At 42.9% G+C, this 71,507-nt stretch overlaps 3 protein-coding genes and 1 long non-coding RNA gene across 8 annotated transcripts; 2 read left to right on the forward strand and 2 right to left on the reverse strand.

Annotated features, from left to right (window-relative positions):
* Positions 1-6,437: 6,437 nt before the first annotated feature.
* LOC137095603 (fatty acid-binding protein, liver-like) lies at positions 6,438-13,554 on the forward strand. Its single transcript, XM_067462376.1, has 5 exons — positions 6,438-6,626; positions 7,251-7,335; positions 8,352-8,524; positions 10,450-10,539; positions 13,362-13,554. The coding sequence occupies exons 1-5, from the start codon at positions 6,438-6,440 to the stop codon at positions 13,407-13,409; spliced, it is 585 nt and encodes a 194-aa protein (XP_067318477.1). The 3' UTR covers positions 13,410-13,554.
* Positions 13,555-22,635: 9,081 nt separating this feature from the next.
* On the forward strand, positions 22,636-27,782 carry LOC137095065 (serine/arginine-rich splicing factor 10-like). Of its 5 annotated transcripts, none has more exons than XM_067461271.1 (5): positions 22,636-23,240; positions 23,939-24,034; positions 25,456-25,618; positions 25,863-25,913; positions 26,047-26,478. In XM_067461271.1, exons 1-5 carry the CDS (start codon positions 23,198-23,200, stop codon positions 26,315-26,317), a joined length of 624 nt encoding a protein of 207 aa, XP_067317372.1. In that variant the 5' UTR covers positions 22,636-23,197; the 3' UTR covers positions 26,318-26,478. The 5 variants fall into 5 exon arrangements, with proteins under 5 accessions (XP_067317372.1, XP_067317371.1, XP_067317374.1 ...); XM_067461270.1 differs by having other exon boundaries at positions 22,638-23,240; positions 25,860-25,913; XM_067461273.1 differs by lacking the exon at positions 26,047-26,478 and adding an exon at positions 27,677-27,782 and having other exon boundaries at positions 22,655-23,240.
* Positions 27,783-31,030: 3,248 nt separating this feature from the next.
* On the reverse strand, positions 31,031-36,148 carry LOC132780540 (proline-rich nuclear receptor coactivator 2). Its single transcript, XM_060784265.2, has 2 exons — positions 36,061-36,148; positions 31,031-33,982 (listed from the first exon to the last, which is right to left on the reverse strand). Exon 2 carries the CDS (start codon positions 33,962-33,964, stop codon positions 33,548-33,550), a length of 417 nt encoding a protein of 138 aa, XP_060640248.2. The 5' UTR covers positions 33,965-33,982; positions 36,061-36,148; the 3' UTR covers positions 31,031-33,547.
* A 925-nt stretch (positions 36,149-37,073) lies between these two features.
* Positions 37,074-42,161, reverse strand: LOC137095066 (uncharacterized). Its single transcript, XR_010908777.1, has 3 exons — positions 42,023-42,161; positions 38,198-38,320; positions 37,074-37,259 (listed from the first exon to the last, which is right to left on the reverse strand). It is a non-coding gene; the product is annotated as an uncharacterized lncRNA (long non-coding RNA).
* Between the last annotated feature and the right edge of the window lie 29,346 nt (positions 42,162-71,507).

Here is a 71,507-nt window from a genome sequence, read left to right on the forward strand (position 1 = left end):
GACAGAAAAGCAAAGAACACTGGATTTTCCAAAAGGGCTGGACCAAAATGGGTCACGGAGGCCGGAGTCACTGGTTGCAACTGCTTTGAGTTAACAGAAAAGCAAAGAATACTGGATTTTCCTAAACGGCTGGACCAAAATGGGCCACGGGGGCCGCAGTAACTGGTTGTAACTTCTTTGAGTTCACAGAAAAACAAAGAACACTGGATTTTTCAAAAGGGCTGGACCAAAATGGGCCACAGGGGCCGCAGTCACTGGTTGCAACTACTTTGAGTTAACAGAAAAGCAAAGAACACTGGATTTTCCAAAAGGGATGGACCAAAATGGGCCATGGAGGCCGCAGTCACTGGTTGTAAATACTTTGAGTTCGCAGAAAAGCAAAGAACACTGGATTATTCAAAAGGGCTGTCCAAAATGGGCCACAGAGGCCGCAGTAACTGGATGCAACTACTTTTAGTTAACAGAAAAGCAAAGAACACTGGAATTTCCAGAGGGCTGGACCCAAAATGGGCCACGGAGGCCGCAGTCACTGGCTGAAACTACTTTGAGATAACCGAAAAGCAAAGAAGACTGGATTTTCAAAAAATGCTTTACCTAAATGGGCCACGGAGGCCGCAGTAACTGGTTGTAACTACTTTGAGTTGACAGAAAAGCAAAGAACACAGGATTTTCCAGAAGGGCTGAACCACAATGGGCCACAGAGGCTGCAGTCACTGGTTGCAACTGCTTTGAGTTCACAGAAAAGCAAAGAACACTGGATTTTTCAGAAGGGCTGGACCAAAATGGGCCACAGAGGCCGCCGCAACTGGTTGCAACTACTTTTAGTTAACAGAAAACAAAGAACACTGGATTTTCCAGAAGGGCTCGACCCAAAATCGGACACGGAGGCCGCAGTCACTGGTTGCAACTACTTTGAGATAAAAGAAAAGCAAAGAACACTGGATTTTCAAAAAATGCTGGACCAAAATGGGCCACGGAGGCCGCAGTAACTGGTTGCAACTACTTTGAGTTGACATAAAAGCAAAGAACACTGGATTTTCCAGAAGGGCTGGACCAAAATGGGAAACGGAGGCCGGAGTCACTGGTTTCAACTGCTTTGAGTTAACAGAAAAGCAAAGAATACTGGATTTTCCTAAAGGGCTGGACCAAAATGGGCCACGGAGGCCGCAGTAACTGGTTGTAACTTCTTTGAGTTCACAGAAAAGCAAAGAACACTGGATTTTTCAAAAGGGCTGGACCAAAATGGGCCACAGAGGCCGCAGTCACTGGTTGCAACTACTTTGAGTTAACAGAAAAGCAAAGAACACTGGATTATTCAAAAGGGCTGTCCAAAATGGGCCACAGAGGCCGCAGTAACTGGATGCAACTACTTTTAGTTAACAGAAAAGCAAAGAACACTGGAATTTCGAGACGGCTGGACCCAAAATGGGCCACGGAGGCCGCAGCCACTGGTTGAAACTACTTTGAGATAACCGAAGAGCAAAGAACACTGGATTTTGAAAAAATGCTTTACCAAAATGGGGCACGGAGGCCGCAGAAACTGGTTGTAACTACTTTGAGTTGACAGAAAAGCAAAGAACACTGGATTTTCCAAAAAGGATGGACCGAAATGGGCCACGGAGGCCGCAGTCACTGGTTGTAACTACTTTCAGTTCGCAGAAAAGCAAAGAATACTGAATTTTTCAAAAGGGGTGTCCAAAATGGGCCACGGAGTCCGCAGTAACTGGTTGCAATTACTTTGAGTTCACAGAAAAACAAAGAACACTGGATTTTTCAAAAGGGCAGGACCAAAATTTGCGACAGAGGCCGCAGTCACTGGTTGCAACTACTTTTGTTTAACAGAAAAGCAAAGAACACTGCATTTTCCAGAAGGGCTGGACCAAAATGGGCCATGGAGGCCGCAGTCACTGGTTGCAACTACTTTGAGTTAACAGAAAAGCAAAGAACACTGGATTTTCAAAAGATGCGGGAGCATAATGGGCCACGGAGGACGCAGTAACTGGTTGTAACTACTTTGAGTTGACAGAAAAGCAAAGAACACTTGATTTTTCAAAAGGGCTGGACCAAAATGGGCCACAGTGGCCGCAGTAAGTGGTTGGAACTGCTTTGAGTTCTCAGAAAAGCAAAGAACACTGGATTTTCCAAAAGGGCCGGACCAAAATGGGCCACGGAGGCCGCAGTCACTGGCTGTAACTACTTTGAATTAACAGAAAAGCAAAGAACACTGGATTTTCCAAAAAGGATGGACCAAAATGGGCCACGGAGGCCGCTGTAACTGGTTGTAACTACTTTGAGTTGACAGAAAAGCAAAGAACACTGGATTTTTCAAAAGGGCTGGACCAAAATGGGCCACAGAAGCCGCAGTAACTGGTTGCAACTGCTTTGAGTTAACAGAAAAGCAAAGAACACTGGATTTTCCAAAATGGATGGACCAAAATGGGCCACGGAGGGCGCAGTCACTGGTTGTAACTTCACTTCACTTCACTTCACTTTATTTCTTAATTAGTCGCTCTCCACCAAGGTGCTCCGAGCGACTTACAATCTAAAATAGCATTTGCACAATATAAAAACATTCAACATAAAAACATTCAGCAGTGACTGGCAAATTAGATCTGATTACTAGGCCTGGGTAACAATGCAAAAATTTGTTTCTAAAATCGATTCGTTTTTTGGGGTTTTTTGCATTTCGATATTTAAAATAATTACAAAATTTTCCTTTTTAAAAGTTCGATATTTACGAAATTTCGTTATTATTAACGAATCAATTCGTTAAAATGGCTAATGCAGTTGCGCAACATGAAAATATTAGTTTTAAATAAATAATAGTTTTAATAATAATAGTTTTTATTATTATTAATAGTTTTTAATAATATTAATAATTATTAATAGTTTATTAATAGTTTTAATAATAATAGTTTTTAATAATAGTTTTAGTCCGCCCCCTCTCTATCCCTCCCTCCCTCTCCCTCCCTCCCACCCGCGCGGTCGCCTCCGTCTCGTTGCTGCGCCTCCTCCTGCGTTTCCTTTTCCCGGCGGGGGAGGCGATCGGGGGAGTCAGCAACCGCAGCGTCGTCGGCCTTGCCGCTGCTGCTGGGCGGGGGTCTTTCCCAGGGCGGCGGATGCCAGGGCCCCGCCGAGCGGGCACGCCGGACCACCCCTGCGCCGGGCCGGGCATGTGTGGGGTGTGCATGCCCAGGTGAGCCGGGAAAAGGGGGAAGAAGGGGGCGCGGGGAGCCAGGGGAGCGAGGGGAGGAAGCCAGGCCGGGAAGGGAGCTTGCTCGCTCAGTCTCTCTCTCTCGCCTGCCTATCCTTCTCCTTGCCCCTGCTCGGGCCCCTTTGCAGCCCGGGAGCTGAAATAATAACGAAACAATTACAAAACAATTACAAAATAGCTTTAAAAATTCATTTCGTTTTTTAGTTGCTCCTGGATGGTTTGTTATCGCTTCGTTATCAAGAAAAATAACGAATTATTAACGAATTACGAAATTAGCGAACGAAACTGCCCAGCCCTACTGATTACTTAAATGCACAACCAAACAGCCAAGTCTTGAGTGCCTTTACAAAAGGTCGCAACTCCGACATTGCTCTAATATACGGAGGCAATGAGTTCCACAGAATTAGAGCATAGGTAGAAAAAGCTCTACACCTTGTAGCTTCCAGGAGTACCTCCCTAGGGCCCGGTATGTATAGGAGATTTTCCTGGGTGGATCGAGGTGACCACTGATGGAGAAAAGGAATGAGGAGGTCCTAAGATATAAAGGTCCTTGGCCACTTTGAGCTCTAAATGTCAGGATCAGTATCTTGTAAGAGATCCGATGTTCTATTGGTAGTCAATGCAGTTACAGAAACTTTGGTTGTGAATCCCCATCGCAGACACTTGGCTACCAATGTTGACCAAGGTAGGTCAGAACTGCCAGGGCGCAGACTATGTGCAAATTAAGCAACAGCACAGCAAACAAGGCTCAACAGCATGAAGACCATGCCAAAGATAACAATCTGTAGTTGGGCTTCAAGTGATGATTCATCTCACAATTTCGAGGCCATGTTGGAAATGCCTTTGTGTAACAGGAGGCCACCAGAGACTGGTAGTGATCCACTATTTGATCAATCTCTTTCCCATCAAATATAAAGACAGTAGAAATTGCAGACCTGATACTTGTTTTACATGGCATAGGGTCATCTACTTTTTCTAGGTTGGAGAGTTGTTTTCTGTTGATGAAAAACATTGCTGGGATGGACAAGGAACAACAGATGGCACCTAAAACATCATGCTGTTTGAGCTCAATTGTCCTCTTGCCTTCAGTGAGGTATTAAAAACGTGGAGGGCATATTGCAAAGCCCAGGAAAGACAAAATAAAGAGGAAATGCACCAAAAATCCAAAGGACTGGAATGGACCCTGAGACCTGACGGTCCTTGGAAGTGTGTAGCTGCCTTCAAGTCACCTGCAGACTTATGGAGATCCCATAAATTTTATAAGGTTTCCTGGAGTACATCTGCTATTAATACGATTGGATACTAGTTGAACTGCCATCGTTCAATGCTATGAAATCCTGGGAATTTTAGATGTCTCAGGTCCTTAGTCAGAATGATAACTCCCGGGATTTCATAGCAATGAGATGTGGCAGTTCAAGTGGTGTCAGACTGCATTAATTCTTCACTGTAGATGAACTCTTAGTCCAGGTATCCTTAGTGGTGTTTTTGCCAGTTACTTCTTCTGAAATGTAGCCTTACCAATGCTTGTTTTTGTTCATGGTCTCTCACTGATACACTAACCAAAGCTGATTGCTTAGCTTCCAAGGCTAGGATCCTAGTGCCTTTAGGAAACTTGGAACTTCCCTTGCTCTATTTGCAGACCTGCCCATCACAAGTGTTATTTGACTTAAGAAGAGGAGGAGGAGCTTGGGCATTGCCCATCTCAGACTCCAGAAGAGCAGGTTGAATAGACACATGGACCATGAGGTCAAAGTCCTCCCCACTAGACCAAGATGCAGTGTGTTGCCATTTAAAACTAAGGCAGAATTTCCAAATGTGCCTCTACACCAAGCTGAGTTAATTATGTTTGAGTTTCAACTATAAATCCTAACTAAAATCAGATTGGATTGATATTAGATTATCTATGCAACTGACATATTAGTATGGTCTTCAGCCAAAGCAATTAATAAAAAAATCCATCCATTCAACCAATCAGAAAGTGGAAATTAGAGCTGTGCGCAGAATTCGTTTCTCCCGTTTCTTTCATTTCATTCTTTCGGTAATTCAGGAGCATGAAAGGGGAAGGTCCCTCCTGCTATGAAAATCAGTTTGACACAAAAGCAAGTGGGAGCTGCCTGCTTTTCGGCATCACCATTTAATGTTTTTTTTATTAATTCCACAGCAAACAAAAAGTAAACCCTTATTCCCTGAAAACTATTCTCCTCTTCCAGGAGGTCATCGCTCTTCCTTACCTGGAATTGGGAAGCCTCCTTAAAATGCATTGAAAGCAGTGTGTGGCTGGCTGGCATGGTGTAGCCCAGGAGAGAAAGTGTGTGCGCGTGCAGCCAAGCACCTCCCAGAACTTGCCTCCATGTCTTGGAAAGAGAGTGCACATGTAATATGCAGGCCAGAAACTGCACCCTTGCCAGTGCCTGCAGCCGAGCACTAGGCTGCAGGTACTGGCAGGTGCGCACGCTTTCTGAGCCTGCAATGCATATCACAAACACACTCTCTTTCCAAGGCAAGGACCTCCTTGCCTTGGAAAGAGTGCGTGTGTGGCATGCAGGCTCAGAAAGTGCGCACTATAGGCATGGGCAATCCATGGTTCTAAAGTACTTACAAAACTAAAGTTCTGGTGGTGAAAACTAGGGGGTACTAGTGATTTGTTTCTACAGTGTTGCTAAAGTTCTGGTGGTGAAAATTTCAGAACTCTAACAAAACTTCTGAAATTTTCACCACCAGAAGTTTCACCATAAATGGCAGTTCCAAATTCGTTCTGTCATAAAAATCACCAATAACAAAATAATGATATTTTGAAAGTTTTGTTAGAGTTCTGAAATTTTCACCTCCAGAACATTAGCAATATTGTAGAAGCAAAGCACCAGTTCCCCCTAGTATTCACCACCAGAATTTTAGTTTTGTAAGTACTTTAGACCCATTTAGAACCATGGATTGCCCATGGATAGTGCACACCTGCTGGTGCCTGCAGCCGAGTGCCTCCTGTAGTGTAAGAAACAGAACTTGCCTCCTTGCCTTGGAAAGAGAGTACGTGTATGGCATGCAGGCCCAGAAATCGTGCGTGCCTGCCAGTACCTGCAGCCTAGCACCTCCTCTAGCGTAAGAAACAGAACTTGCCTCAGAAAGGCAGCCGAGAGCCTCCTAGAAAGTAAAAACAGCAGGTAAGAAGAAGCCTCCTTAAAATGCGCAGGAAGGGGAGCCTGGGAACTCCCCCTCTCCTTGCATAATGGGCCAACAGAAAATGGATCTTTTGGCACCCCAGAGCAAAAACAGATATCTGTCCTCCCGATTTCGGGAGGCTCCTAAAAAATTGGTCGAGGCCTCCACCGAAAGCCAGGGCACAAAATGGGTCAAGGTTTACCCCAAATGCACAACCCTAGTGGAAATGCAACCAAAGGATACTACATATCCTCTGGTATTTTGCAGTTAAAAACCAGGACATGTTCTGGTCAAGCAACATTTAGTTGGGGCAAAGATGGTGAAGTTATTCATAAGGAAAAACAGTTAAAACAGGAGCGGCTGCTGCAGTTTGCTTTTTCCTGAGTCCCCAGGGAAGGATATGATTTTACACCTCATCTCTCCATGCTACCAAGTTAATTGATGCAAACTACTTATGCGCTTTGAACTCATTTTGCAGCAACGGAAGGACAAAAGGGAAAGCGGGAGGCAAAAAGAGAAACTGGGACATCTTAAATGAAGCTGATTAAATCAGTGCCATCAGAGAATACTGCATTGAAGGATGCATGCAGATTCTAACAAAGTGTTTCAATGTTTATTTGTAAAATTCAGAAATAAATACGTTGAGGTTTACTGCCTTGGCTATCCATCCCCCAATCCTTGACTATATGATTTGGCAATGACTCTTCCTGAATCCATCAAGGATTTCTCCAGCACAACAAACAGGAGGTTATTCCTACAAAGTACAGGTTAATGATTGATATCTCCAGGTTCCATAATTCACAGCTTCACTTTGGACATCTTTCCTCCTTTATAAATAGCACTTGGCCCCTTAGTAATTGCCTCTATCTTTTTCTACCAGCTTCTTGACTGTCCTAACATTCAGGGTTACAGCAAGTGGCAGGTCTATTCCCAGGAGAACTATGAAGGTTTCCTAAAAGCTATTGGTAAGCAACTTGGGGGTTATGTTATCAAAGGGGTTACATTCCTCCATAGAGCACCATTCTTTAAACTGGTGCCATCCAGATAGGTAACATTCCATCATCCTAGCTATCTTTGAGGGATAGGAACTGTTTTCTGGAAGACACTGAGTCGTGGCAAGAGAATGATATGCCACAATTACATTTTAGCTTTCTATTTTTAGCTGGAGCATTTTTTTTTTGCAAGCCAGAACATAATGAGAGGGTCTACATATCTATCTGCATCAAAATAATAAATACTGCCTTAATTTGGAAAGGATATTTTGGGGATGTTAATACCCAGAATCCTGCTATGTCCCATGCTGCCTGAGGGGATGCTTGGAGCTATGATCTCAAAAGGGACAAAACATCAAGCTCTAAGCATTGGAATAAAGACATTCCTTGGGCAACCTACATAGAAACCTATCACAAAGTTCTGATGTTCTTTGTTGGATCAAACAGCATCTACTTTGGTATTCAGAATTTTGCTGCATATTGAATTCTATTAGAAAACAGCTATTTCACAATCCTACTGTAGAATTCTATTTCAGAATTCTGTATTGTTGAAGGCTTTCGTGGCTGAAATCACTGCGTTGTTGTAGGTTTTTTGGGCTGGATGGCCATGTTCTAGAAGCATTCTCTCCTGACATTTTGTCTGCATCTGTGGCAAGCATTCTCAGAGGTTTTTGTTGGACCTCAACTCTGGAGACCAGTGTTGAAACACCAGCTCTGCCATGGAGTTTGGTGTGGAATCCTCACTCTTTGGCAAAGAAAGCTAAAGACCTTGTAACACTACAATTCTAATGACCCCATAACATGGAACCATGGCAGTTAAAGTAGTGCAAAATGGCATTAATTATAGAATGACCAAGAAGTGAAATGAATTATTGGCCCAACACAACAGAAGACCATTGATGTCCATATCTCATTGATGTCCATACTCTTTACATCTCTAGTGCCTAACAAAATGCATGGTTACTTATTTTGGGGGTTCTGTTTCCCAGCTTTGCCCGACGAGATCATCAAAGTTGCCAAAGATGTCGAGCCAGTCACTGAAATCCGCCAGACAGGGAACACCTTTGTTGTCACCTTCAAGGCCCCCAATAAGTCCGTCACAAACTCATTCACGCTGGGGAAAGAGGCAGACATGACCACCATGGACGGCAAGAAAGTCAAGGTAACTCATATTTACATTCATATGATCATTTTGGAGGATTTATGAATGCTAGAGAAATTGTCTCTGGGAATCTCTATGTTCTCCATGATGACATTAGAGGTTGACCATACAATCATGCTGGAGAACCTGCAAAAGTCTATAGAAATGTTCTCTCTACGAATCTCTAGGTTGGAGGTCCCCAAACTAAGGTCTGCAATCTGGATGTGGACCTCCAAGGTCATTTCTGTGGCCCCAGCCCTAAACTTTAGCTTTAAGGTTGCCCTTAGACTGAAACAACTTGAAGGCACAGAACAAGTCTAATTGACTTGACTTTCTCATCAACCAAAAGCAGATCCACACATTCCACTGAAATACTGGTATGCATATGTTGGTGAAAATTGTTCTTTATTTTAAATATTGTATTGTTTTTTTTGTGGTTTTTTGTACTACAAATAATATATATGCCGTGTACATTTAAAATATTTTAATATATAGTCCAACCGCCCAAAAATCCGGGGGACTGTGAACCGGCCTTTGGCTTTAAAAGTTTGAGGACCCCTGCTCTATGTCTTCCAGGACATCTCTGGATGCTGGCCATAGGGTCATGCTGGAAGACCTGAAGACCCAGAACATATTTCAGGCAGCTCTCAAGTTACAAACAAGGTATGTTCTGTAGGTGTGTTCTTAACTTGAATTTGTATGTAAGTTGGAACAGGGACATTTTTAAAGTGTGACTCCAGCCAAATATATGTATATGCCAAATATATGTATATGCAAAGGGAAGGGTTAACACCCCTGTAGTATTTGTTTTGCTCTCTGTGCCCCTGGTCAGAAGATTTCCCCTCACTTTCTGTCTCTGTGGTCATTGGATTTTGAAAAAATGTGGCTTGTTGTGGAAATAAGGATCGGCGATAAAGTTTGAGGGAGACGCCTTTTCCCCATGACAATAACTCTTCCAGGAGTTGATTTCCCTTCCAAGGGTTAGATTGCCTCTCTCTTCCTAGCAGTCATTTGTAAGTTGGATATTTGTAATCAAATCAGTGAATTATCAAACCCACTTTTTTTTCTGTGTCAAGAGCGACTTGAGAAACTGCAAGTTGCTTCTAGTGTGAGAGAATTGGCCATCTGCAAGGACGTTGTCCAGGGGATGTCCAGATGTTTTGATGTTTTACCATCCTTGTAGGAGACATCTCTTATGTCCCTGCACGGGGAGCTGGAGCTAACAGAGGGAGCTCATCCGCAGCCTTCCTCGATTCGAACCTCTGACCTGTCGATCTTCAGTCCTGCTAGCACAAGGGTTTAGTGCCAGTGAGGGCTTTACCCACAAAATGTGGAAGACAAACTATATAGGATTCTGTCCCATGTCTTCAAAATCAGGTGCAGCCAAGAAATTCTGATATATAATAATAAAAAAAATGTGCAGATTGAGTTGGATGTTTGTAACTTGACAAATTGTTTTATAAGTATTTTTAACATATGCATTTTTACTTATTGTATTATGTATGTTGTTTTAAATTGTTATTTATTGTCTAGCATTGCATTTTCGCGGTTTGCCGTTCTGAGTCCCTCAATGGAGGTAGGGAAGAACAGGATATAAAAGGTCTAAATAAATAAACAAACTAGTGCCTCCGTCAAAGAAAGCAAACCAGTCTAGTCAAAGGGTGAGAACTGTATAACTCTCCAGATGTTGCTGGACTGCAACTTCCAGAATACCTTCCCATTGGCTATGACTGGCTCAGTTGGCTGTGAAGTTCCCATTCCCTTTCTAATCCTCTTCTTTTGTGTTGATTTGATATGTGAGCCATCCTGGGATCTTTCAATACTGGAAAGGAATCTATTAAAAAGTAAAATAAATGACTCTCCAGCTTTTGCTGTCCCATTATCTCCTTTAACTCCATGGCTCAAGCCATTGCTCAACAACATCTTTTCTTTCTTTATGCAAATAGTGCACAGTGAACCTGGTTGACGGAAAGCTGGTCGCCAAATCGGATAAATTCATCCACAAACAGGAAATAGTAGGCAACGAAATGGTCGAGGTATGTAAATCTTGTGAATTTGAAGAAGAAATAGAAAGGAGTTGATTTCTTTAAATCCAGATGTTCTACAACAGGCATGGGCAAACTTCAGCCCAATAGGCTGTTAGAAATTGTGGGAATTGAATTCCAAAACACCTGGAGGGACGAAGTTTGCTCATGCCTGTTCCACAAGCACTGCAGCTCCCATCACCATCCACGATCTAGTTACATTGTCGAGGGTTGATGGGATCTGAACCCCAAAAATGTCTGGAGAACACGCAGAATTCCCATAACCAGGTTTGGGGGGGGGGGGGGGATTGACCTTGATTTCTAGGAGTTGTAGTTAATCTACATCAGTGTTTCTCAACCTTCCTAATGCCGCAACCCCTTAATACAGTTCCTCATGTTGTGGTGACCCCCAATCATAAAATTATTTTTGTTGCTACTTCATAAGTGTAATTTTGCTACTGTTATGAATCGTCATGTAAATATCTGATATGCAGGATGTATTTTCATTCACTGGGCCAAATCTGACACAAATACCTGATACACCCACATTTGCTAGTGTTTGTCCATACAGAGGTAAAGCTTTCTCCTTATAGTTGTTTCTTGTATGAACCATTGTAAGAAAGTTTAATGTATCAACACTTCCAAAGGCAGCTTAGGTGTTTTCCAGGCAGTTTGCAGCTAAAGGCTTTAAAACTGTGTTAACTTTAAAACTGAGGGATGATTTTGTCATTTGGGAGTTGTAGTTGCTGGGATTTATAGTTCACCTATTATCAAAGAGCATTCTGAACTCCACCAGCGATGGAATTGAACCAAACTTGGCACATAGGACTCCCACAACCAACAGAAAATACTGAAAGGGTTTGGTGGGCATTGAGCTTGAGTTTTGGAGTTGTAGTTCATCTACATCCAGAGAGCACTGTGAGCTCAAACAATGATGGATCTGGAGCAAATGTGACACAAAACCTCAATTTGCCCAAATGTGAACACTGTTGGAGTTCTGGGAAAATAGACCTTGACATTTGGGAGTTGTAATTGCTGGGATTTATAGTTCACCTATAACCAAAGATTATTCTGAACCCCACTAATGATAGAATTGGGCTAAACTTCCCATACCAAAACCCCCATGACCAACAGAAAATACTGTATTTTCTGATGGTCTTTGATGACCCCTCTGACACCCCTTCGCGACCCTCCCCAGAGGTTCCGGCCCTCTGGTTGAGAAACTACTGTTGCAGGGCATTATTAACATATACCTGCTCATCACTGTGTATTATTAAATGAAAAACAAGTGTGCCATTAAAAAAGGACGACAATTATGATAATATCAACAGCTGTGCTATCTGCCCTGGTAGCCCCATTGTCTTGTCCTCGATTCGTGGCAAAATGGAAACGCATGTTTTTAAATTAATTTAATATAATTTAATATAATTTATTTTTCAGTTAAAATTAAAATATATGATTTTAAGTTTTCAAATAAAAAAGCATCAAACCATTATTTCTAAAATAAATAAATGCATTATTTTAAAAATATTTTTAAATAATTTCTTTCACGTGTTTTGGCCTATATGTCCTGCCACTTCTGCCCACCATCACCATGGAACAACCGGTGAGGGAAAGCAGTTTTTAACATGCTCAGAGGCACATGAATCTATGGAGTACTTAACTATGTGTGTGTGTGTGTGTGTGTCCTGGCTTTATAAAAACAGGCTTTAGGACTAATCCTTGTTGAAGCCAGTCTAAAAATGAGCTGTAGAAAGAGGAAGAAAAAGCTTTTTGTGGATTTCTTCAGCCATCTTTGGGTACATCTTCACCAGGCATGGGTAAATCTCGGCACTCCATTAAGCGGTTGAGGGGGGAAAGGAAGGAGGCTGAGGCTGTTAGGAATTGTGGGAGTTAAAGTCGAAAACACCTGGAGGGCACCATTTTGCCCATGTCTGATCTACACTATAGTATTAATGCAGTTTGGCACCACTTGAACCTCCAAGGCTATGGCATCACGGGAGTTGTAGTTTTATAAGGTCTCGAGCCTTCTCTGCAAATGGGGCTGGTAGTTTACCAAACTACAACTCCCAACATTCTGTAGAATTGAGCCCTGACAGTTCAAGTGATGTCAAAACTGCATTAATTCCACAGTGTAGATGCACCGTAAGTCTGTTCCCATTTGTGACTAATTTACTTTTCCAATCTGGTAACTTTCAAATGTTAGGGACAACAAACCTCACCATCCCCATCCACTGGGTCTACCTTGTTGATAAATGCAGTCTGTTACATCCAGATGGGATAGGGAAAAGGTGCTATGAATGATCTTCTGCAGTCTTCCCAGTTCTAAACTGAACATGTATAATAATATTTTATATCTGTGTGTGTGTGTGTGTGTGTGTGTGTGTATATATATATATATATATATATATACATATAATATTATTATATATGTTATATATACACACACACAAATAATAATAATAATAATAATAATAATAATAATAATAATAATAATAATTTTATCTATACCCCACCACCATCTCCCCAAGGATACTCGAGGCGGATAAAATGAGGCCAAGCCCAACAATGACAACAAAGCAAAAGAATACATACAACAAATAATAAAATCAAATAAAATGTAAACAAAACAAAATAATACAAGGTAAACATAAGATATGAAGTAAAATAATAAAAAGTTGAGAACAGTGGGCCAATTGCAAGGGATAAAATTATAAATTATATTATATGTAAAATCATGTTTCATAAATAAACAACAATGAGTAATAATAATAATAATAATAATAATAATAAATTACACAGCTGCTTTGAAAAGCCTTTCTTCTTTTCCACAGACTATAACATCTGGTTCAGTAACATTTACCAGAAGCAAGAAGGTTTAAAGCAGAGAGGATGGATGCCTCCGTTAGAAGGACAGCTGGCCCTCCATATCCACAGATCCTGCACCTACTAATTCCACTATCCACGGCTTTAAAATATTTTTAAAAATAACACAAAAAGCAAACCTTAATTTGGCCATATTCTACAAGCAATACCACATTACTCTACCATCTATATATATAAATCTGTTAGGTTAGTTCAACGGGACAGCAAAACTCTAAAAAACCCCAACGAAACTTAACCAAAATTCCCATGCTGATAACACAACCCACAAGGTACAAACATATCTACTCAAAATGAAAAACAACACAACAACACACTCACAAAACGGCAAAACAACAAAACTCAAAAAACCCCAACGAAACTTAACCAAAATTCCCATACCCATAACACAACCCACAAGGTACAAACATATCTACTCAAAATGAAAAACAACACAACAACACACTCACAAAACGACAAAACAACAAAATTCAAAAAAACCCCAACGAAACTTAACCAAAATTCCCATGCCCATAACACAACCCACAAGGTACAAACATATCTACTCAAAATGAAAAACAACACAACAACACACTCACAAAGCGGCAAAACAACAAAACTCAAAAAAACCCAACAAAACTTAACCAAAATTCCCATGCCCATAACACAACCCACAAGGTACAAACATATCTACTCAAAATGAAAAACAACACAACAACACACTCACAAAACGGCAAAACAACTGAGCATGCGCATTGGCGCCCAGCCGCAAGTTCCCTGGCGCGCGCACACAGCATTCCGGCCAATGTTCCCTCTGTGGAAGCCATGCCCACTCCAAGCCCCACCGCGCCTCTTCCTGCACACACACACACCCTGCCGCACGCACACACACAACCCCACGCTCCATCACTCCCCCCGCCGCCGCACACACACACGCAACCCCACGCTCCATCACTCCCCCACCGCCGCACACACACACGCAACCCCACGCTCCATCACTCCCCCCGCTGCCGCACACACACACGCAACCCAACGCTCCATCACTCCCCCCGCCGCCGCACACACACACACAACCCCACGCTCCATCACTCCCCCCGCCGCCGCACACACACACGCAATCCCACGCTCTATCACTCCCCCCACCGCCGCACACACACACACACAACCCCATGCTCCATCACTCCCCCGCCCCAATCTTACCTCCTTTTACTTCATGCCACCTCCAAACGCCAGGAAGGAAAGAAGGAAGAAAGAGAAAGGGAGGTAAAGAAAAAGGGGGAAGGAAGGAAAGTTAGAGAAAGAAGGAAGAAGAAAGGGAAAGAAAAGGAAAGATGGAAGGAAAGAAAGAAAAGAGAGACAGCAGAAGAGAAAGAAAAAGGGGGAAGGAAGGAAAGAGGTAGAGAAGGAAGAAATGAGAGACAGAGGGAGGGAAAGAAAAAGAGGGAAGGAAGGAAGGAGAGAAGTAAAGAAAAAAGGGAATGAAGGAAGGAAAGAGGGAGTGAAGGAAGGGGGAAGATGTAGAGAAAGAGGGAGGGAAGGAAAGAAGGGAAGAGAGAAGGAAGAAAAGAAACCAGAAGAGAAAGAAAAAGGGGGACGGAAGGAAAGAGATAGAGAAGGAAGAGGAGAAGGAAAGATGGGAGGGAGGGAGGGAGGGAGGGAGGGAGGGAGGGAGGGAGGGAAGGAAGGAAGGAAGGAAGGAAGGAAGGAAGGAAGGAAGGAGGGAGGGAGGGAGGGAAAGAAGGAGAGAAAGAGGGAAGGTTGGCCACAGCAACGCGTGGCGGGTAAAGGTTGTTATTTCTATTATTATTATGCTATTATTCCTATTAGACCCTGGGGGAATGGGAGAGGTGTCAGGTCCCAGAGGCAATGCATTGCATTATTGTTATTGTTATGATAGTGGTGATAGTGGTGAAATAAAAGGAAATAAAAAGAGAAAGAAGGAAGCAAACAGGGAGAGAAGAAAGGCAAAGGAAGAAAGGGGGAGGGAATGAAGGAAAGAGAGGATGAAACCAAGTAGTGAAAGAAGGAAAGAAAGAAAGAGGTAGAGAAGGAAGAAAGGAGAGAAAGGGGGAGGAAAAGGGGGAAGGAATAGATAGGTACCTCTCTTTCATAATAGTCCAGATATCTACCTAAACTTTGAAAAGTTTTACTATAGGCCACAGCAACGCGTGGCAGGGCACAGCTAGTTGTATATAATGGGACTTAAGAATCCATGTATTTGGGTGTGGATACTGAGGTCCCGATGTTGATGTTTTTATATTTGGATAATAAAGAACGCTGTATATCATGGATAGTGTCTGGTTTTTGTTTCCTTTACTGAAATGCTAAATATTTTTTGCAGAATCCACACTGTAGAATTAATGCAATTTGATTCCACTTGGCTCAATGCTCTGGAATCCCGGGAGCTGTCGTTTTACAAGATCTGCAACCTTCTCTGCCAAACTACATCTCCCAGGATTCCATAGCATTGGATCATGGCAGTTAAAGTGGTGTCAATTTGCATTAGCTCTACAGTGTAGATCAGGCATGGGCAAACTTTGGCCCTCCAGGTGTTTTGGACTTCAGCTCCCACAATTCCCAACAGCCTACATACTGGCTGTTAGGAATTGTAAAAGTTGAAGTCCAAAACACCTGAAGGGCCGAATTTTGCCCATGCCTGGTGTAGATGCACCTATTATAATGCTATTATTCCACTTTAACCGCCATGACAACAGCCCACAGAATCCTGGGATTTGTAGTCCAGAGGGCAGTTAAAGTCCCTGGCAGCGAACAATTGCACCTGACTAAAGTACAACACCCAGAATTCCACATCATGGTAGTTAAAGTGGAATAATAGCGCTACAACAACATGGTGTGATGTGTAAAAAGGGCGGACAGCTTCAGGATTGGAGCAAAGCAACCATGAAAACTCCCCAAACACATGCTTCTAAGGGCTTAGAGATGCCTCTAGCGTCTATGATGGCACACCAGGAAGATCTAATGAGAAACTAAATGTGTCTGGCTATTTTCCCAGTGACCATCGGTATGCCCTAAATTACTTTAATGCCCCCCCCCCAAATGGTACTCTACAGACAAGACTAAATTAACCAAATTGAGTTTACTAAACAAACAAGATGAACTACAGCAATGTACAAAGGTGAAGATTGATTATGATGGTAAAAAACAACTATAATTTCTATGAGGTAAGTACTCTATGGCATGAACTATCTATTCTATATAACATTTACTATAATCTATGGGGCATGTATATCTGAACTATCTATCTATAAGGCAAATATAAACTATCTATCTATGAAACATATATTATCTATGAACTATGGCAAATATATAGCAAATATTATCTATTCTTTATTACATGTATTATAATCTTTAAGGCAAATATAACTATTCTATGGCAAATATGTGATAAGGATGGCTTGTACGGATTGCAAGCCAGTCCAGACACTTTTCTGGTAACTATCTATAAGCTATGACCAAAAGGAATGGAGTAAGAAGTTCTATCACCAGCCCATTCTGGCTCTGAGTCAGAATGGGCTGCACCAACCGAGCTCGGCCTCTAGGGGGAACCTAAGCTTCTCCCCTACACTTGGCAAAATGGAACAGTCCAACTGGGAAATAAACAGGCCTTCATAGCGTCCTTCCACATAAGCCCTATATCCCATGGTCTGATCCCAGGTTTTCATCTTTAAACTGGATTATGAATCCACACTGCCAGATAATCTGGGATAAACAGAAACCTTGGGATCAGATCCTGGAATAAAGGTCCTGTCTAGGGCCCCTTCCACACAGCTGAATAAAATCCCAACTTATCTAGTTAGAACTGGAATATATGGCAGTGTGGACTCACGATGTGTATGTGTTTATTCGTTCAGTCACTTCCAACTCTTTGTGACCTCATGGACCAGCCCATGCCAGAGCTTCCTGTCGGTTGTCACCAACCCCAGCTCCTTCAAGGTCGAGGATCCTCTTCAAGGATACTACCCATCCATCTTGCCCTTGATCTGCCCCTCTTCCTTTTTCTCCCCAGCATCATTGTCTTCCCCAAGCTTTCCTGTCTTCTCCACATTTTCTCCCTCTCGCTCACATTTTCTTGCTCACAATAGACGGCAGGAAGTCTTGATCAAAGTGCATGCTAGAACCAGCTTGAGAGGTTTCCTTGCACAGGCGTGGGACTGTCACTTCTTGGTGCATGCGTACGTGGGTGCTTCCCCCCCCCCCCGCTTTCCCAGTGCGGGTGCTGCTCAGCCAATTAGGACAGGTTGCTATGATTGCCCCCGGTGGCGCAGTGGGTTAAATCCCTGTGCCGGCAGGACTGAAGAGGGACAGGAGAGGCGGATGAGCTCCCTCTATCAGCTCCAGCTCCTCATACGGGGAATGAGAGAAGCCTCCCACAAGGATGATAAAAACATCAAATCATCCGGGTGTCCCCTGGGCAACGTCCTTGCAGATGGCCAATTCTCTCACACCAGAAGTGACTTGCAGTTTCTCAAGTTGCTCCTGACATGACAAAAAAATATGATTGCTGGTTGCTGTTATTGTTTTCCTGGCATTGTTCCCTTACTCAGGTTCCTTTTTTTGTATTATGTATTTTACTGTATTGCATTGTATTCTTAAAAGGGCTTGGCCTCATGTTAGCCGCCCTGAGTCCCCATTGGGAAGATGGTGGCGAGGTATAAATAATAATAATAATAATAATTATTATTATTATTATTATTATTATTTGAAACACAACAAGATGAGTCCACAGCCGATATTCTGTTGGCTGTTGAAGTGGATCACATGTTGGACACTTCCCAGATGTCTAGGACTGTGTGATGTATCAGCGAATGATGTGTGCAGATCCCAGTAAGGTGGCCTTCTGTAGCTGGCAGCTGCTAATTTTGTCAGCACTGATTGTGTTTAAGTGCAGGCCAAGGCCTTTAGGCACTGCACTCAGTGTGCCGATCACCACTGGGACTACCTTGACTGGCTTGTGCCAGAGTCTTTGCAGTTCAATCTTTAAATCCTCGTATCATGTCAGCTTTTCCAGTTGTTTCTCTTCAATCTGGCCCTTGAGTGCTCCAGCTGGAGGTCAGCTGTGGCCAGCAGTGCTGGAGAATTTGAAGAAGCACAAATGGAGGGCGAAAGAGAGAAACATGCCAAGAGGAAGGCATGTCAAGCAGGCCCTTAGCCAGATTTTCAATTCGGGGGGGGGGGGGGGGCTCAGTCTGAGTGGGGTATTGTTACCCCAATACCCCCATGTATATGGGATATATTGAGTATGGTGATCAGATCATGATATGAATAAACATAACAGTTTAAATAAGGCCTTTTCGCGAACCATCATGAGAATTTGGGGGGGGGGGTTAAGCTCCTCAAGCCCCCCCCCCCTCTCCCCGGCTACATGCCTGATGTCAAGCCAACCCCGACAGGGCCCGCCTTCCACCTTGAAACCGATGCCCTCTCTGTGGGAGAACATGCAGGTCAAGAATAGGGCTCACCTACAGACCCACCGCCAGTACACTGACCTTAGGGGATAATCTTACTCAGACAACAAAGGATTGCCTAAGCAATTAAGTAAGTAAGATACATGCAAGACTGGAGTTAAAATTGCTGGAAGAAACATTAACCTTAGATATGCAGATGATACCACATTGATGTCTGGAAGCAAGGAGGAGTTAAGGAGTCTTCTAGCAATGGGGAAAGAAGAAAGTGCAAAAGCTGGGTTGCAGTTAAACATAAAAAACCTAAGTTTATGGCAACCGGACCGATTGATACAAGCAAGTAGAGGGAGAAAACGTGGAGGCAGTGACAGACTTTGTATTTCTAGGCACAAAGATTACTGCAGACACAGACTCCAGCCAGGAAATCAGAAGACATTTACTTCTTGGGAGGTGAGCAATGACCAATCTTGATAAAATAGTGAAGAGCAGAGACATCACACTGGCAACGGAGATCAGCATAGTTAAAGAAGTAGTGACCTATGGATGCAAGAACTGGACCATAGGGAAGGCTGAGCGAAGGAAGATAGATGCTTTTGAACTGTGGTGTTGGAGGAAATTCTGAGAGTGCTTTGGACCGCAAGAAGATCCAACTAGTTCATCCTCCAGGAAATAAAGCCCGACTGCTCATTGGAGGGAAGGATACTAGAGACAACGCTGAAGTACTTTGGCCACATCATGAGAAGAAAGGAAAGCTTTGAGAAGACAATGATGCTGGGGAAAGTCGAAGGTAAAAGGAAGAGGGGCCGGCCAAGGGCAAGATGGATGGATGGCATCCTTGAAGTGACTGGACTGACCTTGAGGGAGCTGGGGGTGGTGACGGCCGACAGGAAGCTCTGGCGTGTGCTGTTCCATGAGGTCACGAAGAGTCGGAGACGACTGAACGAATGAACAACACTGTTCAACGAACAAGTCCATGCCTTAGTCACATCCCGCTTAAGACTTTTGCAACACTCTCTGCATGGGGCTGCCTTTGAAGATAGTTTGGAAACTTCAACTGGTTCAGAGATAAGCAGCCAAATTACTAACTGGAGCTCTGTACGACTGAACTAATGAACAACAATTGTGAGCCATAGCGACGTCACTGAGGGGCTCTGGGGGAGAGGGGGGAAATCTCGCGAGAGTGCGCGAGCGCGCCAGGAGGCGGTTGTCACCGCTTCGGCTTGCTTTCCTCCATCCCTCAGGCCTCGTCGGCGAGTTCCCTTTCCCGCAGGACCGCCATGTCTCGCTACCTGCGGCCTCCCAACACCTCGCTATTCGTTCGCAACGTGGCCGACGACACCAGGTGCGTGTAAGTGAGGGAGAACCGGACGCGGGAGGCGGCGGCGAGACTCAGGAAAGGCAGGCTTCGGCGGGAGCGCTAGGCCCAACCCCGAGGAAGGGGAGAGCGGGCCTTGGAGACCTCGCTGTTCCTACCACGAGGCCCTTCATCTCGCCCTCTTTGCTTAGTTGCCTCCTCTGCTTCCTGGGTTGCTTTTAAATGAGGCATGGGCCAATTCCCTTCGGCCCTCCAACTCCCAGAATTCCCAACAGCCTCAGGTCCCTTCCTTTTCCCTCTCAGCCCTTTGCGCTACCAGGGGCTCCATATCATTGCTAATTAGTAATATTATTAATATAATATCTTTATTATTCTTGGTTCTTACTCGCCTCTCATCTTGGTTCAAGGCGGGAAACAACCCCCAAACTACAAATTGCATAGAAAGGAACCACGAAAATTGAAAGTGCTTTAATAATAATATTAAAAAAAATTAAACACAACTTTAAATAGAGAAGCAGTGTTTATTATTATTTATAATATTAATTAATATTATAATTGAAACACCTCAATCACATGCTTCTTGCTAGGAATCTGTAATTCTTATTCTTATTTATAATGGCTAATCAGTATTTATATTGTTAGTTATTGCTTCCTGATCACCTTTTACTTTGGACTCAAGTGGAAAATAAATGCCAAATGATATATTCCAGGATTTCATAGGATGGAACCATGCAAATGTAGACTAAAAGTGCTATAATAATAACAATAAATTAAAAGACAGCAATAAATAGAGAATGCCTGTGCAAACCTTTGTCATGATCTACCAAAATCATCATCATTTATTGTCCGCCCTTATGTAAAGATCCAGGTGGGGAACAATTAATTAAAATAGTAATAATAATTCATTAACAGTTTCTCCTAGCAACCTGAAGCAGGGCACAACAAATACGATAAAATACATCAATACACAAGTCTCATGCATATGTTTTTTTGTTACAAATTAATAGTTTTTATTTCTAATTGTCACTAATTAGAATGATTGTTAAGATTATTGTTTTTATCCACCTCTCACTTTGAATTAAGGGAGGGAACAATTCTAAACTACAAATTCCACCATTGGATGGAACTATGGAAATATGGAATCATGCTTCTATGATAATAGCAAAAATTAAAGTGCAGCACTAAATAGAGAAGTACCATACACATATCTCATCATAGATTAACAATAATAATACTAGTTGTTGTCCCCCACCCCCTCCTCTGAAACTCCCTAAAGAAAGAAAAATGCCCCTTTTCCCTCTCTCCTTCAAAAAAACAGCTGAAAACTTCTCTTTGCTCACAAGCATGTGGAGAGGAGGAAGATTAGATGAAGAGAGACTATTACCAGACTGCTGATTGGAAAGTATAAATGCATTTGGGCCTTGTTAGATCACATTAGCCCATTTCACATAATTGGCTGTACAATCAGTGCACACATCTGTGAACCTTCGTGGTGCTTTTGTAAATTAATTTGGATGTTTTATTTTCACATTTTATGTTATCATTTTGGATAGATTACGTTTTGTTTAAGTTATGATTAGAATGTCTTTTATGTGGGATTATTCTGGGTTATTATATTTGTACTTATTGTCATTGAGGCATTGAATGTTTCCCTTTTTGTTTGTTGGAATCCATCATGAGTCCTCCAGGGGAGAGAAGGCAGAATATAAATAAACGTTTATTATTATATTATTTTTGTCATTTTGTATATTATTATTTCGTTCCCACTTTTCCCTAAAAGGACTCAGGTTGGCTCACCACACAAATAAGTACATTACACAATAAACAAAATAAATGACAGTTAATAAAAAGTAGATGAAATAAATGGAATAGACAGATTAAACAATAAACTGTAAAAATATTAGTTAAAAAACATTTAAACATACTAGTTTCCATCAGTGGCCAGAAGCTTGATACAAAGGTAGAAAGAATCATGATTTGCCTGTGACCATCTAGAAAACAGATAGAATAGGCTTCCTGAATCAGAACTAAGTTTACAGCCATTATGCATGACTTAACTGGAATGTAGTGTCCCTTTATTTTCTTAACATTTGTGTGCTTATTATACATGACACGGCATGTCCTGTTTTATAATAAAACTTCTTTATAAAGAAACTAATGTGAAGTCTTTTATTTCAGATCTGAAGACTTGCGTCGTGAATTTGGTCGTTATGGTCCAATAGTTGATGTGTACGTACCTTTGGATTTCTACACTCGCCGTCCAAGAGGATTTGCTTATGTTCAATATCCTTTCCTCAGATGACTGATTAGTGAGGGGTGTTAACGTTTGAAATTCACGTTTATGTATGAGGTAACAAACCTAAATAAAAAAAACCTAATTTATTCTGTGTTGTATGTAAAGTTACATTATGTGTATACTGTTTCCCCCGCAGATTAATATATGATACATTTTCATATTTTACAATTTAAGCCATATTCAGTAAAATGTGCTTTGTTGTTGCACGCTTCATATTCAAATTTGTACTTTTAATATTGAAATGGTATTTGCTGCTGCCCCTAAAGTGTTTCGTTGCAATTTTAATATAACTGGCATTTGTGGTAAACTTGTGCTTAGCAAAATGTGGCTGATATTTTGTGTTCATTTAATAGAAACAGTAATTTGATCAAAAGCATATTTGTATAAAATGAGGTGAAGAATCTTGTTCCAATTATTGTCCCCTAATTTGCTGTCCTCTGTTGTTGCCTCAGAGTGTAAAGCTGTACAGTAATGGCGACCCCAAAGAGAAAGCATGAAAGAACCTTTAGAGTAGAGTCCAAGAATTAAGGCAAGTAGACAAGCCAAAGACCTCTTAAGGATCAGGCTTGAAGAGAAGGGAAAGTTTGGGAAAAGAAAAGATAAAGAAAAGCTGGAAGAAGGACAAGCCATAATGGGAGACAAAGCTTCGCTTTATCTGCAGATGGGGGAAAAAAGGTTGTTTTTCAAAGTATAAAGATAAAGCCATCTGTCATTTTTGACCAAGCATCTCATGACAAGTCCTTCTAACAAGCACTTAAAGAGTTAAAGGTCAAGATGAAGTTGACTGGTGGCCAAGATAAAAGGAGCCATACTTCATGTATCCTACAGAATAAGAAATTTCCTCTTGCTGTCTCTGTAAGTGGTTAACTAATCAATTTTTATGGTTTAGTTTAGCTGTGGACCATTCTGTAATAATTTGCTTAACATTAGTGATATATTTGAAATTGTGGTTCTCATTTAAATAATGCCATTCCTGATTTAAAATGAGCATATCTGAATTTTTGCTGGTATCAGGGCATGTAAGAACAATGAATTTGCATAGGTCACATAGAGGTGTGCAGAGTAATTGGCTAGTGTGCAATAAAACATCTGATTTCAGAATAATTTGTCAGCATAATGTTTCTCATAAAAGTATGATACTGACTTAATTTTAACCTATCATAGAAAAATGTAGGGGACTTCCAGTTTAGTACTAGCTGCATCAGCAAACTGCAACATTTAGTTGTTAGTTAAGGGAAATAAAGTTATTTTTGTAGGATGAGAACCATTTGTATCAATAAGAAAAATCTGGCATTCATTAAGTTTAAATATTTTTTCTGAAATTTGACTTTTGTGACAAAGTATCAGATAGGCGCTGTTAATGTCAGCTAATTCTTGTTACGCCATAGAACATGCCAAAAATAATGACAAGTTGGTAAACAAGGGTGTGATGACATAATGGAAAAGCCAATCTTACTAACTGTAGATGTACATACCTCAGATTCCCAAGTACCTTAACATCTAGCACATTTGAAGACGTCCGTGATGCTGAGGATGCCTTTCATAATTTGGACCGGAAATGGATTTGTGGCCGTCAAATAGAAATCCAGTTTGCTCAAGGAGACCGGAAAAGTATGTGTACTGTCTTTCTGTAATAGTCTTCACTAGTGGAAATTGAGTCTTAAAATACAAAATAATTTGAGCTGTATAAGCCTTGTCAACAGGTTTGTTCACATAACCACAGAATCTGGGACATAAATTCAATATTATGGGGATTTTTTTTCAAAAGTGCTATTTTTGTGCCTGTAGAAAGAGTACCTTGGAAATGCACACAGTAGATCGTGTGCTACAGTTCAGTGTAATGGGAAAATTAAGTCTGACAAATCCTGGGAACAGCTTGCTTCTTTTATACATGAATGTGTATGGGAAAGTTTGATTAGTATGCTAATTTCCAAAGCTATGCCAGCAAGCTATTCCTCATAACAGTCATGGGGTGGGGGTGGAAACTGAGAATTATGTTAATAAATTTGAGTAGAGAAACGGGGGAGAAAATAGAATTGGGTTTAAGTGACCACATTGAGCTTTCTTAGGATTCAGCTGAGATTGTGTCTTTTAGCTTGGGAGAAAAATATAACAGGTGTTATCTATTTTAAAATGCTAAAGCTCACTTACTGTATAAGGTTAGATGTGGCTAGATGTCCAGGATGGACACTGTATATATTTGAACTACAAAATTTGCTAACATACTGTCAGGCGTGGGCGGACTTTCTAACTTAGGAGACTGCATGCTAGCACTCCCTGCTAGGAGAACTGGCTGCCCGGTGATGGAAGTAAGGAAGGATGAAAGGGAGGAAAGGAAGGGTGGCAGGAGAAAAAGGGAGAGAGGGAAGGAAGGAAGGAATGGATGAAGAGAGAAGGATAGAAGGAAAGATAAAGGAAAGAGAGAATGAAAGAAAGACAAAAGGGAATGAAGGTGGAAGGGAAGGAGGAAGGAAGAAGAAGGGACAGAGGAAGAGAAGGATCGAAGGAAGGGAAGGATAAAGGAAAGAGAAAAGGGAAGGAAGGAGAAGAGAGGGAAGGAAGGATGAAAGGGTGGAAGTGAAGGGAGGGAAGGAGGAAGGAAAGAGAAGGAAGGGAGGAAGGATATGATGGTGAGAGAGGAAGACCTGAGAAAACACCTGGCCCCTGGGCCTGGGTTTGCCCATACCTGCACTATGTAGTCACCCATATAGATGATATGGAGACTCAACCGTTTTGTGAAATATATGGTTGTCAGTGACGTGTCATGATAGTGATATATCTCCATTTGCTAAGGGCCTAGGTGACTATACACACAGACATCCTCTCATGGAACCATCATCTGATTGTCCACTGTGGGGAAAGAATACTGGACTAGATAGTCTACTCTTATGGGCAATCTTAGGCAAGCCACATTTTTTGGCAGTGGCCAACCTTTGAATAAATTTATCTCAAGAAAACTTTAGAATAGGGTTGACCTAAAGACACATAACAACAATATTAAAGAATTGCTGTTACTTATTTTTTTTCTGCAGCACCAAACCAAATGAAAGCAAAAGAAGGAAGAAACGTATACAGCTCTTCCCGTTACAATGACTATGACAGATACAGGCGTTCTAGAAGCCGCAGTTACGAAAGGAGGAGGTCAAGAAGCCGTTCTTTTGACTACAGCTATCGCAGATCTTATAGCCCTAGAAAGTAAGTGTTGTACTTAGCTTGACCATGTAGTGGAAAAGAGAGAGCCTGATACCTAGATATTGTCACCCTAGTAATAATATGCATGGGAGTTGTCATACCTTGCATGAACCATCAAAAATAGTTGTTGTATCATTGCAGAAACATGAAAGACCAATGCAATTCTCAAAAAGCTTTAGTTGGGGTTTGTGAAAAATTGTAAAGGTTTAAGCCACTGTTTACTTTTTCTGATGTACCTTTTTAGCAGTAGACTTGCTGGAAGACGCCGCCGTAGCAGAAGTCGTTCAGATAATGATAGGTAAACACTCTTTTCTATAACAAATTAAAATCCAAAAAGTGTGTGCCTGCAATAGTACAACATTTAAATGTAAAATACCCAACTGTTAGCAGCTTGTCCATATTCAAGTTTATTATCTTCCTCTTTCTGATAGGTTCAGACACCGTAACAGGTCTTTTTCAAGGTCAAAGTCCAATTCAAGATCACGCTCTAAGTCACCACCCAAAAACGAAATGAAGGCTAAGTCACGTTCTAGGTCTGCATCTCGCACTAAACCTAGAGGCACCTCTAAAATGGATTCTAAGGCACAATATAAGTCCAGCTCAAGATATGAAAAAGAACCAAGGAAAAAAGAACCAGCTAGATCCAAATCTCAGTTGAGATCGCATTCTAGATCTAGATCAAAATCCAGATCCCGGTCATAGGCTAGTCCCAAATGCAGTGGCCAGTAAACATGTACTTTGTTTTTTAGGCATGTATTATTATTGAGTTACTCAGTTAAGTTACGATGTTGCAACATTGCTTTAAAATATTTTTGTCATCCCTGTAGGAGACAATTACTACTATTAAAATACAGTATTAAAAATCTTGAGTCCATCTTGTTAAATGTAATGGGCAGCTACGAGGTCCTTGTGGTGTTTCTATGTATATTTTTGTAAAAGACTTCAATTTTTATGCTTCATGCATCTACGGTACCTTGGCTTTCATCCTCATTGACCCCATTGTCCTAACAACATCATCATTAAAGGATAATTAGTCCCCGTCTAATGTGTCCAGTAATCCCCTGCTGTGCAGCTGAAAAACTGAGCAGCTATTATACAGCCGTGACTGCTGTGAAGTATAGATGAGCTACTTGAAATAAGGAGGGAATGGGTTGCCTTCCCAACTTGGGCCAAGATGGCCTGCTCACAGGATATTGTAACATGGAATTGGGTACTCATTGATATTGCTGAAGTTACAGTTCTGGTAGTGTTAGAATTGAGAAAAAAAAATCCATCTGAAGAGCTTATTATGAATTTTGTCAGGAATACTGGTGCTTCCTTTTGACGAATCTCTTAACCCTTTTAAGGCAAAAATAATCATTTAAATAATTAGGTAAATATGAATACATTGTATGCTGTGCAACATAGGTTTTAGCAATCAGTTGATCACAGATTGCTTAAGTTTCCCTACTATATTATGTGCAGTTGAAACATGATAGATTAGTGTCTGCAGTAAATAGAACTAAACTGATTAGGTTATTTGTGTATTCACGAATAGCCCTGTCTCCATGCATAATGAACAATTTGAGGTCATTCATCAGGGCCTACCATAGGTTGAACAAGACTGTTCAGGAAGATTACAAAAAGAATGCTCCAGTTGCAGTATCACGTGTCTTCTGAGTTCACACTGAACGTGAAGAACTGCTACTTTTCCTTTTGGCTTTATAAATGTGAAAAGTTGCCATGGCATAGCTGAAAGTGTTCTTGAGAGTACTCTATGTTGTTTTAGTTTTTCTCTTGAAACATGTATGCCAATATCAAAACATTTTACAGCCCTCTGCTTTTGTTCACTTGAATTGAATATCCTGAATTGTTATGTTTCTGTAGAAAAAAATTATTTACTCCAGCCAACCATGTAAGAATAAAGGTGGCTTTTTCAATTCTGGTTGCGGGAAATGCCTAAAGAAGGTTGATTCTTGAATCTTTGTATATTTGATAGTATTTCTAACTTTTGTTTCATGTTAAAATTTCGTGTTCCTGCTATGCAATCACTTACATATTGTGTTCTTTACTTTTTTGTAGACGTCTCCCTGCTGTATAGTTGAAAACAAACTGTACAATTGTAGCATTTCTGTGAAGCTCTGGTCAGAAGAAAGTTGTGGAAATAAACTTTGTATTTCCTTTCTTATAGAGGCTTCTAAGGGGGTATTTTTATATGTTCTATTTAAAATACTGTGTACTGCTTTAAAACATCTATGTTTGAATCAAGGAAGAACTAGTTTATTTTGCTTGCTGTAAATATGGCAAACATTACACTAAACATAAGGAATAGAAACTTGGTAAATCTTGTAATAGTAAAATTTTAACTGACAAGAATTCAGAACAGGTATATCTTTTTGGCTGAAAGAGATACCTTTTCAACATTTGTCTTCTAAGACTGGAATAGGTTATATTTGTCAGTTTACCAACAATTTTCAATCAGAAGTTTGGTTGTCTAAACATTTTTTCTTCAGAGATATAGTTGCTTCCATGTAACAATTTTTTAAAGCAAGCTTGATGGGTTATTTCTGTAATTATGCAAATTACAGAAATAACTTAAACATATTATCTTAATTGTAGAACAAATGCCTTACAAGAGCTGTGTGCCACCAGAACTGAAATGTGAGGGCAAGAGAAACAAATGTATATGCTTTACATAATTCTGCTGATAAAACCCAATTAGTGTAGAATTGCAATAGCATAACCAAACCAGTATGGTGCAGTCTGTGGCCTTCCATGATCTCGCTATTTGAATATTTGCTTCCCCCTTCCCCACAATAATTTACAAGATGATAGTGCTGATATGTATATTTACAGCTCTAAGCTGCTTATGAGTCCAAGTTGGAATTTTTCCTCTTTAAAATAAAGGCAACTCAAAAAGGATTGGCAGCTGTACCAAACAAGCCTTTCATCTGAAGGATAAATATTGGTTCTCTCATCCATGATGGAAAGAAATGTCCTATACTGTTCAGCTTGACTGCTTTAGGCGATCCCTCAGTTAACAAGACTGTGTACTGTGTTAAATCACACCCATTTATCTGTTGTTCAGCAGTTTGTGATCTATAGATGTCACATTTGAAATGATTTCCCCTGACTTTTTCTAGTTCCATAACAGTCACAATTTTACTTTTGAACATTATTTCTTAAACTTTATTAGTAGTCATTGGATTTTTTTCTAGTTTCTCTACTATTAATATCTTCTGAATGTCATCCCCGTTTCTATACAATACTCTCCATGGAAATTAAGTGCGCACGATGCCGCCTTTTCCTTTGCACTGGCCAACTGAAATGATCTCCCAGGAAGGCCAAATGGTGGCCAATTTTTCCAGGTCCAATACAACGAGGCTTGAGAGCATTTTTTTTTTACCACCCGGTCTTAAAATGGTGAAAAAGCTGTCATATATACAGGCAGTCCCAAGTTACAAACAAAATAGGATCTGTCAATTTCTTAAATTGAATTTGTATGCAAGTCGGAACAGGTACATTTTTAAGTGACTCTATGCAAAATATATGTATATGCCTTTGGATAAATTAGGGAAGGGTTTTAACACCCATGGTGTTTGTTTTGCGGTCTGGGTCCGTTCAGAAGATCACACCTTAATTTTTGTCCCTGTAATCATTGGATTTTGAAAAATATGGCTTGTGGAAACAAGGATTAGTGAGAAAGCTTCAGTTGAGATCCTTTTCCCCATGATAACAGCTCTTCCAGTGGTAAATTTTAGGGGGTAGATTTCTCTCACTTCCTGTAGTCTCACCCCTGTTGAGTAATGTGGAAGTTGGATGTTTGTAACTCGGGGACTCCCTGACTTTGGATCCCATTAATGTGAGAGTCTTGAATTCAAAGATCTGCAGGCATTGGGAAAGGGGCAATGCTTCTTAAGAAGCTAGCATTTTTAAGTAGTTTAACTAAAAACTGTAGAAATGCTCCACTGATGACTTAAATTAACATGAACACCACAGTAAAAAGAGCCTAATTGGAGTAAAAAGTGCATGTTCCATTGTATTTCATACTGGTTACTTGGTAGCATCTTGTTTACACTGGCCTAAGCCTCAGGCATAAGGAAAATATACCATATATACTCAAGTGTAAGCCAACCCAAATATAAGACGAGGCACCTAATTTTACCACAAAAAACTGGGAAAACTTTTTGACTCAAGTAAATTTTAAAAATAAAAACAGATACCAATACATTAATTAAGGCATCAGAAGGATAAATGTTTTTGAATATTTACTGTATTTCAAAGTAAAACAGTGAACTAGCTCTATATGTAGAAAAGGAGGATCAACAAAAAAAATATGGTATCAACAATAACTTTAATAATAATAATAATAATCCAGTCGAACCCCATTCTGCCAAGAAGTAGGAAAATCACATTCAAAGCACCCTTGACAGATGGCCATCCAGCCTCTGTTTAAAAGCTTCCAAAGAAGGAGCCTCCACCACACTCCGGGGCAGAGTTCCACTGCTGAACGGCTCTGTTCAGATGGAATCTTCTTTCTTGTAGTTTGAAGCCATGCTTCCATTGCATCCTAGTCTCCAGGACAGCAGAAAACAAGCTTGCTCCCTCCTCCCTATGACTTCCTCTCACATATTTATACATGGCTAATAATTTAGAAAAGATAATGGAGAAAAGGCACACCTCTCTCCATGCCCCTCTTGCCGCGTGCGCACTTCCGTGCCTCCTGTTGCCGCGCACACACCCTCTACTCTGTGCAGCGACCCAGCTGTGTTACTGTGCAAGAGCAGATAGGTTGTGCGCATGGCAACAGAAGGAGAAACAGTGGCATACACGCAGCAAGATGGGCATAGAGTGAGGCACACACCTCCGTTTCTCCTTCTGACACCATATGCACACCCTGTCTTCTCTCGAACAGCCACCCAGCTGGGTTGCTGCGTGGTGAGCAGAGGGTGCGTGCGCGGTGACAGGAGAAACAAAGGCACACCTCTTCCTTCCTGCTTGTCTTGCCGCGCGTGGGACTCTGTTTCTCCTTTTAGCGAACACAGCAAAGGAGGAGTCTGCGGAGGGAAAGACAAGGCCGGGCAGTGGAAGACGGTGACAGTGGCAGTAGCAGCGGAGGCTGTCACTGCTTGACTCGAATATAAGCCGAGTGGGGATTTTTCAGGCCGTAAAAAGGGCTGAAAAACTCAGCTTATATTCGAGTATATACTGTATGTATATGGGCCCATAAGAAATGTTTTCCCCCTCTATGCCAGTGAAAACATCAATACTGCCATAATCCTCCAAATTCTCCAATACATTTGGTTATACCACATAACAAAATATGTCAATCCAATTTAAACTTAATTCCACTGTCAAGTTCTCTGCTAGAATACATGTACACACAGAAGATGTACACCATATATTAAATAAGACATTAACACATTACAGGGGGAGAAAAGGTTAGGGATTTTTATTTAAATTTTGTTTCTAATTCATATTTGAGCAGTACATTAAACATACAAAATTTAAAACATTGAAATTACATCTGGGATATAGCAATTTTAAAATATCAGGAAAAACTCTGGGATATAGGACAAAATAATTTTGAGCAAAATAATCTATTTATTTGGTTTCTTGGTTAATGCTTTTTAAAATTCGGTCTGCAAAAAACAATTCAAAGATATATGTAGCTAAGATATGACGCCTGAGATGGACTACCCTTGGAAATTATCTTTAGTACTGCCGTTTGCTAATTCACTGTGAAGAGCTTTAGGGTTTTCAGGCCACTGATATACTTAAGCACTGTAAACATTTTAGATGTCACCATGTTTTAAATTTGGGTGTCACTAAAGTTTAGAAGACGACCAAACTGAGAAACAGCTTCTACAAGGCAATCAAGTGACCTCTTAAGAAACTGCCTGCCTCAGGGGAGCGTGCTTGCATGTTCAACGTCTACAGAAATGACCAGCCACTGCCAGAAGGGACAGAGAGTTTCATCTATGCTGATGATCATGCCATTACTGCTCAAGTAGGGAGCTTTGAGACGTTAGAACAGAAGCTTTCCGAAGCTCTAGGTGCTCTTACTGCCTATTACAGGGAAAACCAGCTGATCCCCAACCCATCCAAAACACAGACATTATATATATTACATTTCTGTTAGAAATTTAATATAATTTGACTGGTTGTCCTGACATGACAAAACAAAATGAAACTGCCAAGAAAAGTGCTAAGATAAAATTCATACTTCAAATCTAAATAATAAAATCCAACAGGAATCACGGGCCTTCACAAAAACAAGATGGAATCTTAGCATCCAGGGCACTGAAGTTTCTTAATACTCACTTGTCTTTATTCATGTTACAATAAAGTAAGAGCAATCGCTGTACTGGCTACAGTCTAAACATTAGTTTTACTTTAACCCAAAAAACCCTGTGTTCAAATAAAGGGTACCGACTGAAACCTAAGGATACTGTTCAGCTCCTGTTAAGTAAGCAGAGTAATGCACCTTTAAAATTTCAAAAATTATTTTTGTTTTACCTTTGTAAAATATCTTTTCCAGTACCTGGTTGGCTTTAAACCCCATCTTATCAGCTGTTATAAATGGGCATATACTTTTGCTGGTACTTGAAGTGCAATGGCACAAACATGTGCTTTCATTTTTGCTTCTTTTTTTTTTACATTTTTTTTAAACCATTGTGCCATACACTTAAGCATGATCTTTTTATATTCAGCAATTTTGTACTAAAAATACTTTATTTTGGCAGGAAGGCCCAGCATATATTTACATATGCTACAAGTTTTACATGTATTTACATGGCTCGTTCTTCCATACCGAAAAGATGATTTCACCTTTGCTACACAGGCTTATATTACACGTTCCTCAATTTCAGACTGCCCTCAACACTTCAGCAGATGATACAGAACACAAAATGTGTTTCACACACAGTTCCGTAAAATTCTCTGTGAAGCAAAAGACTAAGATGCTTTTGGCAGTCACCTGGCAATAGAGAAGTTATTCAAATTGGCACACATATAACCTGCTTGTGTTCAATATAATACATATCTAGGCATGTGCTTTTTTAAAAAGCAACTTAAGAGATCAATTGCATGCCCAGGTTTCTATTCTTACTCAAGAAATGTTATATAGACTGAAATTTCCTAATGTAAGTATTTTACATTTTGGTCACAAGGTTTTGGGTAGATAGAATTCTGCCCAAACTGCCATTCCAAGTGAGGAGATCATGGGTTACAATGTGCCTGCCTTAATTGCAAGGGTTCTATTTCAGGACCTGCCACAGAAATAAAAAATGCAGATGATCATACCCAATATTATTAAATGGCAGCAATGCGCCATCTTTTACTAATATGGAGCATGATGATCTGCTGGAAATCACGGATCTGGAGGACCCATTGTTTAGTAAACTAAGACACGCACATTACAATCTAGACAGCAAACAATTTTAGGTGTCTTATACTTTCAAAAACCTAAATGTTCTAAGAAAAAAAGATGCTAATTTTACATTAAATGCATACACTATTTCACAGTATGTGGGCAAATTAAACCAATTTTGCAACTGTATTGCACTGCAATGGCTGGAAATTTGGTTGGCTGGCACTGATTTCAAGTCTCCTGAAAAAGGCATGCACAATGAAGGAATCTGAAAACAAAAAGCAATTGAAATTAAATGGTCAAAAAGACCGAAGATCATAGCCTGACATGTTCTGACTACCTACTCATATGCGACAGTGAAGCAGTAGCAAAGAGAACTGGAAATTATGCTGAACGAGCATGTACACACACACTGACCAAAAAGTCAATGGGAAATGCTCTTCCCATCCATAATTCAACCACCTTCTAATAGTTAACCTATTTCTATAAGATGTGTCTCTGTATTGATTTTGGAAACTACCATTCTGTGCAATACAAAACTAAGTGTGCCATTTTTCCCAATGTACAGTTAATGTGGTACCTCAAGCTTGAACTTTAAGCAAGGTCTTAAGTTGAAAAGTCATGATTTCTTTGTCAGCGGGATTAAGCGAAACAGATACCCAGTGGCTCGGCGGCTTGGGGAGAACACTTGGAGATGGTGGCTCACTGAATTTCGCCCCAGCGTAGTTCTGATTGCTTTGAGGTATGAAGAATGAGTGGGATAAAGCTGGATTCCAAGTCTGGTTGGTTGGGAAATGTATTGTGTTCTTTCCCCCATTTTGCATGGCCTGCCATGCCACAGAGGATGGAGTGCACCCATGTCCCCTCTCCTTTTTGTGGATCTTCTTCATCTGGGAATTTTGATCTTTGCTTTTTTTCCTGTTGTTCAGTTGCGGATGGCTCTTGGTAGCATTTCTGGGCTGGCTAGATGGAATGTTGAACCTTTCCCCACCGCCCATCTCCAACTTAAGTGTCACCTACCAATGGGAGAAATAAAGAGCACAGAGGTCAATGCCAAAGAAAATGAAAGCATTACCTGAAGATCTGAGTATCATAAGCAGAATCTTCTTTTCTAGAAGAGATTAAATTATAACGCATACATACTAGAGGTGTGCATTTTTTTTCATTAGTCATATCACATTTGTTAAATTTGTACTTATATCATGATATCCAATACGCAGGTATGGCCTGTACAAAAAACTTAAGAACCAAAACTTACTCAATGCTTTTTGTTTGCATTTTATAAAGCTTGGAAGCCTCCCAAAAATTTACACAAGGAATCAAAGCAAATCCAGAAAGGCTGCCATTCGTCTTTAAGAGGCTGTCTCTCACCATGAGGAAATGAAAACAGCAGGGCGGGACAAGCTGAGTCAGCTGGGAAAGAGACAAGAGCACAGAATTCTGGGAAATGTCATTTGGCAAGGGGAAGATCCTTATGCCAGAGAATTCAAAAGGCCCTATTCTAAACTACATTTCCCAGAATTCTGCTCAGCATCAGAAAGCCCAAATCAGAATAGGAGATAGATTAGTCCCTCCATAGCGGCAGCTAGCCAGTTCCAATAAATTGTTGAATCTGCAAAGACGACTGATTGATACTTCTAGTAACTAAATCTCTTTGCTGGGCTGGGAAGAAATCCCTAAATGTAAGTTCTATGGGTTAGTATGAAAGACATTCAATGAGATAGCTGTTGTGGCTTTAAAGGTTTTTTTCAAAACTTAAAAAAATCCCCTAAAATCAGTAGACATATGAATATTTCTGAAAGTTGGGGGGGGGGGGGAGGTGATCCTCTGTTAGTTTTGTCATTGAATAGAAAATTCAAGGAGATAAGTCTTGTCATTTTATTTTTAAAAAATGTTTGTAAAAACTTTGGAAATTTCTCCAAAATCCATGAATAAGTGAAATGTTCTGAAACTTGGTGGGCCAACAGTGGTAAATGTGTTCTACTGTTGTAGCAAGTTTCACATCAAAATTAGGGAACATCAGTATTTGTTTCTAAATATATTGTTAGTGAAAATTTTGTAATTTTACAAGAGTAAAGAAATGTTATTTTTTCGTTAGAATAATTGTGCAAGTGGGGAAATCTCAGGGGCTCCTTTCTTCCACATTTTTACATCAATAGTTGTAGATTTCCCCACTTGCACAATTATTCTAACGAAAAAATAACATTTCTTTACTCTTGTAAAATTACAAAATTTTCACTAACAATATATTTAGAAACAAATACTGACGTTCCCTAATTTTGTAATGAGTTTTGAAACATTTTTTTATCGATCGCACACCCCTAATTCATACCATCTGAAAACAAAATAATCAAAATTGCTTTACGGTGCTTGTGATCTTAAGGTTTAGTAAAAAGGAGCTTGATAAACTCAGCTGGTAACCAATTGCTATAGAGATATAATTCAAAGCATAACATAATGGAATGGCTTGCAAAGAAAACACTTCTGACAACAAAATTGCCACGCTCATTTTTTTAATAAAAAAACATTCCTGGAATTATCAGGTCATGTCCAGACTTTCTGTCAGAATAAACCACCAAAACTTTTTCTTTTATACCCTGTCTGTCAATCTTGGGTTGTTTCAAGTACATTATTTTTCCAGGTCACATAAAAATCTAGCATTCCCTTATATAATAAATATATTCTATTACAAAAATTTACAACAATTAAAGTACTCTTAATAAAGAATTTTAATAATAATAATAATAATAATAATTTTATTTTTGTACCCCACCTCCATCTCTCCAAAGGGACTTACATGGCTTACATGGAGCCAAGCCCAATCAACAGTTAAAAACGTGACACATTAAAATGCATAATATCAGTATAAAACAAAACATTATAACTATATATAAAACATCACTTACAGTTATAACAATAATTTTATATATAACAATATATAAACCATTACTTCCAACAAGAACACAATATACTGTACAGTGCACCTCCAGTCCCTCACTACAATAAAATTTGAGGGATTCTGAAAGCTTGAGGAAACAGGATGCAGTACTTTAAGAGTGCTTATCATATTCCAGCACAATTTTGATCCTTTTACCTTTCAGTTCTCTTTTCAAACTCAACAGACTCCACCTCCTGCACTCTTTCCTGCTGCCAGACCTGAAAGAACAAATGCTGATTCCTGTTGGACCCCTTCCTTTGGCTAGAAATGGTAGTTCTCATGGGATGATTTGCTGTTTTCTGCCAGGAAACCGAGCCCAACATCGGATTCTTGGCACACGGGCTTCAAGAGAAGAAGTCTGAAAACAAAAGCCAAGAGATAGTTTCTAGTAAGAAACATAGTTTGGGAAAGATGGAAATGTATCTCCTTTTAAAAACTGCAAACATAACTATTTTTTTAAAAAAAGGATAACTTTTGAAAAATAGGGATACCAGACTTAATATGAACGCCTTTGTTTGCAAATATTACTCCTAGCTGAGATTGCATAGCAAGAGAAATTTCCCACAATTCAATAAATATTTTCCTAGTGCTCAACTACATACTCCCACAGAAAGAGAAGACACATATCAATCTATTTTTTCAGATAAAGGTAGGACTCTTCAACTCCTTTTACTCACTTTCCAGGTTAGATGCCCCCGTCATGTATTCACAAAATCTGTATTTACATCACAACTCCATAAACAAACCATAGCATCAATGGAACAGTTATTATTATTATTATTATTATTATTATTAACTTTATTTGTACCCCGCTAGCATCTCCCGAAGGACTCGATGCGGCTTACACGGGCCGAAGCCACAAAACACAATACAATAGAAAACATAACACAGCAATAAACAAAGCAAATCAAACAATTAAGCAAAATAACCACAATGACAATACATCAAGACACTATTAAAACTGGTTCGGCCAGCGCAATGGGGTACAGGGTTAAAAGTGCTGAGATGGCAGGAGGAACGTAGGATTAAAAGTGCGGTGTGCAGCAACATTAGTTGTGCTAAAGTGCATCTAGGACTTGGGATGGGGATTCCTAATCTGCGAAGGCACATCGGAACAGCCAAGTTTTTAGGTTCCTTCTGAAAACTGCCAGAGTAGGGGCCTGACGAAGCTCTTTTGGAAGCTCAGTTCTCCTACATGCCTTTAAAAATATTTTCTCCTGTGAGCATGGATCCTGGGTTCCAAAGACAACAGTGTCATCTTCAGTCATCTATTACTTATCAATACTGCATTCCTTTTCCTGCCCCATTGTTTTGTCACCCTCTTGGAACACCATCACAAAGGGGAATTTCCTGGACTGAATCAGAGAGAGAAAAGAAACTTCTTTCCACACAATGCAAGCAGCCACTTTCCATACTTCATCCATCTCTGCCTGCTTCTAAACCTAATCCATTCATCTCTGCCTGCTTCTAAAGTTGATACTTTTTCTATCATGCCCCAAATTAACACAAATAAGAACCCTCAATCCGTGAGGCCTTAGCTGAAACGTGGCTTACAGAGAATGTGTATTTCTAGTTGCCAGAATGGTAGTGTTAAAAATCGGCCTAACTAATACTACATACTCTACCATACCATAAACTCTGTATTGATATTGAAATAGAGTAATTAACAGCAAATTAAAACAAAGAGAAAGTAACCTAATCTAACATAAACTGCTTTTTTATTGACAATATAATTTTTTTGCTGGCTACTTGAGCATTTCAATAGCCTGAGTTCTTTTTAACTGTCAGTCTACTGTACTTCCAAGTTGCCTGCTGGTTCACTGTAACCTTATAAATTTTATAGGGTTTTTCTTAGTCAGAGGTGGATCTGGTGCCTTTAAAATTTACTCCAGGAGAAATGACATTGTGTCTTTAAATCTTTGCTCTACACTAGAGGGAATGCAAGGTGACTCCAAATGCACCCTGAATGGCATTTTGGAAATTGGTCTCCCCATTGTCTGCTTCCTTCAGGGCAATTCAGGCTCCTTTTATGCAAATCTACACAAATGAGGCATAAATCCTTCGTCACAGCCTTCCCTCTTTGACACACTGCGTTTCCTTGAGGTTCCTGATAAGAGACCTTCTTTACACTAATACTTTCCATATTGACACATACAATTAGTTGTAACATTCAGGGTGTCCCAAAAGGCTGCAAACACAGAGAAATTAACAAATCCAACAACAACTGTAATGCACTCTATATGGGACTGCCCTTGTGTCAATTTGTCCCGAGAACAACAGCCAGGTTACTTACCAGAGCTGATTCCAGGGAGCACATCACTCCTGTTGAAACAGCTCCAGTGTCTCGAGATTTGTTTCTGGGCCCAATTCATAGAATCATAGAGTTGGAAGAGACCTCCTGGGCCAGTCCAACCCCCTGCCGAGAAGTAGGAAAACTTCATTCAAAGCACCCCTGACAGATGGCAATCCAGCCTCTGTTTAAAAGCTTCCAAAGGAGCCTCCACCACACTCCGGGGCAGAGAGTTCCACTGCTAAACAGCTCTCACAGTCAGGAAGTTCTTCCCCATGTTCAGGTGGAATCTCCTTTCTTGTAGTTTGAAAACATTGTTCCGCATCCTAGTCTCCAAGGCAGCAGTAAACGAGCTTGCTCCCTCCTCCCCATGAGTTCCTCTCACATATTAGTAAAGAGTAGAGACATCACACTGGCAACAAAGATCCGCATAGTCAAAGCCATGGTATTCCCTGTAGTAACCTACGGATGTGAGAGCTGGACCTTAGGGAAGGCTGAGCGAAGGAAGATAGGTGCTTTTGAACTGTGGTGTTGGAGGAAAGTTCTGAGAGTGCCTTGGACTGCGAGAAGATCCAACCAATCCATCCTCCAGGAAATAAAGTCCGACTGCTCACTGGAGGGAAGGATACTAGAGACAAAGTTGAAGTACTTTGGCCACATCATGAGGAGACAGCAAAGCCTAGAGAAGACAATTATGCTGGGGAAAGTGGAAGGTAAAAGGAAGAGGGGCCGACCAAGGTCAAGATGGATGGATGGCATCCTTGAAGTGACTGGACTGACCTTGAAGGAGCTGGGGGTGGTGACGGCCAACAGGGAGCTCTGGCGTGGGCTGGTCCATGAGGTCACGAAGAGTCAGAGACGACTGAACAAATGAACAACAACATCATGTATCCTCTCAGCCTTCTCTTCTTCAGGCTAAACACGCCCAGCTCTTTAAGCCACTCCTCATAGGGCTTGTTCTCCAGACCACAGATCATTTTAGTCGCCCTCCTCTAGACACATTCCAGCTTGTCAATATCTCTCTTCTATTGTGGAGCCCAGAACTGGACACAATATTCCAGGTGTGGTCTCACCAATTCAAGGTGCTGGTTTTAACCTATAAAGCCCTACACGACTTTCGTCCAGGGTACTTGAGACATTGTGTCCCCGTCATTCCGCCCCCTCAAACAGCCCGGAGAGACCTCTAAGGTATAGTAAGGAGACCCTTATTTTGACACAGACTCTGGCAAACACACACTTAAATGTTACTAGAGAAGGTACATTCTCCTAAGTTATAGAACTCGCTTCTGGAGTTTGGCTCCCACCCTCATGACATTCAGGAAAGGCATGAAGACTTTCCTCTGTGAAGCAGAAGAATGGGCAATTTTACGTTGATTTTAACTTTTATTGTTCAATAATACATTGTTTTTAATGATTACCGAACCTCTTAATGCATTAGAACAAAGCATTAGTAATGCTTGTTCAGCTATGGTTCAGCATTACTAATAATGTTGCAATATAGTGGTTTAGCACAATATAATAATATATAATGCTAATATTATGCTATGCTAGTAATATATAGTAAAGGTAAAAGTTTCCCCTGACATTAAGTCTAGTCATGTCAGACTCTGGGGGGTGATGCTCATCTCCATTTCTAAGCTGAAGAGCCGGCGTTGTCTGTAGACACCTCCAAGGCCATGTGGAGTAATGGCTGCATGGAACGCCATTACCCATCCGCTGGAGCGGTATCTATTGATCTACTCACATTTGCATGTTTTCGAACTGCTAGGTTGGCAAAAGCTGGAACTAACTGCAGGAGCTCATTCCACTCTCCAGATTCAAACCACCAACCTTTTGGTCAGCAAGTTCAGCAACTCAGTGGTTTAAACGGCTGCACCAAAGGCCACCAATATATTATATTAGAACTCTCTCCCCAGGGAAATTAGATTAGCTCCCACCCTGTCCTCCCTCCGGAAAGACTTGAATATTCCAGTGTGCCTTTGAATAATGGTTTAGCTACTGATTAAGTCTGCCTAGCCTTAATCTTTTGGTTGGATCTCCAGCACTTTATTCCGAGCCCCAGCTCTGCAGTTTTCAACTGCACAAGCCCTTGTCCTGCCCTATTAGTTATATCTGCACATGGCCACTTTTCTCGGCTACTGGTTGTTTGATGTTTGGTTTATGATGTTTTACATTTTATTGCTCTGTTTTAATATATTTTACTGTTATGTGTTTTTAATCATGTTATTTGTAAGCTTTGTTATTTTTAATCGTGTTATTTGTAAGCCCCTTGTCTCTTTGGGGAGATGGAGGCAGGATATAAGAATGAAGTTATTGTATTGTTGAAGGCTTTCATGGCCGGAATCATTGCGTTGTTGTGAGTTTTCCAGGCTGTATGGCAATGTTCCAGAAGCATTCTCTCCTGACATTTCGCCTGCATGATGCAGGTGAAACGTCGGGAATGGTTCTGGACCATGACCATACAGCACAGAAAAAAATCACAGTAATAACCCAATAAAGTTATTATTATCATTATTATTTACATATATTAACAATAATACAATGTAACACAATATAATACTAATAATACAATATAATATTGTAATATCTTAATACTAATATATTAAATATAATTGTACGGATAACATATAATAATACATCATGATATAGTTTTATTGTTGCACTAAACATCCCCTGCCATGCGTTGCTGTGGCCCAGTCTGTGTATGTTTTGTGTGTGTGTATATATATATATATGCATATGTATGTGTATATATATTGTGTATATATGTGGTTTTGCACATGCATTGTAATGTAATGTAATTTTTATTTTTTTGGTTCTTTAAGTCCCTTCGGTTGTGTTTTTCAGTATTTTTATTAGTGATAGCCACTCATTGGCCTGATAGATGTCTTGTGTCCAAATTTGGTGTCAATTTGCCCAGTGGTTTTTTGAGTTATGTTAATCCCACAAACGAACATTACATTTTTATTTATATAGATAGATATTTGTATAAGTTGTAATGTTGGGTTGTCGTAGGTTTTTTTGGGCCATATGGCCATGTTCTAGAGGCATTCTCTCCTGACGTTTCGCCTGCACCTATGGCAAGCACCCTCAGAGGTTGTGAGGATGCTTGCCATAAATGCAGGCGAAACGTCAGGAGACAATGCCTCTAGAACATGGCCATATAGCGTGAAAAAACCTACAATAAACCTCACAATCTCTGAATGCTTGCCATAGATACAGGTGAAACGTCAGGAGAGAATGCCACTAGAACATGGCCATAACCTCTGAGGATGCTTGTCATAGATGCAGGCGAAACGTCTGGAGAGAATGCCTCTAGAACATGATCATATAGCCTGAAAAAACCATGAAAGCAATATACAACAACGTCTTAAGATGTGTATTAAACTGCCTTGGCGACCTCTCTTTTTTCAAAAAAGGAAGGAATAGAACTTATTATTACTCATTCAACGTCAGGAAAAACGTAGGATTTCTCTCATAATTGCTCAAAGCTTCCACACAGATACAGATACTTCTTTCTCCTCCTGCTGTACCATATTACCATATGTGTAGCTTTATCCTAGTCATGGGCCAACTTGGGCCCGCCAGGTGTTTTGAACTTCAACTCCCACAATTCCTAACAGCCCCAGGTCCCTTCCTTTTTCCCCTCAGCCGCTTAAGTTGGCCCATGACTGCCTTAAGGTAAGGCCCACTTTTCACAGGGCAGCCAAACAACATGGCGACGCAGCTAAGCCAAGTTTTCCCTGGCACCTCCCTTCAGCTGTCCCCTTTCACCTCAGCGCCCCAAAGAACAGCCTGCCCCATTATTTTCTTTATGAGACGCCTCACCCGTCTCGTTTCTCTCCGCTTTCTTCCTCCTCCGCTCCCTTCCTTCGCCCTCCACCAAACACACAAAATGGCGTCCAGTCTCCCAAGCGAGAATGAAACAAGGGAGCGGGATGAAAAAAGAAACCACACAGTCCGCAAAACTCCGCCCCCTTCGGAGCGGACTGGCCAATCAAAACGAAAGTGCATCTGGAAGGAGAGCCAATAGGAAAAAAAATCCCGCCTATTACTAGGATGGGGAGGGAGAGCGGAGTGGTTGAAAGGAGGAGAAGGGACGCTTCGGAGTGGGCGGGGCTTTAAAAGCCGTTGTTGTTGTTGTCGGATTTAAATCCCCCCCCCGCAAGAGAGGGGCATGCCGGGAAAATAAGGGGGTTTAATAGGGCGGGCAAGGCGGAAGTGGGCCAGACGCTGAGGTGTGCTTATGGTTGTGTTGAGTACAGACGTCCAAAAGTTGTGCTGAAATGATTACTCTTTAAGGCTCCATTATTTACCGTGTCAGAAGTGAATTGAAAACACAGTTATAATTATAAAAAATCACAAACAAAGTTACAAACTTGGCCTTATGCTCAATTTCCTTTGAGAAAATGAAAAGAACACTGCATTTTAGGTGGAATGGGTATCAACTGGTTTCCCCTGGAATAGGCAATAAGGTCACCTAAAGCTTTGGAAAGCTTCTGTTCAACCATTTCAAAGAAGATCCCTTTTTGAGCAGTGATGGCACGATCGTCAACATAGATGAAACTGTCAGTCTCTTCTGGCAGCGGCTGATCATTTGTGTAGGCCCTTCTACAGCACTAATGTGGCTTCAAACAGAGATGTCAATAAGTCTTTATGGAAATATAATGTAAGGGGAGCCAGGGGACAATTCCATCTTGTCTGCATATGTCATCAGTTGAGGACCCCTCCCCCCCAGCACCAACTGCCGCTCTGGACCAGAGTGAAGAGGGGCAGGGCAGGGGACAGATCCATCTTGTTTCCTGCATCTGTCATCAGTTTGGGACCCCTCCACCCAGCACCAACTGCCGCTCTGGGCCAGAGTGAGGGGGGGGGGGGGCAGGGGACAGTTCCATCTTGTCTCCTGTGCTATGCTAATCATATAATGTAATGTAATATATTTTATATACATATAAAATATGTTTTGCCTTTCTCTCCCTCCCCTTTTTTTCTTCCCTTTCTTTTTCCCCTTCTTTCCTTTCCATCATGCACAGGTCCCCTTGTTTCTTTCTGCTGTAGGCCCAAAATAATGGGATGTTGTTGTGGGTTTTCTTGTTGTTGTTAAATTTCAATTGTATTACTTTGGATAATATTAGATCTGTGTGCCAAGTTTGGTCCAAATCCATCAAGCCACGGAGGAGCCTTTGTGGGACAAACCAACAGACATACAAACTTTTGACTTATAGAAAGAGTGATTGCAAAAGAGCTGGAGTGGTGTTGGGTCACACTCTCTCAGCCTCAGTGGGAGGCAAAGGCCATCCGACGCCGAACAAATCTTGCAAAAAAAAAAAACCCTATGATGGATTTGCCTGAGATTCTCATGAAGTATTTATTTATTTATCGTGTCAGGAGCAGCCAGGCAGTTGTATTACATTTTTAACAAAACAAACAAACAGACAGACAAAACACAAAGTTTGCAAGTTTTGTAGTTGATTAAATGTCCTTTGACCAGTAGCTGGCCACTTGGAGTGCCTCTGGTATTGCCGCAAAAAGGTCCTCAATTGTGCATGTAGCAGGGCTCAGGTTGCATTGTAGAAGGTGGTCAGTGGTTTGCTCTTCTCCACACTCGCATGTCGTGAATTCCACTTTGTAGCCCCATTTCTGAAGGTTGGCTCTGCATCTCGTGGTGCCAGAGCGCAGTCTGTTCAGTGCCTTTCAAGTTGCCCAGTTTTCTGTGTGCCCAGGGGGGAGTCTCTCATTTGGTATCAGCCATTGATTGAGGTTGTGGGTTCGAGCTTGCCACTTTTGGACTCTCACTTGCTGGGGTGTTTCAGGGAGTGTCTCTGTAGATCTTAGAAAACTATTTATTTAAGTTGACGCGCTGGCTGATACCCAAACAGGGGATGAGCTGGAGATGTCTCTGCCTTGGTCCTTTCACTATTGGCTGCTACTTCCCGGCGGATGTAAGGTGGTGCAATACCGGCTAAACAGTGTAATTTCTCCAGTGATGTAGGGCGCAGACAGCCCGTGATAATGCGGCATGTCTCATTAAGAGCCACATCCACTGTTTTAGCGTGGTGATATGTGTTCTACACCGGGCATGCATACTCAGCAGCAGAGTAGCATAGTGCAAGGGCAGATGTCTTCACTGTGTCTGGTTGTGATCCCCAGGTTGTGCCAGTCAGCTTTTGTATGATATTGTTTCTAGCACCCACTTTTTGCTTGATGTTCAGGCAGTGCTTCTTGTAGGTCAGGGCACAGTCCAGAGTGACTCCCAGATATTTGGGTTTGCTGCAATCCTCCAGGTAATCCTCAGAGCTCGGGATGTTTGTCTGTTCTTGAGATGAACAGCACATGTCTGTGTTTTGGATGGGTTGGGGATCAGCTGGTTTTCCCTGTAGTAGACGGTAAGAGCACCTAGAGCTTTGGAGAGCTTCGGTTCAACCATCTCAAAGCTCACTGCTTGAGTGGTAATGGCACGATCATCTGCATAAATTAAGCCTTCTGTCCCTTCTGGCAATGGCTGGTCATTTGTGTAAATGTTGAACATTGATGGAGCGAGCACACTCCACTGAGGCAGGCCGTTCTTCTGTTTCCGCCATCTGCTTCTCTGGCCCTGGAACTCAACAAAAAAGCTCCTGTTTTGTAGCAGGTTTCCTATGAGGCGGATGAAGTGGTAGTCCTTTGTGATATTACACATTTTTTTCAGGTGGAGGTGGAGGTTTACAGTATCATAAGCTGCTGACAGGTCTATGAAGACAGCTCCTGTGATCTGCTGCCTTTCAAAGCCATCTTCTATGTGCTGAGTCAGGTTCAGCACTTGCGATGTGCAGCTTTTGCCTTTCCTGAAGCCAGCTTGCTGTGGAATCAGACATGGGTCTATTTTTTCCATAATTCTATGCAAAATAAGTCTCTCCAGAACTTTGTAGAGGTGGCACAACAAGGAGATTGGTCTATAGCTTTTTGGTTCATTATGGTCTTTGCCTGGTTTCAAGATGGCTGGTGCTGAGGATGGAGGGCAGACCAGACTCTGTACCTGATTATTTTCATCAGTGCCTCAAGGCCGTTACTGGATGGCTGCGTGCCAGCAGGTTGAGGGTGAATCCAGCAAAGACGGAGATCCTATGGCTGGGTTGACTGGGCAGTGGGGATATCCAGCTGCCTACCCTGGATGGCAAGGCGCTACGCCTGTCATCATTGGTAAAGAGTCTGGGAGTCCTTTTGGAGCCTCTGCTGACGATGGAGGCCCAGGTCTCTGCCGTTAGGAGAACCGCTTTTTTTCATCTGCGGCAGGCTAGACGGCTGGCCCCCTACTTGTCCAGGGACGACCTAGCTACAGTGATTGTTCTGGAGCAGTTGTTCCAGGAGCTCCAGATTTATTTGCTATGTTTAAATGTTTGTGTGCAATCCCATGCTTGGGATTTTGCAGCAGGGGGTTTCCTGTTATAATTTGCATTTATAGGGTAAGCCACCTGCCAATTATAGTTAGGATCCCTGGTCCCGCCCCCATTTTGCTTTTGGAGGGAAGGGGCCATTTTTCAGTTAGTCACAGCAAGGGAAGCCAAGGCAGAGGATGCATACAGACGTTCCACCTGTGCAAAGGCTTCGTCTTTTAAGACTTCCTGGGGGAGAACAGATTAAAGGCCTCTACAGGTTCCCAAAGGGTTCCAGGGAGCAGCTTCACAGCCCTGAAGACCTCCAGAGGGAATAACAGCTCCTCATCTTCAGCTAAGTGATTTCAAGCCTGGTGGTACGTCTGTTCGGTTCTGAGACGCAGTTCAGCCGGTAGCAGACTCAAACCAGCCAGGTTTAAGTTCACAGCAGCCTGGGAGGAGCTTTAAAGGGGAATTTTTCTGTTAAACAAAGTTTCTTGAAGATAGTGCCTGTTTCCTGTAAAGACTGCAAGAGCCAATAGACTATTTAGAAATCTTACAATTCCTGCTTGTTCATTAATAAAGACTGTTGTATTTAAGCTTAAGTCTCCTAAAGCCTGTTTAATAGGGAAAATTCCTCTAAAGGTTCTTTCTCGAGCTCCCGGGCTTCCCACTGGATGCAAGCCTTGCATCCTCTCTTAGAGCTGTCGCAAACTCTGTTCCTGCGGGAGCAAACCTTGCTAGCATGTCCCTGACGTCATGAGACTCCGCCTCTCGCCCCGCCCCTTTCTCCGCCTCTTTCTCCTTGCGAGAGTGGTTTTTCCTTTGCTAGGGCAGCATTGCCAGCGTACTCTCTCAGAATTCAACTGAGAGAAAATGCGGGCAATGCTGCCCTAGCAAAGGAAAAACCACGCTGGCAAAGAGAAAGGGTCTTAGAGCCGCCGCAACCCAGCCTCCTGCGGGAGCGAACTGTGCCAGCACATCCATGACGTCATGAGACTGTGCCTCTCTCTCTGCCTTTTTCTCCGCCTCTTTCTCCGTGCCAGAGTGGTTTTTCCTTTGCTAGGGCAGCATTGCCAGCATACATCAATAAAAGATGTAGCCGGTTGCTCTGGCAGCCTAGGAGTAATAAAAAAAGAACCTTAAAGGCTATAGAACAGGGAGCCTGTGCAGGCCATTCCAAGTCTCCATTACCAGCATCCATCTGTGTGTGTCTGAAAGGTTTCAGCCATCTTCAAAGGGAGCCCTTCTGCTTGTGTTTCTTCAGTTTTGGCCATCTTGGAAGTCACCCCACGTGACCAGAAGGCAGGGGCTGGCAGCCTCCTTCTTTGCTCCAAACTCCACCTCTCTTGCTAGAGGAGTCTGTAAGTCTGCATCAGCTGTCTTCCCGCCCCTTTTGAAGCATCTACACAGCCAGCTCTGCAAAGTTTGCAACAATTCTTCCCGCCTTTTGGAAGTTCTGCAGTTTGCTGCTTTGTTACAGCTTCCAGCCAGAAGCAAGATTCTTCCCGCCCTTTTTCTGGGGCCCTGCACAGTTTTGCTACAGTTTCCAGCCAGAAGCAAGATTCCCACCCTTTTGAAGCTCAGCTCCGCAGAAGCCTTTGGTGCTTGGCTTCCAGATTCCTACTAAGGGTTTTGCACCCTCCTTTTGGCTTTTTACAGCTTTACTGCAAGAGTTTGATGTGCACTTGAATTATTGTGTTTGCTGTGTCTATTCTGCCAGTAAAGTGATAAGGTTTTGAGTGTGTTTGCAACTGCACTGATTGAATTCCTTGCTCCATCTGTCATTATTGCATTGCTTCAAAGTGATAAGCCATTTGTGTGTGCATAATAACATTGATATATTGCTTATTATACCTGCATCGTTACACTGACTGCTTTGTAACTGCGTTGATATATTGCATTGCTCTATTTACTGTTATTTGCTACATATTGCATTTTCATATTGTGTGTTCTATTGACTGTTGGTTATAGATATACTGATTGCTTTACTTGTCATTTCACCTGCTGTACTGTTTGGTGTCATGGCTCATTTGCTGTCATGGGTCATACCTCAAGCTCACCAAAATCTGAGGGCAAGCCTTATGATCTAAGATCCCACAGTTCTTTGCACTCCATGCAGAAGGCATTAGATTTACTTCTGCAGCAAGAAGTTCAGCTCACAGATAGGGCTGAAAACACCTGGCTTTCTATCGTCAAATTGGACAACCAGTTGCAACGTTCAGGGGATTTAAAGCAGTCACCAGACATCAAAGCAGATCTTAAGGTCTTGGTTAATCAGTGGAGGGGTCTGGTTGACCACATCGCCCAAGTCCTTAGTAAAATTAACAGTCGAGATGCAGATTCTAGGGCAATTCAGTTTTTAAACACTGTGAGGTGTAGGGAAGTTAGCTATGCCCATTTGTTTCAGGCGACCGACTTTAGTCCCTTCCCGAGAAGGGACAAAGAAGGTCTAGCTTCGCTTGCTGGCAGTGACTTCTGAGCCACTTAAGCGTTCCCCAAAGGCTTCAAGTGCAAAGAGCAGCCAGGTAAGCACGTCAGCCTACAGCAAGCACAGCGACACCAGCAGGAAGCACAGCAGCAAACATGACTCCACATCAGGGTCTTCCGTCAGCAGGAGCAGCTCCTCATCAATGGCTGCCCTTTACAATAAAGAAACCAAGCGGATGGAGCTGCAGGAAAAAATCCTTGAAGCGGAGGCTGAGACTGCAGCTGCAGATTTAGGCCTGAACTTCGAGCGGACACAAGCTGAGTTAGAGACGAAGCTAAAGTTGTTGCGCATCCAGCAGAAGGCAGCTCAGAAAAGGATCCGTGCCGACATCTTGGCAAAAGCACTACAAGGAGCACTGTCTCAAGAAAACGTCAACCGTTTGCCAACACCTCCGACCACGCCTCTTCTGCCAGCCCACATTGGTCTCCAAGATGGCAAGTTGGTGCATGCGGACAGCGACATCGCACCACGCAGGCTGGTCAAGCAATTCAGGGCCAGGAGCCCATAGCCACCAAAGCCTAGTCCGGAAATCAGAGTTTCGCCCATTCCTGAAGCCACAGATGTTCTTTGGAATGGACCTCCTAGGTTTCAAAAGAACTTCACCTTTACCCAAACACCCCTTCCGTTCCTTTGGACTCCTCGGTCGCAGCTTGAGTCTTTGTTCAGGAACCCAAAGAAGGATTTGAGGGACCAAGGTGTAGAGAAATTCTCTGACCGGCCAGAAGATTTCCTACTTTGGAAAAAGAGTTTTCAGCGAGCCATTCACAGTTTAAGACTCACCTCTGAGGAGCAATTGACTCTTTTGATCACCTGGCTTGGTCCAGTATCGGCTCAGCAGGTGAGAAGGATTCTCTCGGCTCTCATCGACCAACCAGATAGAGCTTTGGACATTGCATGGACGAGGCTTGTTCAACGCTACGGGTCCAGCACCCAGATTGAAGCCTCTCTGATGGATAGACTTCATAAGTTCCCAGTGCTCAAACCTAAGGACTTTGAACAGCTTTGGGACTTGTCAGACTTATTGATTGAACTTCAGTCTGCCAAGGGAAACCCACAGCTTCCAGGGTTTGCCTGCCTGGACCAACACCTGTCCCAAACTGCCATCATCCAGAAGCTGCCATTCTCCTTACAAGAAGAGTGGGGCAAAGAAGTCTTCAAATTCAAAGAGGCCAACCATCAGGTCTACCCACCGTTCACCCATCTTGTGGACTTTGTTACGAATGCTGCCATGCAACTCAACGACCCACAGACGGGATTTCCAACTCTTTATGGTACTCCAAGGATGGACAGGCCCATCAAAGACCCTAAGAAACCTGCAGACAGTGGCACCAAAAGAAACATTGCCGTCAAGTCCACGGAGACCACCTCATCTTCAGCTGACCCCAAGGATGTCTTGTGCCCACTGCATGAGAATTTGGCCGACTGCAGAGAGTTTGCCAAGAAGGCTCACGCAGACAAGGTTGAGATCCTCAAAAGGTCAGGGATCTGCTTCAGGTGCTGCGGTGCAACTCCCCATCAGTCAAGGTCATGCAAAGAAATGGTGATGTGCGAGGTGTGCCAATCCGAAAAGCATTGCTCAGCTATGCATGACAAGGATTCCATGCCCTCCAAGGTCAAGAGCGGAGCCACAAGTCAACGCTCCCCAGAAGCCTGTTCTAAAGATTCAGCTGGACCTTCATCGGGTACTGAGGCACCTTCTGTGGCCTGCACCCAGTTGTGTGGCAGCCCAAAGAAGTCTAGGATTTGCCACCCCATTTGTTTGGCAGAGGTTTTTCCTGCCAGCAAGCCTTGGATGAAGAAGAAAATGTACGTGGCCTTTGACAACCAAAGCGACGGTTCCCTGGCCACCCCTGACTTCTTCAAAATCTTTAAGGGGCAGGCAAAGACTATTGACTTGTATTTCTACTTGTACAGGCAAACAACGAAGACAGGGCCGCGTTGCATCTGGATTTATCATTTCACCATGTGGCAAAGACATTCGTTTTGAGTTACCTGACCTTATTGAGTGTGCATCCATCCCATGCAATAAGGACCAGATTGCTACCAGAGAGATGATGCAAGTGCATCCTCACTTGAAAGGATTACAAGACCTCATTCCACCCTTTGAGCTGGGCATCGACATAGTCCTGCTCATTGGATCCAACTGCCCCAGCTTGATGAGCATCCGAGCTGAGAAGAGAGGTCCTCCTGGTGCACCTTTGGCACAGAAGACTCCATTAGGATGGACCATACAGGGACCTGTGTGTGTTGACAGAATGCATCCTCTGTCTTCTCTGTGTCCAGCCCAACACCCTCAATTGTGGCAGAGTCACCCTCATGCAGAGTTGCCTCAGCCACATTTCTGTTTGCTGCCAAGGAGTTTCATCTGAGTTCTCTTCCATCTTCGACGTGTCGAACACACGTGATGAGAACACAGCGCTCCCCCGAGATGAGTAAGCGTTCCTGAACATCATGAACTCCGAGGTTGCTCTCAGCGAGGAAGGGAGTTGGATCGCCCCTTTGCCCTTCAAAGCAGACCGGCCTACCCTGCCTCCCAACAGACAGGTAGCAGAGAAGAGATTGCAGTCTTTGAGACGCAAGATGCAGTGTGATCCCAAGACCAAACAGCAAATTGTTCTGTTTATGGACGACATGTTTTCAGCAAGGTATGCTGAGCCATCCAGCCCTGGCTCAGACAAGGAAGAGTCTTGGTTCCTTCCCTTCCATAAGGTTACACACCGCAGAAGCCAGAAAAGGTGCGCATTGTGTTTGACGCCAGTGCTAAATGTAAGGACATTTCGCTGAATGATGTGCTCCTGAAAGGACCAGATCTTCTGAACAGCCTCGTCGGAGTTATACTTATGTTCAGGGAATCCAAGTATGCTGTTATCACTGACATTTTCAAAATGTTTTATGCGTTCCTGGTCACACCGGAGCATAGAAAGTATTTAAAGTTTTTATGGTTTGAAGACACACAGGCTCTAGCGGATGTGAAAGCCTTCCAGATGCGGGTCCATGTGTTTGGAAACATACTATCTCCTGCAGTGGCCAACTATTGCCTGTGAAAGACTGCAGAAAGATTTGGACATTCCTTTGACCCTCAGGTCGCCCAGGCTCAAGATTTACACCAGTTGAGCATCCTGTGCCAATTCACAGCCAAGAGCCTTTTGCAAGGCTCACACACCAAACTCCATGTCTTTTGTGACACCTCGGAGAAAGCCATTGCAGCTGTGGCTTATGCCAGACAAAAGGGCTCTAGTTCTTGCACTTTAGGTTTTGTTATGGCCAGGGCCGAAATTTCTCCATCTGATGCCACCATCCCTAAGTTAAAAGTGCCCCCAGATAAGACCCTAGTGTCAATAGGTATTTGAGTACAGAAAAGGTTTCATGGTTGTTTAATGTACCGCATGCGTCTCACATGGGGGGTGGGGGGTGGAAATGTATGATTGGTTTGTGTAGAAAGATTTTAAATGCCATGTTTTTAGAGTGTAAGAATTTGACTCATGATGTTTTGATCACTTTGATGGTGGAGGTGACAGCCATTGTAAATAGTCGCCCATTGGTGCCCATTACCACAGACTCTGACATTCCACAGCTTCTCACTCCTGCTTCCATTCTGATCCAAAAGACTTCTGAATGGCAGGAAATTATGTACCCTGTCCTTGATGGGTCTTACAAAATACTCTGGAAACAAACTCAAACTCTTGTCAACCAGGTTTGGAAATACTGGAAGGCAGAGTACCTGGCTCAACTCCAGAGTCGCAGGAAGTGGAAAGACTCTAAACCCAACATCCAAGTTGGGGATGTTGTGTTACTTAAAGACAAAACCTTACCCCGCTTCAAGTGGCCTTTGGCCAAAGTTACAGAGACCTTGCCAAGTCCGGATGGATTGGTAAGGAAGGTGAAACTAAGAGTGTGCCAAAATGGCAATGTCTCTGTGTTACACAGACCAATTTGTGATGTTGTGTTATTGTTAAATGGATAATTGTTTATTGCCAAATCAGATTTGTCAATTTTATAGTGTAGATTTCTCATCATTGAGAAATCTAGGCCAGGAGTGTTCTGGAACAGCTGTTCCAGGAGCTCCAGATTTATTTGCTGTGTTTAAATGTTTGTGTGCAATCCCATGCTTGGTATTTTGCAGCAGGGGGTTTCCTGATATAATTTTCATTTATAGGGTAAGCCACCTGCCAATTATAGTTAGGATCCCTGGTCCTGCCCCCCCTTTTGCTTTTGGAGGGAAGGGGCCATTTTTTAGTTAGTCACAGCAAGGGAAGCCAAGGCAGAGGATGCATACAGACATTCCTCCTGTGCAAAGGCTTCGTCTTTTAAGACTTCCTGGGGGAGAACAGATTAAAGGCCTCTACAGATTCCCAAAGGGTTCCAGGAGCAGCTTCACAGCCCTGAGGATCTCGAGGGAATAACAGCTCTTCATTTTCAGCTAAGTGATTTCAAGCCTGGTGGTATGTCTATTCGGTTCTGAGAGGCAGTTCAGCCGGTAGCAGACTCAAACCAGTCAGGTTTAAGTTCACAGCAGTCTGGGAGGAGCTTTAAAGGGGAATTTTTCTGTTAAACAAAGTTTCTTGAAGATAGTGCCTGTTTCCTGTAAACAAGACACTACCGGGTCCTTTCCTGTAACCCCTTTGGTCACAAATTAATTCCCTGGTTCTCCCACTAGAGAAGCCAGTCCTTCCCTGTAGCTCACCGGCTTACAACTGCCACTTTCAAAAAGTTGCGCCGTGAAGTGATAGTTGGCTCCGCCCCCGTTACTATGGCAACTCAGCTCAAGCCACTAGCCACCATCTCTAACAAAATATAGTCTCCCATACTTACCATCCCTAAACTACTGTTTAAACAACACACAACCATATGAATAAAAGTTACACATCGTCACACCTCTACATTGGCCTTCCTCTGTCGGTGATTCGGAAGCTCAAGTTGGTACAAAATGCAGCTGCTCGGCTTCTTGCGGGAATTCCGATGAGATGCCACATAACCCCAATCTTACTATAGCTGCATTGGTTACCAATTGAGCATGGGATCCCTTTCAAAATGATGATACTTACCTTTAAGGGCTTGCATGGTCTGGGGCCGATGTACCTGAGGGACCGCCTCACCCCCTACGAACCCCAGAAATCCCTCCATTCTGAGGACCAAGATCTATTGGAAATTCCCAGTCAAGACCTTGCATCTATTTATTTATTTATTTATTTACATCATTTATATCCCACCCATATCAGCCCGCAGGCGACTCAGGGCGGTCTACATATCGGCACAATTCGATGCCATCAATACAATACAAAAGCAAAAACAGTTAAGTGCAGTTAGACAAAAAAGACAGTGCAATGACAATTTAAAAAGAGCTATATCCTCTCATTCCAATCCTCGTCCATTTCATCGTCTTGGCCGTTCCTGGGTCATTCTCCATCTCAAGCTTGACTATCTATTCCGGGGTTCCGAATGCCTGCTTGAAGTGCCAGGTTTTCACTCTCTTACGAAAGGTCAGGAGGGAGGGGGCTGATCTAATATCCCCAGGCAGGGAGTTCCACAGCCGAGGGGCCACCACAGAGAAGGCCCTGTCTCTTGTCCCCGCCAAGCGTGCTTGCGAAGCAGACGGGATCGAGAGCAGGGCCTCCTCAGATGATCTTAACTTCCTGGAGGGTTCGTAGGAAGAGATGCGTTCGGATAAGTAGGCTGGGCCAGAACCGTTTAGGGCTTTATAGGCTAAAGCCAGCACTTTGAATTGGGCCCGGTAGCAAACTGGCAACCAGTGGAGCTGGCGCAGCAGAGGAGTTGTGTGCTCCCTGAGCGCCGCTCCTGTTAGGAACCTGGCTGCTGCACGCTAGACCATTTGAAGCTTCCGGGCCGTCTTCAAAGGCAACCCCACGTAGAGCGCGTTGCAATAATCCATGCGGGATGTAACCAGAGCGTGGACTACCATGGCCAAGTCAGATTTCCCAAGGTACGGGCGCAGCTGGCGCACAAGTTTTAGTTGTGCAAATGCTCCCCTGGTCACCGCCGAAACCTGGGGTTCCAGGCTCAGTGATGAGTCCAGGATCACACCCAAGCTGTGAACCTGCGTCTTCAGGAGGAGTGTAACCCCATACAGCACAGTCTGTAACTCTATGCCCTGTTCGGCCTTTCAACTGACCAGGAGTGCCTCTGACTTGTCTGGATTCAGTTTCAATTTGTTAGCCCTCATCCAGTCTGATACAGCAGCCAAGCACCGGTTCAGGACCTGAACAGCCTCCTTAGTAGTAGGTGGGAAGGAGTGACAGAGTTGGACATCATCTGCGTACAGATAACACCGCACCCTGAAACTCCGGATGATCTCCCCCAGCGGCTTCATGTAGATGTTAAACAACATGGGGGACAGTATAGAACCCTGCGGGACCCCACAACACAATGGTTGTGAGGTCGAGCAGTTGTCCCCCAGCAACACCTTCTGGGTACAATCCTCTAGGAAGGACCTGAGCCACGGCAAAACAGTGCCACCAAGGCCCATTCCCGCGAGGCGTCCCAGAAGGATACCGTGGTCGACGGTATCGAAGGCCGCTGAGAGGTCCAGCAGAACCAACCGGGGCACACTCCCCCTGTCTAGCTTCCGGCACAGATCATCCACTCAGGCGACCAAGGCTGTCTCGGTACCATGTCCCAGCCTAAAGCCAGACTGTGCCGGATCCAGATAATCCGTGTCTACCAAGAATACCTGGAGTTGTGAGGTCACCACACGTTCCAGGACTTTGCCCAAAAAGGGGAGATTGGAAACAGGCCGATAGTTGAATTGAGTGGGGTCCAGTGTTTTTTCAACAGCGGTTTTATTACAGCTTGTTTTAAGCTCGCTGGAATTTTGCCTTCCCGAAGGGAGGCATTAACCACCACCTTCACCCACGCGGCCAATCCCCCTCTGGCTTCCTTTAGAAGCCAGGATGGGCAGGGGTCTAGGATGCATGTGGTTGCCCTCATTCCTCCAAGTATCTTGTCCACATCCTCGGGTTTCACCGATTGAAATGAATCCATCAAAATCGGACAAGCAGGTGCTCGTGTTACATCCTCAGAGACCGCCGTTAACATGGTATCCAGGCCAGAACGGATCAAAGCGACTTTGTCTGCAAAGAACAGAGCAAATGCTTCACAGCGGGCCGTCGAGTTGTCAGGGTTCCCATCCGGAATGGTGGGATTTAATAGACCTCTGACAACTCGAAACAACTCAGCCGGACGGTTCTTTGCGGACGCAATATTGGCCGCAAAGAAAGATTTCTTTGCCGCCTTTATTGCTGTGGCATATGCCCTTAGAAGGGCAACAAACCGTGTTCGATTTGACTCGCTCTGGTCCGAACGCCACACGCGCTCTAGTCTCCTCTTCCTTCGCTTCATCGCTGCCAGCTCCTCGTTGAACCAAGGAGCTGGTTTAGCTCAGCTACTTGAGAGGGGACGTTCTGGAGCAATCTTGTCTATTGCCCTAGTCATCTCCCCATTCCAGAGGGACACCAGGGCATCAACAGGATCACCAACCGAGGTGACAGGAAAATCCCCAAGAGCCATCAGGAATCCATCCGGATCCATAAGTCTCCTAGGGCGGACCTTATTAATGGTTCCTCCACCCCTGCAGAGGTTATGGGGTGCAGTGAGTCTAAACCTGATTAGGTGATGGTCGGTCCATGGCAACGGAGTAATAGATAACTCCTCAATACCGCCACTGTCCTCCCATCCCTGGCAGAAAACCAAATCCAAGGTGTGTCCTGCACTGTGAGTAGGGCCAGATACCATTTGGGACAGCCCCATGGTTGCCATGGAAGACATGAAGTCCTGAGCCGCTCCTGATAGGGTGGCCTCGGCATGGACGTTGAAGTCCCCCAGCACAATAAGCCGTTGAGACTCCAACGCCAGGCTCGAGACCAACCCAGCTAGCTCAGATAAGGAGTCTGTAGCGCAGTGAGGTGGACGGTACGCTAACAGAATCCCTATTCTGTCCCGGTCACCTACCCTCAGGTAGACACGTTCACAAATGGTTGACTGCGGGATGGGGCACCTGGTCAGGGAGATGGAATCCCTATAGACCACTGCAACCCCGCCTCCCCGTCCTCCAGGTCTCGGCTGGTGCTGTACGGAAAAACCTGGTGGGCACAGCTGGGTTAGATTCACTCCTCCAGTCTCATCCAACCAGGTCTCCGTAATGCATGCCAGGTCTGCCTGTTCCTCCAAGATTAAGTCCTGGATGAAAGTTGTTTTACCATTTACAGACCTGGCGTTCAACAGCACCACCTTTAATCTGGAGGAAACGCCATCCTTGGTACCCAAACTTACCTTATCAGGAAACCGCTTCAGTTTTACTAATACATTCTCTCGTTCCCTAGGCCGCATCTCCTCCTCCTCCCCCTTATTACTTCAATGGGGGCCCCCCGGCTAGGGGCACTCCCCCCTCTCTCCAATCCAACAATTGTTCCTCTTCCTCTTTGTAGCATTGAGGTAGTTAATTGATTCACTCGATCTTCATTTATGATTGGCATTTCTCCCCATTTATCACCCTCCCCCCCTCCTGCATTCTGTAATCCCTTCTAGCCCTCCCCCACCCCCACAAAGTGCAAACAAAAGTGCAAAGTGCAGAAGGCTAGGGAGCAGCATAGGTATCGGTTACAAGTTCTTAAGGATCACTAAAGTGCCAAATGCAGTAAAGTGCAGGAGTATGTGCAAATTATGCCTATGGGATATATTGCCAATAGATGTCAATTGATCGAGATTAAAGTGTCTTAGTGCTGAGTTTCCTGAGTTACCTGTAAGATATTATTATGCTAGTTTTTCCCCCTTCCCCTTGTAACAAATCAAAGTCCACAACTGTCTACATCCAGTCCAGTTCCACATTTAGTCAGTCCAAAAAGGAAGACCGCAAGTAGATGATGACTAGAAGGTCGGGAAGGGATATATACAAAGCTGTTATTTAGTCCAAGAAGGCAGTTTGTGGAAGGAGGCTGCTGGCTTGTTGATACCTTGAACTCCCAGCAGGTGGCTACAGGCCTTAGAGGCTAGCTGAACCACCATATGGTGACTCAGCAGAATCGGCAGTGATGGAAATGCTGACAAACCTCCAAAATGGCGACGATGATTACTTGGGGAAAGCAACCTGGGTCTCAGGGTCCTCTGACTCAGCAACAAGAGAGGGGATGCTCACAGCAGCAGCAGCAGCAGGCATAAAGGAACCACTCCAACCTCCTCCAAGGAACAGCCTCCAACAGCAACGGCAGGAATTGGTGACACAGATCCACAGACTCACTCACAGCAGTGCTTTCTGGCAGTGGTGTTCCCTCAATATCGGCTGAACGATGGTAAAAGCCGCACTCCAACAGCGATAGCAGCAACTCCCACCAGGTGGCGCCCTACACCAAGCGTCCGGTGATGGAAACAGGGCAACAGCAGCAGAACTTTTAGTTGCAGCGTTCCCCAGCAGTCCTCCAGCAGCAGCAGCAGCCACCCGCAGCCCGGAGTCGGCAGCAGCAACAGCAACAGGAGGTTTTCGGGCCTCGAAGGGCCCCACGGAGCCAGAGCAGGGCACAGCCGGCAGGCACTGCAGATTTTCCTATGTCTGTAGCCGGCCCGGTGAACACTCCAAGGACAAGCCCCTTGACACGTCTTCCCCTTGGCACGTTTCTCTCTTTCAACCTCCATTCATGCCTCTTCAAATTCTGCAGCACTGCTGGTCACAGCTGACCTCCAGCTGGAGCACTCAAGGATTCCCAGTTCTCAGTGTCTATGCCAGACACTGGCATAGGGCGATGACCAGGCCCGCCGCTTAGAAGATAAAACGTGCCTCAAAAAGGGTGGGTGGATGGAAATAAATAACCCAGGCAGCAACAGCGGCATCAAAGATCAGCGATGGTGAGGGCAGGACAGTAGTTAGCTCAGTTTTTACCAGGGAAGGGGAAGGGAGACAGCCGCGTTGGAATGGCGGCGCTTCACCTCTCTGTCTTCTCCGTTCCTCCTCGTTTATTCTGCTGGAATCACAGTAATCCTACCTCCCAGAGACTCCTCCGAGTCCCCGGACGGTCAGATGGTGTTCAAAGTTTCTGAAGGACGTCTCTGTCAGAGGATTCAAACGGATTGAGTTTTTTTCCCTTCCAGAGCTATCAAGGAGTCCTTATTGCCTCTCTGCCATCATACCGGAAGTCTAACTGCAACCAGACGCAGAGCCTTTACAGCACTGGCACCATCACTCTGGAATACTTTGCCACCTGAAGTCCATGCCTTGCGGAACTTATCAGCTTTCCGCGGGGCATGTAAGACATATCTGCTTCAACAGGCCTTTGATCTCTGATATTGTTGTTTTTAAATTGTTTTAAATTGTTTTTAAATTATGTTAGATTTTAGCCTGTTCTTGTAAGCCTCTCCGAGCCCCAGGGGAGTGGCGGCATATAGGGTTGAATTATAAATAAATAAATAAATAAATTTTTACATTTATTAAGAGCCATGTCCAATTCAGTAGGTGTAAAGGGTTCATGAAGGTTGTTATTCTCAATTCTCATAAAGGGAATTAAAGGCACACAACAGTAAGGTATTGGTTTTTTATTGTTATGTGGAGGGGTCAGTTTGAGGCAAAATAATAATGATTGAATCCATGTCTCCATAAGGGACAGTTTAGCATTAGATACATGGAAATTGCTCCTAGCTTTAGAGCATGGGAAAGAGATTGGAGTTGAGCTCTTAAAATCCTAAACAAAAGAAAAAGAAAATCATCTTGATCTTAATCCAACAAAACTTTAGCCAAGTTGTCATGATGTCCATGATGTCTCTAAAGTCGTGTTTCTGTTTGTTTAGGACATATTGAGGCCATAATTCTGAAGTAATTTGTGGATTCTTTGCTCCTAAATGTTTTCACTGTGTTTTAAAAGGCTGGTTCAAAGAGGGAATTACATGCCCAAAGGATCAGGTTTCATCAGGTTATGTACATACCTCAAAAGAAAGGCACACACCTTTTTTATTTCACATTGCCAAATGCTTGTTTCATACCAAAAATACCAGTTTTGGCTTGTTCAGATTAACTTCACCATTCTGTTTAACTGGCAAAAATGTAACAGTCTAAAAATTCAGTTTCCTCTGCCCTACAAGAAATTGGGATCTTTTATTTGCTTACTTAGTAGCAGTAGTTAACTGTCCTAATGAGGTGATTCAGATTGGCTTAGAACAATAATCAAAGTAAGTGAAACTATCTTTTAAAATTGAAATTGGGACCCTATCTACTCTGCTATATAATGCAGTGAGTGTATGAATGTTTAACTGCATCGACCTGCATTATATGAATCTTATATGCATTATATGGCATTGTAAATGAGGCCTGGGTCAGCATTCAAACACAAACATCCCAAAGTAAAACAATAGGAACAGATTTAAACAAATCTATATATATATATATATATATATATATATATATATATATATATATATAATAAAAGAGAGTGTTTGTTTGTATGTATGTATGTATGTATGTATATGTATGTATGCGGAGGGAGGAAGGGAGGACAGATGTTATGTGGCAGCTTTCTGATTGACTCTCACTTTCACAGGCCACAGAGACTTGCACGAGCGACGGACCTGGACCAAACTTGGCACACATAACCCCATGATGCACTTTACATCCTGGTGCGGTTTGGGGGAGGATGGACAACAGATGATGGGATTTGTAGTATTTTCAAACCCTTTGGTTCCCACAGACCACTGTGGTCCCCAACAAAGACCGATAAAGACCAAACTTGGAACACAGAGCCCCCATGACCCACTCTATGTCTTACTGCAGTTTGAACGACAGCAGGCCATGGATGATGGGACTTGAAGTACCTCCACTCACTTTCTGAGACCACTGCGATCCTAATCCAATGACTGATCAAGACCAAATTTGGCAAACATAACCCCCATGACCCCCTTTATGTTCTGGAGAGGTTTGGGGTAGGATGAACAATGGATGATGGTATTTGTAGTACTTTCAAACCCTTCGGTTCCCACAGACCACTGTGGCCCCCCAACAAAGACTGATAAAGACAAAACTTGGCACACAGAGCCACCATGACTCACTCTACATCCTGGTGCAGTTTGGAGGAGGTTGGACCACAGATGATGGGATTTGAAGTACCTCCACACACTTCCCGAGACCACTGCGACACTCATCAATGACTGATCAAGACCAAACTTGGCACACAGAGTACCCATGACCCACTCAACATCCTACTGCAGTTTGGAGGAGGATGGACCATAGATGATGGGACTTGTAGTACCATTCCTCAATTCCTGAGACCACTGCAACCCTCATCCAATTACCAATAAACACCAAACTTGGCACACTAAGTCTCCATGACGCACTCTACATCCTGGTGTACTTTGGAGGAGGATGTACCATGGACGATGGGATTTGCAATACCTGCACTCTCTTCCCGAGGCCATTATAACTGCCAACAATGATCAGGACCACAATTCATACAGTGAGCCCGCATGACCCACTCTACATCCTGGTGAAATTTGGAAGAATTTGGAGATGGATGGTGGGACTTGCAGTCACTTCACTCATTTCCTGAGACCACTGAGATCCTTGCCAATAACTGATCAAGACCAAACTAGGCACACAGAGCCCCCATGACCCACTCTACATCCTGGTGCACTTTTGAGGAGGACAGACCAAGGATGATGGGACTTCAAGTACCTCCACTCACTTCCAAAGACTGCTGCAACCCTTTGGACACTGATCCAAAGATTGCTGCAACCCTCATCTAATGACTGATCAAGACCAAACTTGACACACAGAGCCCCCAGGACCCACTGGAGGAGGATGGATGATGGATGATGGGACTTGCAGTACCTTCACGCACTTCCTGAAACCACAGCGACACTCATCCAAATACCAAGAAAGACCAAAGTTGGCACAGAGAGCCCCCATGACCAACTCAACATTCTGGTGAGGTTTGGGGGAGAACAGACTATGGATGATGGGACTTGCAGTACTTTAACTCACTTTCCGAGACCACTGCGACCCTCATCCAATGATTGATCAAGAACAAAACTTGACACAGAGAGCCCCCATGACCAACTCAACATTCTGGTGAGGTTTGGGGGAGAACAGACTATGGATGATGGGACTTGCAGTACCTTAACTCACTTTCCGAGACCACTGCGACCCTCATCCAATGACTGATCAAGAACAAAACTTGGCACACTGAGCCCCCACGACCCACTCTCCATTCTGGTGCAGTTAGGAGGAGGATGGACCACAGATGATGGGACTCGCAGTACCTTCACTAACTTCCTGAGACCACTGCGAGCCATATAAATAACTGATAAAGACCAACCTTGATACACAATTCCTTTCTCAAATAACCGGGCAGCGCCACATCCCCAAGCTAGTATATTATAAATGAAACAGCTTTTTAGCTTTTGAAGCTGCAGTCTGGAGGTTATATATTTCTGGGAAAACCTGAAACTGACTTGAAAGCAATTGACAGGAAAATAAATGTGATTTTCTCTTGCTCGCACTCCTCCTTCTACATTATCTATATTTTTCAAGATAACGCTCTCACTCTGGGATTCCTCCTTCTTATCTATTGGAATGATAGAGAAAAGAGGCGTGGAGATCTAGCAAAATTTTATTATCAAGATAAGATCATACCATGTCAGTGATAAAATGTCATTTTTAATTGTTTTCTAAACCCAAAATCAAAACACAATGTATTTCTTTCTAAATAGGACATACAATGCAGATATTGGATGGAATGCCCAAGCAACCCCGACCAACGGAGGCAATGGTGAAGAATGCTGGGAGTTATAGTCCAAAAAGTGTCAGAAATCCTCCCAGAACTGTAATAGCCAAATTCCTTTCATTTCCAGATCCGTTGAAGGAGGAAGAAAGGAAACCGTAGGTCATATGATAGAGATAATTATTGGCAATGGGGTCAATGCATTATGCTTCATTACAGGGAATTTCCAGGTTGCCTTGACTTTCACTCTGTGACTTTCTGCTGAGCACAAATATCTTGCTGTCAATATAGTGTATAAAGTTACAAAGTTATGCCTTGGCTGTGCTTTGCCACCTTGCTGTAAAAATTCCCCAAGCAACCTTTTGGCTATTTTGGATTTAGTTTAATAAATTTACCTTTTGACTATGTGTATAAATGAATGTCATGTTTAGATTTAGATGCTATTTCCAAGACATTGTATTATCCACTACTCTTTTCCACCAGAATCCAAGGAAGCCACTCAGATACTGGATCGGTGCCTGGCTGCTGTGACGATCTGGATGAGAACGAACAAGCTGAAGATTAATCCCAACAAGACAGAGGTCCTTCAGGTTAGTCGCACGTCTGACCAGAGTATTGGCTGGCAACCTGTTCTTGACGGGGTTGTACTCCTCCTGAAGACACAGGTCCGCAGCTTGGGGTTCCTCCTGGATTCAGCGCTGATGCTTGATACGCAGGTGTCAGTGGTGGCTGAGATAGCCTTCGCACAATTAAAACTTGTGTGCAAGCTGCGACCATAGCTCGTAAAGTCTGACTTGACCAAGGTGGTCCACGTCTTAATTACCTCTAGACTGGACTATTACAATGCACTTTACGTGGGACTTCCCTTGAAGACGGCCCAGAAACTCCAATTGGTCCAATGTGCGGCAGAGTACTAACGGACGAATTATAGGGAGCGGTCAACCCTCCTGTTTAAGGAGCTCCATTGGCTACCTTTCATTTTCCGGTCCCAATTCAAGGTGCAGGTTATCACATATAAAGCCCTAAACCTACCTTTGTGACCACATCTCCTACCACAAACCTGCACGATCTCTTTCATCCTTAGGGGAGGACCTTCTTTCACCCCTTCCTCCATCGACAATGTTGTCCTCATATTGCACTTACTGAAGGCCTGTTCCGTCCCCTACTAGCTCCTTCCTTACAAATACACTTTTTTTCATTGTTATCTCATCCATAGTTTTATCATTTTACATTGTACATTTGGCCCGCCCACTGTGTTTGATTTTTCACATTGTTATTTTTCACTGTTTTATTTTACTTGTATGTTTTACTTATTTTATGTGATGTTATTTTTTGCCATTTTGTATTTATTTTGCTGTAATGTGTTACCTTAGAAAATTACAACTCCCAGGATACTATAGCATTCCGTGGGGCCAAATTGCATTAATTCTCTAGTCTAGATGCGCCTTTGGAAATGGGCCCCATTTCCAACTGATCCCATAATGTGCAAATATTCCAAAATACAATCTCCTGGAAATCCAAAACACTTCTAGTCTTAAACATTTCAGCAAAGGGATATTCAACTTGTGTAGACGTTTATCTGTTCAGCATCTATATCTGTTCAGCATCTATATATCTTCTATGTTAAGAGGGGGAAACACATTTAAATACATTAAAAACAATAAAAAGGGCTTCTATTCTTATGTCAGTAGAAAAAGGAAAAACAAGGAGGCGATAGGACCTCTTCGAGGAGAAGATGGGGCAATGCTGACAGGGGATAGGGAAAAGGCAGAACTACTTAATGCCTTCTTTGCCTCGGTCTTCTCACAAAAAGAGTCTTCAACCTCAGCAAGATGGAGTGGATGAGGGATTGGAGGACATCCAACCCCAAATTGGGAAAGAAGTCGTCCAGGAATACCTGGCCGCTCTTAATGAGTTCAAGTCCCCAGGGCCAGATCAACTACACCCCAGAGTATTGAAGGAACTAGCGGAAGTCATTTCGGAACCATTGGCAACCATCTTTGAGAGTTCTTGGAGAACGGGAGAAGTTCCAGCAGATTGGAGGAGGGCCAATGTGGTCCCAATCTTCAAGAAGGGAAAAAAGGATGACCCAAACAACTACCGTCCGGTCAGCCTCACGTCGATACCGGGCAAGATTCTGGAAAAGATTGTTAAGGAAGCAGTCTGCAAACACTTAGAAACAAATGCAGTCATCGCTAATAGTCAACATGGATTTATTAAAAACAAGTCATGCCAGACTAATCTGATCTCTTTCTTTGATAGAGCTACAAGCTGGGTAGATGCGGGGAATGCCGTGGATGTAGCGTACCTGGATTTCAGTAAGGCCTTCGACAAGGTCCCCCATGACCTTCTGGCAAGGAAACTAGTCCAATGTGGGCTAGGCAAAACTACGGTGAGGTGGATCTGTAATTGGTTAAGTGGACGAACACAGAGAGTGCTCACTAATGCTTCCTCTTCATCTTGGAAAGAAGTGACAAGTGGAGTGTCGCAGGGTTCTGTCCTGGGCCCGGTCCTGTTCAACATCTTTATTAATGACTTAGATGAAGGGCTAGAAGGCATGATCATCAAGTTTGCAGACGACACCAAATTGGGAGGGATAGCCAATACTCCAGAGGACAGGAGCAGAATTCAAAACGATCTTGACATATTAGAGAGATGGGCCAAAACTAACAAAATGAAGTTCAACAGTGACAAATGCAAGATACTCCACTTTGGCAGAAAAAATGAAATGCAAAGATACAGAATGGGTGACGCCTGGCTCGAGAGCAATACGTGTGAAAAAGATCTTGGAGTCCTCATGGACAACAAGTTAAACATGAGCCAACAATGTGATGTGGCAGCAAAAAAAGCCAATGGGATTTTGGCCTGCATCAGTAGGAGCATAGTGTCTAGATCTAAGGAAGTAATGCTACCCCTCTATTCTGCTTTGGTTAGACCACATCTGGAATATTGTGTCCAATTCTGGGCACCACAATTCAAGAGAGATATTGACAAGCTGGAATGTGTCCAGAGGAGGGCGACTAAAATGATCAAGGGTCTGGAGAACAAGCCCTACGAGGAGCGGCTTAGGGAACTGGGCATGTTTAGCCTGAAGAAGAGAAGGCTGAGAGGAGATATGATAGCCATGTATAAATATGTGAGAGGAAGCCACAGGGAGGAGGGAGCAAGCTTGTTTTCTGCTTCCTTGGAGACTAGGACGCGGAACAATGGCTTCAAACTACGAAAGGAGATTCCATCTGAACATTAGGAAGAACTTCCTGACTGTGAGAGCCGTTCGGCAGTGGAACTCTCTGCCCCGGAGTGTGGTGGAGCCTCCTTCTTTGGAAGCTTTTAAGCAGAGGCTGGATGGCCATTTGTCAGGGGTGATTTGAATGCAATATTCCTGCTTCTTGGCAGGGGGTTGGACTGGATGGCGCATGAGGTCTCTTCCAACTCTTTGATTCTATGATTCTATGATTCTATTGTCCATACTTTATCTATATCTGGCCACATATTGTCTCCTGACATTCTAAGGACATACAATCTCAAAACTTTTATATACATCAATCTTCTAATATCATCAAGTCTCCTAAACTTATGAACAAGTCTAAATAATTTGAAGAGATTTAAGTCTCTGTATCCAATCACAAGTTATTTCATTAATAAGTCTTTCTGTATTCCATAAAGTTATAACACTGTAGAAGGAAGTTTCCTCTATTCTAATAGTCTATCCAAACATCTCTATATTTATACAGTGACTCTCTACATACTCTTTGTCTATTGTAAAACCTACATATCTAACACATCTCAATATAATGTATTTACACATCATACCTATTGTATGAAACATATATAATTCACCATTGTAATAACACCATATATTTCACACGTCTATAATGAGATAGGTTAACCATTTTTAAAACATTACTCTATATTATACCTTTTTTATATTAACACTTTCACTACTCAATGAGTTATTTGGTCTGGCCCTGGCCCTGTTTTTCCTTTTCTTTTTACCCAATTCCAATTCTCCTTCCCCTACTACTCAGTCTCAAATTACAACCGGCCAGTACACTTTTCACAGTATCACATTCTTTTGAAGTCTTTGACAGCATTACATAAGGTCCCTCCCAAGAAACCTCCAGTTTCTTCTTAGATCTTGGTTTTAAAACCAGGACCTTATCTCCCACATCAAAACATCTGTGTCTTGTGTGAAGATCCGCCTGTTCTTTCTGCTTCAGCTGGGCAGTTGACAAACTCTCTGCTGCACAGTCTCTCATGGTTGTCAAATGTCCCCGTAAGTCCTCGATGTAACTGTTGATATCAGTCTCTGGAATGTCCTCTGCTCCTGTCCATGCTTCCTTCAAAATGTCCATAGGTCCTCTTGGTGTTCTCCCATATAACAATTCAAATGGGCTGAACTTGGTGCTGGCTTGTGGAACTTCCCGATAGGCAAACAAGAAGTGTTGAAGTTTCTTGTCCCAATCATTAGGGTTCTTGTAGACATACGCCTTCAGCATGTGGTTGAGTGTACCGTTGAATCTTTCCGTCAAGCTGTTGGTTTGAGGGTGGTATGGCGTAGAAGTAAGATGCTTTATCTTGCAGGTCCGGAACAGTTCTTGCATCATCTGCGACATGAAAGTTGCTCCAAGATCTGTAACGATAGATCTAGGAAAACCCACACGTGCAAATATATTGAGCAGCGCGTCTGCCACTGTTTTGGCGTCAGTTTCCTTTAATGGAATTGCCTCTGGGTATCGTGTGGCAAAGTCCACCGCAGTCAAGATGAATCTGTGTCCATCAAGTGTCTTGTGGGACATAGGGCCAATAATGTCCACCCCGACCTTGTCAAAGGGAATAGTGACAACTGGAATTGACTGTAACAGTCCTTTTGTCTTATCTTTGGCTTTTCCCACCATTTGACAAGTCTCACAGGTCTTACAATAGGTTGTCACATCACGTCCCATTCCTGGCCAAAAAAATCTAGCCTGGATACGGTCTTTGGTCTCCTTAATACCCAGGTGTCCACTGAAGGTAGTATCATGGGCTAATTTGAGGATTTTAGCCCTATACTTTTGTGGCACTATCAGTTGTGTTCTTTCCTCAAAGACTTTGGGACCCTTTTGTCTCCTCACAACTCTGTATAATTTATTCTCCACAACTTTAAACAAAACTGGTTCTTCAATTGTGGGTGTGCGACTTTCTGGGACAACTTCATCCCATAAGGTTTTTAAACTTTCATCATGTTGTTGGGCTGCTTCAAACTGTCTCATATGGCTCTGGTCTAAACTGAAGGGAATTTCTTGGCTGACATTTTCTGTTTGTGAGGTAGATGGTTGTTCCTCAGCAACACTGTATTCAGCCTCCTCTTCTAGCTTAGCTTGGCTTCTGGTGATCATATTAACATGCCAACAGCGTTCAGCCAAATCATTGCCCAACAATACTGGAACTTCTAAATCATTAAAAAGTCCCATTCTCCATTTTCCAGAGAAGTTCTTGTATTCTATTGAGATTTCAGCCACTGACACCTCAAATACTGGGCCATAAATTCCTCTCAACTTATACTTCTGGCCTAGAAGTATCTGCTCTTCCTTGACAAACTCCGGCCTAATGAGCGATACTTCGGACCCGGTGTCTCTGAATCCCATTAGTTCTTGACCCTTCACTTTTATCACCCTCAAATAATCTCCATTTGTCTCTTTCTCAGTACTCCATACTCGCATTATCTTTACAGGTTCCTCCTGTGCATGTGGAGACTAATTTTCTTTGTGTGGAGGTATTTGTTTAACCACTTTAACTGGCTTTGGTGGTGTAATTGGCCTTTTCTGGGTGTTTAATTTAGGGCAAGCCGTTTTCTTATGACCCTCTTGATGGCAGAAGTAACAGACAATTTTTCCTGTGGCAATCTCTGAAATGGCGTCCCTCCTGACTGGATTTTGGCTTCCCATGTCAGTTTTCTCTTTTGGAACCCATTCCCTCAGTCTCTTGGTGGCTCATTTGTCAGGGGTGATTTGAATGCAATATTCCTGCTTCTTGGCAGGGGGTTGGACTGGATGGCCCATGAGGTCTCTTCCAACTCTTTGATTCTATGATTCTATAATTCTATGAAATGTAACAATAATAATACCTTTTGTATCTAGAAACACATTACTCTTCATAAAACTCATATGTGAATATATTCTTAGTCAAAAGTATCCCTGTCTGAAAATAATTTTGTTTTGCAGTGGCATCTCTTTACACCCAGCTCTCTATTTTCTGACACAATTTGGTAAAAACAATCTTATTTCCTTAATGTATTTCCTTGTCTAATTTGAAATATTCTCAGTATTGTTTATTCTCTGATTGTGTAAACCATTTTGGATTGGATTGGACTGAACAGAACAGGTTTTGACAAACACTGCAGGCAACTAAACACTGTAGTAGTTCCGTGAACCTCTTTTGGTCTTAAGGAACTATTTATGGTGCTGCTTATAAATAAAGCAATTTTGCTGGTCTAGAAATGAAACAGGAGGAAGGAGGGGGAGGAGAAAGATTTTACAGAGGAGAACAAAGTTAATTGAAAAGCAGAAATGGAAATGATAAACACAAGACTTAAGTGAAATGTTTCCAGGAACCTGCTTTTGGTACAAGTTGAATTTCCCTTATCTGAAATGTTTTAGACTTCTAAGGGATTTTATTTCATTTTGGAATCCATATATTGGCTTATAACAGCATAACAACATTGCTTGGAGATGAGACCCAAGTTTAGAGAACACAAATATATTTATATTTCATAGACAACTTAAAGACATACAATGATTACAAATAAGGGTTGACCAGCGGTGACCAGGGGAGCATTTGCACAGTTAAGGCTTGTGCACCAGCTGCGCCCGTACCTTGGGAAGTCTGACTTGGCCACGGTAGTCCATGCTCTAGTTACATCCCATTTAGACTACTGCAATGCTCTCTACGTGGGGTTGCCTTTGAAGACGGCCCGGAAGCTTCAATTAGTCCGAAGTGCGGCAGCCATGTTACTTACAGGAGCGGGACGCAGGGAGCACACAACCCCCTTGTTGAACCAGCTCCACTGGCTGCCGATTTGCTACCGGGCCCAATTCAAGGTGCTGGCGTTGGCCTATAAAGCCTTAAACGGTTCCGGCCCAAGATACCTATCCGACCGCATCTCGACCTACGAGCCCACCAGGACTTTGAGATCTTCCGGGGAGGCCCTGCTCTCGATCCTGCCTGCTTCACAAGCACGGCTGGCGGGGACGAGAGATAGGGCCTTCTCGGTGGTGGCCCCTCGGCTGTGGAACACCCTTCCCATGGACATCAGACAGGCTCCTTCCCTGTTGATATTCCGCAGAAAATTAAAAACCTGGTTGTTTAAGAAGGCGTTCGAACAAGAAGTGCAATGATTGGTAATGATTATAGGAATGGAATAATGGAAAATGATATTGGATTGTGGTTTGGAAGATGAGACGACGCTGAATGGTTTTCATAGTAATGACAATGTTTTGTACAATGCTTTTTGTATAATGTTTTTTGCATAATGGTTTGAGAATTGTTTTTATACTGTGTTTTGTATCTTGTTCTTCTCATGTTGTACACCGCGGTGAGTCGCCCCTGTGCTGAGAACAGCGGTATAGAAGCGAAGTAAATAAATAAATAAATAAATAAATAAGGGTTGCATCTATGTAGAAGAATGAATACAGGTTGACACCACTCCCATAGATCAATGCTGCAAAATACTGGAATTTGTAGTTTGGTGGAGGCGGCTAAATAATAACAAATAATAAAACTTTATTTATACCCCGCCACCATCTCCCCAAGGGTAGTAGAGTTGGGCATCATCTGCGTAAAGATGGCATCCAACTCCAAAACTCCGGATGACCTCTCCCAGCGGTTTCATGTAGATATTAAAAAGCATGGGGGACAGAATAGAACCTTGCGGGACCCCACAGATCAAAGACCAGGGGTCCGGGCAGGTGTCCCCCAGCTTCACCATCTGGGAACAACCCTCCAGGAAGGACAAGAGCCACAACAGAGCCAGGCCCCCAAGACCCATCCCAGAGAGACAGCTCAAGAAATGCACATAGTGGCTGAGAGCCCTCTGGAGCACACTCTGCCACTGTCTGTCTCACCTTCCTCTCAGCATAATGCCGAGAGGATTGGGGAAAGAGGATCGGGCAATCGCTGTGTGTCCCGTCTTCCTCCCAGCATAAGGATGGGACGAGCTGCCCCGTGCTTATGCTGGAAGGACAACCTGAGGATAACCCCTCCCCCCCCACCCAGAGTGTTCCCAGCACCCTTTCTTCCTGACCCAGCACTCCCAGCTGGACCCACAATGCAGCCCCAAGGCAAAAAAGTTTGCCCATGCCTGATCTACACTGTAGAATGGATGCAGTTTGACACTACTTAATGCGGCAGCTAAAAAAACCAATGGGATTTTGGCCTGTATAAATAAGAGTGTCTAGATCCAGGGAAGTCACACTACCCCTCTATTCTGCCTTGGTCAGCTGTGGCTTAATGCTATGAAATCCTAGAAGTTGCAGTGTGGCACTCTTTGGCAGAAAAGGCCAAAGAACTGGTAAAGCTACAACTCCTAGGATCCGATAGCATTTAACCATGACAGTGAAAGCAGTGTCAAACTGTGTTCTACAGCATAAATGCACCCTGAGTAAAATCTTCAAGAAAAGTCAAAACTCCCCTGGGAAACTTTGGAAACACTTTGAAGCCAAGAAATACAGGAAATGTAGTTAATAATTCCCTAAGATCGGTGACTCAAAATCGGCTGGTGACACCTGGCCACTGCCTTGATCTAGTTTTGAAGGAAGGATGTGGTTCAAAGAAAGCAAATGAATCATAGCATGATGTAGGAAAGGAGAGCTAGAAAGAGACTGGGCTGTTATTAGGTTGCATGAGGCAATCTACATATAAGTCAGAGATATAGGACAAAAAGCCAATGCCCAGTTGTTGAATTCATCATTAAATGAGACCTGCGACAAAATGTTGCAGTGTATATCCACGCTTGGCGTGGCTACGGTAGTCCACGCTCTGGTTACATCTGTGTGGGGTTACCTTTGAAGACTGTCTGGAACTTCAGATGTTCCAATGGACGACAGCCAGGTTACTAACAGGAGTGATGCTCAGGGAGCATACAACGCCTCTGCTGCGCCAGCTCCACTGGTTGCCGGTGTGCTACCGGGCACAATTCAAAGTGCTGGCTGTAGCCTATAAAGTCCTAAATGGTTCTAGCCCAACTTATCTGTCCGAATGCATCTCCCCTTATGAACCAGCTAGGACTTTATGATTGTCTGGGAAGGCTTTGCTCTCACTCCTGCCAGTGTCACAAACACGTCTGGCGGGGACAAGAGACAGGGCCTCCTCAGTGGTAACCTTCCCCCCTTTAGCATTCTGAAGGAAAGTGAAGGCGTGGCTGTTTGAGCAAGCGTTTCACAATGCAGCATAACAGATATAGAAATTTGAAATGACTGGTTGATGATTTTGGACAGTGTTTTTAGTTAAGATACACTTATGATTTATGTTTTTAATTGATTTTGCTAAAATATTATATATTAATGTTTTAAATGTTTAATGTTGTTGTTGGCATTAATTTGTTGCCTTGTTAACTGCCCTTAGTCACCTGCGGGCTAAGAGGGATTGAAACCGATAGGAGCTTTAGGAGGGTCTTCCCCAAAGGGAGGGACCCTGAGACCGCACCAAAAAGGGTCCACTACTTTGGCGAGCCAGAGAAAGCCTGATATCAGCAATTTTATTGAGATTGAAATTGAAAATAAGCT

This window comes from Anolis sagrei, chromosome Y, assembly GCF_037176765.1.
Source record: "Anolis sagrei isolate rAnoSag1 chromosome Y, rAnoSag1.mat, whole genome shotgun sequence".
Classification (NCBI taxonomy): Eukaryota; Metazoa; Chordata; class Lepidosauria; order Squamata; family Dactyloidae; genus Anolis; species Anolis sagrei.

Bases quoted from the DNA above. Each gene is read 5' to 3' on its own strand.
- LOC137095603 (XM_067462376.1), top strand. From the start codon at position 6,438: ATGGGCCAACAGAAAATGGATCTTTTGGCACCCCAGAGCAAAAACAGA. The intron at 7,336-8,351 runs GTAAGCAACTTG...TCTGTTTCCCAG, and splicing joins AGGTTTCCTAAAAGCTATTG to CTTTGCCCGACGAGATCATC. The intron at 10,540-13,361 runs GTATGTAAATCT...TCTTTTCCACAG, and splicing joins TAGGCAACGAAATGGTCGAG to ACTATAACATCTGGTTCAGT.
- LOC137095065 (XM_067461270.1), top strand. From the start codon at position 23,198: ATGAAGTTGACTGGTGGCCAAGATAAAAGGAGCCATACTTCAT. The intron at 25,619-25,859 runs GTAAGTGTTGTA...GTACCTTTTTAG, and splicing joins AGATCTTATAGCCCTAGAAA to CAGTAGACTTGCTGGAAGAC. The intron at 25,914-26,046 runs GTAAACACTCTT...TCTTTCTGATAG, and splicing joins AGTCGTTCAGATAATGATAG to GTTCAGACACCGTAACAGGT.
- LOC132780540 (XM_060784265.2), bottom strand. From the start codon at position 33,964: ATGGGCGGTGGGGAAAGGTTCAACATTCCATCTAGCCAGCCCAGAAAT.